Below are 70,832 nucleotides of genomic sequence, written 5' to 3' on the forward strand. Positions count from 1 at the left end.
GCATCCCTTGCACTCTAATTGTCTGACCTAATTGAGGGCAGCTGAATCTTAATTTAATAGCCAAATACAGGCCTGTAGTGCTATGTGAGATGCCAGGATGCTCCAGCCCAACTGCATGCAGCTGACATGGACAGCACAGGGCCTGTACAGGAACCCCCTCCCCATTCAGACTCATTGTGTGACAGGCACCACCCAGGGCATCTCAGACAGATTCCGTGCCTTTGGGCCCATGACTGAATCCCACCACTGCACTGACGTGAGGTCTGTCCCTTCTCTCTCCAGCAGATGCTGGGCAGTGCATGAATACCAAGCACATCACACCAGGGTCCCCACTCGTGTGCATTCCCTCTCAATCTCTGCTGGTTCTTCTCTCCATCATCACAGCATGTCCACACCCAAGGGCACTCTCAACATCATCTCTTCCTTCCTGTGATTCACCTTAACCACAAGCTCTCAGAGGCTGCAGAGACACCACAGACAGCAAACCTCTCTCCTGCTCAGACTGCACAGCCCAGCTCTATTTCTCTTTGGCCTTGGAGAGAGCAGGGTTTGCCACCTTTGTGGGCACCTCATTTCTTCTTTACATTGCCATCTGCTCTCCACTCCGGCATGTCTCTGCTCTGAAGCAAAGCCTTTGCACACTTGAGGTCTTGGGCACTTGGTAGCAGGTTTCCCTCTTGCAAGTCTGCTCTCAGCCCAAAGGTGCCACAGCTGAGGTGCTGCAGCCCAGCCATGCACCCATGCCCTCAGCCTGGGGCACAGGCAGGAGGAGCTGGAGCTCTGCATGCAATCTCTTCATCCCACTTGGAGGGAATAACAGCTGAGGTGTGTTGGGACAGCTGATATGATTGGGGTGCTGTGATGGGTGGGTAGAGGATCATCAGGAGAGACAGGCCAGAAGGATGAGGAGGGAGGTGTCCCCAGTGTGAAGGAGCTGCTTAGATGTGTGAAGCTCCTCTATGGGATGAACAAACTGGGTGAGCCCTTGTGGGTGAGGGTCAGAGGAGACTGGTAAGGGTGACATTGTGGTGGGAGACAAAGAACTCATTGAGGTCTTCCTGTGGACTTTCATTACCCTGACATTCACTGGAAGAAGACCACAACAGCATGCAAACAGTCCTGGAGGCTTCTGGAGGGGTTTGGGACACAGCTTGGGACACAGGTCTTCATAGCGCAGCTGCTAGATTGGCCAAAAATGGTGACACTCACCTGCATCTGTTAGTCTCACAGAAGGCAGAGCTGGCCATGGATGTGAAAACCAGTGTCAGCCTTGGCTGTCGTGACCATGAAACAGTGGGGTGTCACCTCCCAAGGGGAAGGAGAACAGAAGAGTGCAGATGCTAGCCCTCAGATCAGCAGACTTTGGCCTAGTCTTGCGACTTTAAGCGGGGGGTCCCCTAAGAGCGGCACAGAAGAGCAGCAGAGCTCAGTACAGCTGGTCTGCAAGGACAGTGTCTTTCAAGTCCAAGAGTGTGCAGACCAAGAGTCAGGAAAACAAGCAGAGATCTCAGGAGAGAAGCGTGGGGAACCAGCAGACTCATGGGGGAAGCTCCATAGGAAAAAGGCAGCATACACGAGGTAGATGCAAGGATTGAAACAAAGGAGGAAATCAGAAATATGGTTGGTTTTAGGAAAGCCAGAGCTCCTGTAGAGTTGACACTTGCAAGGGAGTTCAAGGGCACAATGTTAGTACTTCAGGCACAGTTAAAGAAGAAATGAAGATAACGTGTGGCCACTGCTGAATTTAGTTAGGTAGGTGTAGATAGGTGCGAGGCACTCTTGGCCTTTGTCTTCACCAGCAAGGTGAAGGTTAGAGCCTGTGCAATGACAGTGAGACATGGGCAAAGAGGAGCCACTTCACTGGAGGGCCACTAAGATGGCAATCCTTCCATTACCCTTCAAGTGTTTGTGTGATTTCCCCAACAATACCAGTATCTGCAACAACAATAACAGTAACAACAACAAAAGCACTGATCTGCCTGAATATAAATACCTGCAGTGGAGCAGTCTGCATCTGTGGTAGCCACTTTGGGCAATGCCAATTGAATCAGTATTTGCAATACACGGCATGATACCCAATCCAAAAGTACATACCTAAAGCGTTTCAGAAGAAGGGCTGTTGTGGTTTAACTGGGCAGGCAGCTAAAAACCATGCAGCCGTTTGCTCACTCCCCAACCCCACAGCGGGATAGGGGAGAGAATTGGGGAAAAAAAATAAAAACCATGGGTTGAGACAAAGACAGTTTAATAAGACAGCAGAGGAAGATATGATAATAATAATAATAATAATAATACAATAATATACAAAACAAATTATGCACAATGCAATTGCTCACCACCTGCTGACTGATGCCCAGCCTGTCCCTGAGCAGCGATCTCTGCCCCCCAGCAGACTCCCTCCAGTTTATTTACTGAGCATGATGTCATATGGTATGGAACAGGCTTTTGGCCAGGCTGGGTCAGCTGTCCTGGCTGTGCTCCCTCCCAGCTTCTTGTGCACCTGGCAGAGGTGACTGAATGTCCTTGACTAATGTAAGGACTACTTAGCCACAGCTAAAACGTCAGTGTGTTCTCAACACTATTCTCATCCTAAATCCAAAACACGGCACTGTGCCAGCTACTAGGAAGAAAATTAACTCTATTGCAGCTGAAAACAGGAGACTTGGCTACTATCAACTTCATTGCTAAAAGAGAGGGAGATGGAGGGATCTCAGAGCTTCCAGGTTCCTGTAGAGGATTTAAGACCTCCAGGAAAGGAGCTGAAGATAGCAGTTTTCAACTAGCATAGCCTTTAGATCATTCCACATGTGAGAAATCTGCTCCCCCATTTCAATCATTGGCACCCAAAAACCTCACCTGCTTTCCCCACCTCTCCTCCCAAAGCCTGACCAAGCGATGGGAGGAAAGGCAGCAAAAAGAGTGTAGGCCTCTGTGAATCAGCTGGGGTCTGGCACTTGGAGGGCCATGGTGTCATTCCCTTGTTCGCCCATAAAGAATCAAGCTGGGAAGTGAGTCTGCAAGTCTGACTCAACAAGGTGCATAGACAGGCAAGGCTGTGTCTATGGCTGTGTCTGGAGACCCGTACACCTGCAGTACAGATCAAGTTGGGTGAAACTGGGCATAAATGGTCTCCAGGGCCAATGGACAGGGGTTGGGTGGGAAGGTGCAGGTAATGCTGGTCAGGGCTGCGAAGGTCTATGGGTGCTCTCAGGGCCCTGACAATGCCCCCTTGGGATCCCACCTGCCAGTGCCCACAGCAGGCCAAATTCTCGTTCCCTGATGTACAGGGTCTGCTCTCTTCTATTCTCCTTCCCCATGTCCCTGGGGATCTGGAGACCACAATTTCATGGCCTCTACAGCCTTCAGATCTTCACATGCCTGACCAGCTCTTCCTCTTTTGGGAGTACCAGACTCAGGAGAGTAGAAGACTGGGTGGCCCATTTAGAAGCTGACCAACACACAAGGCACCATCTAACCTGTAACATGTCCCATAGAGACCCTCCATATATCTGAGCTGCCCTCACATCACACAAGGCATCCCCCACTTCTCATCTTCCCTGTCCGTCTCTCCTAAAGATGTTGTATCTCCATCACCACAAAAGCTGTGGAAGCTGTCCTTCCCCACCTCAGCTCTTATTCCACTGATGTCACAGCTCTGTGATAGCACACGGGGCTCCTGCTCTCTGTGCCCCAGGCTGTGGGCTTTGGTGCCCATTTGGGCTGCAGCACCTCAGATGTGGCACCAGGGCCCAGGGCAGACTTGTCACATGGAAACCTGGTCCCCAGAGATGGGACCCCATGTGTGGCAAGGCTTTGCTTCCCAGCAGAGGCATGCTGGAGTGGGTGGCAGGTGGTGCCATAATGATGGATGAGGTTCCCCCACGGAGAGCAAAAGCTGCAGTCCCCAAGGGCAGCGAGAAAGAGGCCTGGGCTGTGCAGGCCTGGCAGGAGAGGGCTTTGCTGTCCCAGGTGATTCTGCAGCACTGTGGGGCCTGTGCCAGAGGTGGAGCTGATCTGCAAGAAGGACAAGGTGCTGCTGAGAAAGTCGCTGCGGGAGGGCAGCCTGTGTTCCAGCCACACTGTGGACAACATGTTGGGGGCCAACTGGCCAGATGATAGCAGCTCTGCAGAGAAGGACCTTGGCATCCCAGAGGATGAGCCAGCAATGCACCCTTGCAGTAAAGGCCAACAGCCTCCTGGGCTGCATTAGGAAAAGCATTGCTGGCAGATGGAGGGAGGTGACCCTTGCCCTCCACTCAGCACTGGCGAGGCCCCATCTGGAGTGCTGTGTCCAGTGCTGGGCTTTGCAGTAAAGGAAACCTGTTGACTTACTACAAGAATTTAAGCAAAGGACCAGAAAGGTGGTTTAAAGGACTGCAGCATGTTTCATAGGGGGAAAGGCTGAGAGATGTGGGACTGTTCAGTCTGGAGGATAATGAATGGAGAGATCTTACTAATGTATATAAAATTCCATCTGAACCCAAGAAAGCACTTTTTGACTGTGAGGGTGGTCAAACACTGTAATAGGTTTCCCAGAGAGGTTGTGGAATCTCCATCGAGGGAGATATTCCAAACCCACCTAGATAAGGTCCTAAGCAACCTGCTCTAGCTGACCCTGCCTCACTTGGAGGGTTGAGCTAGATGATTTCCAGAGGTCCCTTCCAATCTAAACATTTCCATGATCGTGTGAGTATGAAGGAGAAAACTAAAACAGAAAGGAACAATACCTAGCCTTGACTGCAAATATGGTGGGATCCCATGGAGAGGACCCATGGTGGGGCAGGGGGGAAGTGTGAGGAGGAAGGAGCAACAGAGATGTTCTTCACTGACTGTTAACCCCCTTTTCACCATCCCCTCTGCTCCTCTTGGGGCTGGGCTGTGTAGAAGAACTGGGAACAACAGAGTAATTTGAGCCTGGGAGAAAGTGTGAGGGGAATGATCTTTAATATTTTTGTCATTGTTCCTCATAATCCAAATCTTTTTTAACTGGCAATAAATCAAAATGATCCTCAGGAAGTGAACGGGTCTTTGTCTGGGACAGTACTTGGTAACTGATCTCCTTTTCTTTATCTTGACCCATGAGATGGCTGGTTGATTTTCTCCCTTTCTCCTGTTGAGTCAGGGGAGTGAGGGAGTGAGCAGCTGGGTGGTGTCTGGCTTCTGGCCAAGGTTAACCCACCACAGGACCACATCAGGACTGCTGCATCTGGTATGGGGCTTCCCAGCACAAGAATGACCCTGACAGAGGGTCTTATCTCAGAAGCCCAGAAGAGGATGGGGGTGACCATGCAGCAAAGGTCCCTGCTCAGGGCTGGGGTGTATGGCCAGACATAGAAATGGCTGGTGTGTGGGACTGATCTGGGACAGTTCTCCCAGGGCAGCTTCCCCAGGATGTCCAGGGAACATGGCACAGACCTGGCCCCTCTCTTCTGCACCTTTGGGGCCTTGCTTCCTTCACCATGATGCCTGACACTGCACTGTCAGCACCCTGCTGGGGGCCCCCACCCTGCACACTCACACAGCTTAGCTCTACACTGGTGCTTTCCTCTCCCGGGCACTTCCCAGCCCAGCCCAGCCCCTCCCCAGCTCTCCTCACCTCCCCTGACCTCTCCCCAGCCCAGCCCAGCAGAGCAGCCCAGCCTGGGCTGGCCCCACGGCAGTGCCCACCGCAGGGTGCTGCAGAGCTCTGGGCACTCACCCCACAGCCGCATCCCCTCTGAAGGGCACAGCAGCTCCTGGGGGGCAGAGCGGAGGGGGTTAAGGCTCTGCATCAGCCCCAGGGCTGGTGCTGGCCCCAAGGGCATGAGGAAACAGAGGCTAGGCACTCTCTGGCTCTCCTGAATTCATATTGTAGGTGATGCCCAATGCTGACTGAATTTGCCCCCTCCTCTGCTCTCCCCAGCCCCACTGCCCAGGACAACGTGACAGTCCTGGCCCTGGGCCTCCTCAGGCAGCTCCCGAATCTCTCCAGGCTCCCCTCCCTGTTCCTGCTGGGTCCGCACTGACTCCCATGGCACTGCAGAGTCCTTGTTCTTGGATACATTGATTTAGTGCTTTAATTTTGGAAGACTTCACCATTAAGGGTGTTTCACCTTATGAGCCCCCATTCATTCCAACCCCAGGGCATGTGGTGAGTCCCCATCCTCTCCTCTCCTCACCCCTCCAAATTCATTTCCAGGGAGTCTGGTATATGCCATCACTCCTGTCATACATGAAGAAACCTGAGGAGAGAATGGGGAGCTCATGGACCATCTCCCCTGCCACTGGATACCAAGAACAGAGCTTTTAAATCCAGAACATTTGGTCCCATGGAACCCAATGCGACCATGAGCTTAACTCCGAAAACACTGAGAACAAAAGGAGAACAGACTCTTGAAAAGTCCAATTCCTCAGACAATTTCTTGGCAGCAACTTTGGAGGAAGAGCCCAGCCTTCAGGCACTGGACCTGGGAGATTCCTTTGTATTGAAGAGCTGCTATCTGACAGGCCACATGTGGTACAGTGTGGTACAAGGGCCAGACACAATAAGATCAAGCCTCAAGACAAGTAGTATAAGCCCAGAAAATTACCTATAAACAGGATTATAATAAGATAAAAAAGCAGACATGTGGCCTAAGATAAACTCTGGGAAATGTGCAGAAAAGGGAAGGCTCATTATTGTTGGTGAAACAGCGTCCATTGGGCCAGTTTCCATAGGGCATCCTTCAGCTCCTTGTTCCTCATGCTGTAGATGAGGGGGTTCACTGCTGGAGGCACCACGGAGTAGAGCACTGCCATCAGTAGGTCTACAAATGGGGAGGAGATGGAGGGGAACTTCACGTGGGCAAACACGGCAGTGCTGACAAACAGGGAGACCATGGCCAGGTGAGGGAAGCACGTGGAAAAGGCTTTGTGCTGTCCCTGCTCAGAGGGAATCCTCAGCACGGCCCTGAAGATCTCCACATAGAACACCACAAGGAAAACAAAACACCCAAATCCAAAAGTGGCAGTAAACACAAGCAGCCCATCATGAGGTTCCTGTTGGTCCATCCCTCCCACCTGTCTGTATCCTTTGGGATGGCAGCCCTGCCCTCCAGTGTCTCAGCTACTCCCCTCGCTTTGGTGCCATCTGCAAACTCTATGAGAAAGCATTCTTTCATCTCCTCCAGATCAGGAAAACCATGTGAAAGAGGGCAGGTTGCAGGACAGACCCCTGCAGGACTCTGCAGTGAGAGGCCTTCAGGCAGAGTAGCACCCATTTACCGTGTCCCTCTGAGCCCAAATATGCAATCAGTTTTTGATCCATCTACTTACCCACCCAGACAGACCATAATATCATAACACAGATGAAAGCATATCGTGGGGCATAGTGTTAAAAACCTTGCTTAAGTCCAGGTAAATGGCATCCGCTGCTCTCCCCTCACCCAGAAATACAACCCTTTCATCTCAGAGAGCAGCGCAGATGGTCAGGCATGATCTACCTGAGTAAATCCAGTCACCTTCTCTTTCAGAAACCCAGAAATGGGATCCAAGAGGACACACTCTGTGACACACTCCTCAACCAAAAGGAGGGTGAACAGCCTGTAGTTCCCCAGCTTATCCTTGGGGCCTTTTTGAAAGATGCATGCAATGTTTGTTTTTTGCAAGTCCTCGGGGAGTTGCCCTGATGACCTGCCCAAAGTGACACAGAGCAGTGTCACTGTGACTTTCTGCCTACTCTCTCAGCACCCTTGGATGGAGTCCCTCCACTCCCATGGACTGGTAAAGAGTTGAGTTTGCTCAGGTGACCCCTGACTTGATCCCCTCCCACTGCTGCTTGTTCTCCATGGGTTCTGCCTCAAGGCAAAAAGGCCTAGGAGACCTTGCTGACGAAGACTGAGCCAAAGGCCACATATTGTATCTCAGACCTGTCTACACCTGCTCTTGCTAAATTCTGCAGTGGCCTCACAGAGTCGGGTTTTCCCTCTTTAACTGTAACTTCAGCAGTAACAGCTCATCTTGGTGCCACTGAATTCCCTTATGAGAGTCCACTGAATATCCGCATGGACCACTGCTGTGCTTGCAGGAGGTTGTCCTTAAAGACCAGCTGTGCTGAGCTCTGCTGCCTATCCGTCCTCCTGCTCATGAGATCCCTCCTGAAGGTCCCCAGGACAGGCCACAGACTGCCCCTCTGAGGTCTCAAGAGCCCATATACGCGATGGCTTTTCTTCAGAGCAGAGATGTGCTTGGAGTATATGGTAGACGGATCATATGGGAAATAATGATAGGAGATGCAGATGTAGATGCTGAGGTAGCTGACATGAGGTGCCTGCAGAGTGAGCAAAGCCTGCTCTCACCAGCGCCAGAGATAAGCAGAGCAGGGCTGTGCAGCTCTGAAAGGAGACCACAAGACATTACAGTCAGCGTAGATCTAGGAAATACAGCTGAGGGAGAAGAGAAGGAGAGAGACTTAGCCTTCGCTATGGCAGATGCCTCAATTTGGTCAGATGAATATCTCTGTGGGCTGCCCTGAACATACTGATCATGGACGGGATTCTTTGTACTAAATGTCAGCATCTGCTGTCATTTCAGTTGGCCAAAGGAATTCCCCAAAGGCCTCCAAGATGATGCCCCCAGACACCACTCTGTCCCTCACAATTGTTCCATTACAGCTTGCAGTCACCTGCACATGCCTTGGACCATCTGTGGCACCTCAAATGGCACCAGGTGTTTCCACCTGAGCAACCCACTCCTGGCCTCCATCTCCATTAACTAGCATGGCAGCTTAATCAAAGAGCTCCCACCTATTTTGTCCATTCTGAGCTGAGCCAAGAGGAATCCCAGCTCATGTGGGTCTGTGGGGTGCATGGGACAAGCTGAATGCCCCTCCAGCTTCAGGGCTACTGCTGAGAGCCGAGATGCCTGCACTGACTCAGTGTCGTGGTTTAACCCCAGTCAGCAACTAAGCACCACACAGCCGCTCGCTCATTCCCCCCCAGCAGGATGGGGGAGAGAATTGGAAGAGCAAAAATGAGAAAACTCATGGGTTGAGATAAAGACAGTTTAATAAAGCAAGAGCTGTGCACGCAAGCAAAGCAAAGCAAGGAATTCATTCACTCCTTCCCATTGGCAGGCAGGTGTTCAGCCATCTCCAGGAAAGCAGGGCTCCATCACACATAACGGTTACTTGGGAAGACAACCGCCATCACTCCATACATCCCCCCATTTCTTCTTCTTCCCTCAGCTTTATAGGCTGAGCATGACGTCATACGGTATGGAATAGCCCTTTGGCCAGTTCGGGTCAGCTGTCCTGGCTGTGTCCCCTCCCAGATTCTTGTGCAACCCCAGCCTACTGACTGGTGGCATGGTGTGAGAAGCAGAAAAGGCCTTGACGCTGTGTAAGCACTGCTCAGCAGTAACGAAAACATCCCTGTTTATCAACACTGTTCCCAGCACAAACCCAAAACATTGCCCCATCCCAGCTACTATGCAGAAAATTAACTCAGCCCCAGCCAAAACCAGCACACTGAGCTGAATCCCTGCCCCACACAGGTGGAAATGATCCCCTGCCCATCACTGCCAACCTCTCCTGCCTGACAATGGGACAGGGATGTAAGTGTCCAGAGGGGATCATTGACACCTCCCATAGACCCCTGCACTCCGGTAGAGCAATTCCCACTGCAGGAATCCATCTGTCCACTGTTAAGGGAGGGACAGTTGGTGATTACTTCAGTCTGCTTCAAATTGTGTTCCCCACGCAGGACCCTGCTGTCTTTCAGGAGCTGTCAGCCCTGGAGCCCCAGGGACACCTGGAGGGAGCCCAGAGGGGCAGAGAAAGTGCTGCCTTGGGCTGGGCCTCTGCTGCTGAGCTGGGCTGGGCTCCTGGGATGGAGGCAGCTCATGGAAAGTGGGCAGCCCTGCAGAGAGACAGCTCTGCCCAGGAGCAGCTCCTCTGCAAAGCGCGGCAGGGCTGAGGGCACTGCCTGCAGGCACCGAGGGGAGAGGAGCGAGGCAGAGAGAGGTTTAAGAGAGCCAGGAGTGGGAAATTGCATAGAGTGAAGAAGGAGAAATCTTCACAGCCCTTGACACAGTAAGTCTTTGGCTGCAGGGCACATCCTGGAGGGATCTCCTAGAACTGGCACATCAACATGGCAGGAATGGAGGAGAAGGATGTGTTCCAGAGCAGGGCTTCCCTGCTGCACCATCAGAGGGACAGGGCATGATGGCTGCCTTCTCCCAGGGACAACTGCAGGGTGTGAAGGTGAGTGTGCAGCCAGGGGTGCCCAGGGCCGTCCTTCAGAGCAGGGTCCCTGCACCCCAGGGGCTGTGTGCTGGGGCAGGGACTCTGCCGCCTGCCAGGGTCAGCACTCAGCCGGCCCAGGGAGCTGCCCATGGCGCTGTGGGGAGAAGCTGTGGGTGGAAGGAGCAGCCATTGGCAAGGTAGGTCAGGATCTTCCTGCTGTCAACAGTTTGTTGTGTGGCTGAAGGCTGCTCACAGCTCCAGATCACCCCCAGCACATTTGCAGAGGGTCCTTTTGAAGAAGAACATTAAGGCAACATTTACCTGAAAGGGAAGGAGTCTGTGCTTTGAGTTTTCTCCTTGTGGTTGACTGGGTGGGCCGTGGGAGATGGGAATTTCTGTCTCCCTTGTGGAAAAGGCACGGAGACCCCAGTTCTCATTAGCACTTGTCTGAGCTGCTCCTTAGCTGCTGCAGACACAGAGATGCCCCTGGGCAGTGCCCTGCTGCCAGGAGGGGTCTGCGGGTCAGAGCTGAGCACACAGCGGGTGGGATGGGGTCTGTGAGCGGTTACGTGAAAGAGACCTCGGGACAGAGAACCAGCTCCTGGCAGGGACAGCTTCTGGCAGCAGAGACAGAGGCTTGGGCAGGGACAGGAGCTGCTCCCAGAAACACCATGGGAGGGGGGATTTGGGCGCCTCCCTGCCATCCCCTGCAGTGCAGACACCTTCTCTGGAGCAAGCCCCCTGGTCTCCTCTCCCACCCAGCAAAGCCTATTCCCCCAAGGCCATGGGATCCTGGGCATGAGTCACATCCTTGGCAGCTGGACCTCCAGTCGAGGAGAAGTGCATGTGTCCTACAATTAACAGAGAACAACACAGACAAAAGTGACTGCCCTACAGTGTCACTGTCAGTGAGGTGGACAGCAAAACAGGGTAATGAGAAGGCTCCACAGCAAGGCCATCTGCCTTTCTCTTCTTGCTTTGTTTCTTTTTACAGCATTGCAGTTTTCTTCCAAGTTTCCTCACCTTTCTGTGGTACTCTTGCTCTCTGGGGTTGAGGTGGAGCTGCAGGTCAGCTTCCGTTCTGACACCAGCTCTGAGGGTCCTGCCCTGGAGGCGTCATCATGGGAACTAGGTGCCCAAGCTGTGAGGCACCATGTCATTCAGTTGGTAGCGTTGAAAACTTTTCTGAAACATTCCTCATTCAGCTCAGGGAGGGGGATTGCAATGAGAAATGGCGTGGGCGCCACCTCTAAGAAGTCTCCCCTAACTCGTCATTGTGTTTTCCTTCTTGGACAGGTCCCCATGCCCGCAGAGGAAGCAAATGTCCAACGGCAGCTCCATCACCCAGTTCCTTCTCCTGGCATTCACAGACACGCGGGAGCTGAAGCTCTTGCACTTCTGCCTCTTCCTGGCCATCTACCTGGCTGCCCTAGTGGGCAACGGACTCATCATCACCACCATCGCCTGTGACCACCACCTCCACACCCCCATGTACTTCTTCCTCCTCAACCTCTCCCTCACAGATCTTGGTTTCATCTCCACCACTCTCCCAAAATCCATGGCCAATTCCCTCTGGGACACCAGGGCCATCTCCTACTCGGGATGTGCTGCTCAAGCCTTTGTGTTTGTCTTTTTCATTTCAGCAGAGTTTTCTCTCCTAACCGTCATGACCGATGACCGCTATGTGGCCATCTGCAAACCTCTGCACTACGGGACCCTGCTGGGCAGCAGAGCTTGTGTCCACATGGCAGCAGCTGCCTGGGGCACTGGGTTTCTCAATGTTGCGCTGCACACAGCCAATACATTTTCACTATCCCTCTGCCAAGGCAATGTCCTGGACCAGTTCTTCTGTGAAATGCCCCAGATCCTCAAGCTCTCCTGCTCAGATGCCTGCCTCAGCGAAATGGGGCTAATAGTGGGTAGTGCCTGTTTAACATTTGGGTGTTTTGTTTTCCTTGTGGTGTCCTATGTGCAGATCTTCAGGGCCGTGCTGAGGATCCCCTCTGAGCAGGGACGCCACAAAGCCTTTTCCACGTGCCTCCCTCACCTGGCTGTGCTCCCCCTTTATGTCAGCACTGGCATGTTTGCCTCCCTCAAGCCCTCCTCCATCCCCTCCCCAGTTCTAAATCTGGTGGTATCATTTCTGTACTCAGTGTTTCCTCCAGCAGTGAACCCCCTCATCTACAGCACGAGGAACCAGGAGCTCAAGGATGCAGTGTGGAAACTGGTGACTGGATGGCTTTAAGCAGCAACAACCTGCCCATCTTCTTCTGTATATCACTCACAGTGTAAAGCACTATAGGCCCAGCCTGACTTTGGTAGTTTGTTTGGTTTGGTTTGGTTTTTAGCTTTTCTTAGTTGCAATAATGTTGTCCACAAAGCAATGCCATTACTCATACCATTCCTAAGTCAGTATCTACCTGTCCTGTGTGACGCAGAGACTGTGTAATGACGAGCTGTGCTCTCTGTGTTTTAAAACAAAATAAACGACCCTGCAGTGACCTGTTTGTCTGAGGTCCTTTACTGAGACCTTCTCTGGAGCTGCAGGGGCAGTGCCTGTGTGCAGAGGTGGAGGGGAAAAGAGTCCTGGCACAGCAGCACTGCCAGGCAGCACCAGCACTTGGTCTTTCCGAGCTGCTCACTTTCCTCTTCCACTCGCTCCTTCTGAGCCTTGTGTTGGTGTAAGGCCTGAGAGCACTGGCAGCTTGATATAGCCCTGGTGTGTGGCAGTTTGTGCCAGCAGGCAGGGACAAGCAGTGGGTGCTTCTGTGACAGAGCTGACGTCCATAACAGCATTGCCATCATGAAAGGGCAGTTGCTGAAGGCTTAGGTCTCACCCACTGTGGACAGCTTCATTGCAAGTGCTCCATCACGCTTCCTTGGCTTTCTGGCCTGTCCCTTTCATTACATGCTATCAAAGGAGGTGGCCTGCAGAGCATCTCCCCTGTGCAGTCAGAAGGGGTTCTGCAAGCATCAGTGACATTGCCCTCGAGAAGAAGAAGGCATTTTTCACCTTTCACAAGGCACAGAGCACATCTCGGGAACATGAATGCACTCGCTGGCACACACACCTCCAAGTTTCATCTTTCTGAACTTCCTTCACAATCACTACTGCTCTCTCAGCCTCAGCATCCAACCGGCGTTTTGCCCGACTGTTTGTCTGTCCATCCAGGCTGTAATGGCCTAACTTGAGTAGAAGACTATTGAGGGAGACCACGCCAAGAGCCCTGCTGAAGCGGAGGTAAACGACATCCACTCTTCTCCCCTCATGCACCAACACAGTTACTTCACCATGAAGGCAATCAGGCTGGTGAGGCATGATTTACCCTTGGGGAGTCCATGCTGACTGCTGTTGGACATGTTCTTCTCTTTTAGCTGGCCAGAAATGTCAGCCATGAGGAGGCATTCAGTGGCTCCCTCCTCACCAAAGGGAGCTTGTACAGCCTGCACTTCCCTGCCTTGCACTTTTGGCTGCCTTCCAAGATGGGTGCAACACTTGCTTGTCCTCACTCACATAAGACCTTCACCAGTCCCATGACCTTTCAAAAGGGATACTCAAAGAAATGCCAGTCTTCCCCTGTAACTCCATTACCAGTATTCTGCCTGTTATACAGTGTATTTAGTTTCACTAGTCTTTCATATACTTTCACCTATCCTGATAGAGTGGCCATTTCTAAAATCGTCTTTGTGGATGCAGACTGCCTAGGCAAAGGCCCTTGCCATTTTTCTCCAGTTTTCTCCTCCCCTTAATCTTTGTTCCTTCAGATACCTCTCACCTATGCAGCTGCTTTAAGCCTCAGGGAGTTCAAAGCTTGCCTGTCTTTCAGTAGTCTAATTGTCTCTTTAACCAACACTTTAGTTGTTTTCCTGTCTATCTGTTTGCACCTATCTATCTAAAACATTTCTCCTAAGAATATGCCTTGTAGAAAGGCAACCTCCTTAGAGGCAGCTTGTACTGAGCATATGGTTACAGAGTGTGTTTTATTGTTTGTGGAACTTTATCCTGCTTTTCTTTTCTTTAATAATTGCAAATAGGAAAAATTCTTCTGTGCCTGTCTGCAGCCAGTTCTCGAAGGAGAGCAGGTGGGAGATGGTGCAATGGAGCTGTAACATCCAGCTACAGAGATCAGTGCAGAAGTCTGATGCAAAGAACAGTGATGGAATTTCCAGGGGCCAATGTCAGAAATGGTGAGGTTTGGGAGGTGAGGAGCCTCCCAAAGTTGTCCATACACTGTCAGACCTCAAGGGACTGCTTTTCCTACCTGTCCAGACCTCCTGAGCGGACACTCTGGATCATCAACACCTGGAGAATGCTTCTATCAGCTCTTCTTTAACCTCAGAGTTAATACAAAATATCCTTTAAAATAAGAATTCATTTTTATTAGATGCACTTTGAAATCTTTCTCCTTAACTACACTATGAAACCTCTCTAATTAGCTGTATAAGCCTTGAAGACTTAAAATCACAGGAAGAGACAGGGCTCGTTAGGGCTTTCCATATTTTAATGAGCCCCATGGTGTATTTGGGGCTGAGGCCTTGAACCTCAGATACGGAGAGGAGATTGAACAAACTGCTCAAGAAGTCCAAGTCAGAAGCTAAACCCAAAGTACCTTGAAGCATTAATGAGTCCCATGAGGACGATTACTGACAAAGCCTCCCCAGGGACTCCTTAGAGCAGGTAATTGGAGGCCATGGTTGAAGGCAGGCAAAGGCTCTGTGCAGGCAGCTGTAATGCTGAGCAAACCCTTTGGTTTCTTTTGTGAAGCAGAAAGGCCAAGCCCTTATCCGCAGGCCCTGGGAAGGCAGATCCTGTCCCTCCCGCATGGCTCAGGGCTCTTCCTGGGGGCAGTGGGGTGTGAGGGTGAGCAATGCCAAGTGTAGGAAAACTGTACAACACCTCCCGGCCTCCCCAAGCAGGGCTGAGGAAGAAACAAAGGCCAGAGCCTCAAAACAACTTTTGCCTGGTAGGCCTCGGTGCCGGAGGCAGCTGCCATAGCCAAGAGGACAAAGACCTCAGTCTTGTTGGGCCTTTCAGCCTTGCTAGAGCCCTTGGCCATCTCTGCTGCAGGCTGTCCTACACTGTCCAAAGCCTGCACCTCTTTGCCTTCAGGCTCTTGACATCCATCTTGCCTTCCTGCCTAGCTCTCAGCCCAGCATTTCTATATCTTCACTGATGTCTCTGCACCCTTGCTGGCTTTCCCTTGAAACACAAAGCCATGGGCTGATCCAGACTCCCTCTGGGTCACCTCGTGCACCACAAGGCTACCCTTTCAGTGACATTTCTTTTTCCTCACATCCAGTCTGAACCTTCCAAGCTGCACTTTGTGGAGGCTTCCTTCTCTTCCCACTACCAGGAAAAGCTCCATCACCTCTGAGGCCACCCTTCAAGCAGTTGCACGCTACTACTAGAGTGCCCTGAGCCTCCACTTCACCAGACGAAAGAAGCCCAAGTCCTTCAGCCTCTCCACACAGGCCCCATTCCCTATCCTGGCAGATGTCCCCTGGGGCCACTCCAGGTCTCCCACTCTACCAGACGAGGGAACCCCACACCCGGACACACTACTCCAGATGTGGCCACACCAGTGCTGAGTGAAGGGGGACGACAACACCCTGGTCTGGGTGGCCACAGTCCTCCTAATGCAGCCCTGTATGCAGCTGGCCTTAGTCACTGTTTATAGTGTTTGCTCTGTCAAATGGCATTTGAAATGATACCTCACAGGGTCTACGTGCCTTTCTTACGGGGGATGTGACAAAGCAGAACCTCCAGGTACAAAACCACAACCAAGTCATGTGCCTGCTGCTGCCTACCAGGTCCTCAGGCAGAAGTGATGTCCTAGTCAACAGCCCAGCCATGTCTCTGCCGATGGCCAATGACCCAAAGAGACTGGAGATTCCAGTGTCCTCACACTTCCCCTTCATGGCCATGTGCCTCCTACTGGCCTAGGAGCTTCTCAGACATCACTGATGTCATCATAATAGCCCAACCCATCAGCCGCCTTCTGGCCTACCAACTCACCAGACAAAAGTAACCTCACCATGACCTTCCAAGCCACGTGCCTGCTGCTGGCCTTTCAGCTTCTCCAGTAGACACAACCAAGCCATGTACCTGCTGCTGTCCCATCAGGTGCTCAGGTGGAAGGGATGTGACAACCCCTATCCAAGCCCTCTTCATGCATGGGCCTACCAGGTATTAGAGAAAGTGATTCCCACAGTCAGCTTGCCAACCACGTGCCTTCTGCTGGCCGCCTAGGGACACTGGCAAATGGGAGCCTAAAAGTACGTGTCCCCGCCATGAGTCAAGGGCTGAGCTATCAGCTACTGCAGAAAGAAGTGACCTCACAGTCCCGTTCCCAGCCATGTTCCTGCTGCTGCCCTATCAACTCCAGAGACAGAAGTGACCTCACAGCCACCTTCAAGGCCTTGTGCCTTCTGCTGGCCCATGGGATCCTGAGGCACAGCTGACCTCACCATAGCATTCCCACCCATCTCTTCCTTGTGGCCTATGAGCTGATCAGATACAGGTCACCTGACATTCCTCTTCCAGTGCCATGCGACTGTTCTGGGACCTCACGATCCCCCTCCTGCCCCAAGGGGCCAAACAGCTTAAGGTAGGGTTAGGAAAGGGTTGAAGGTGAGGGGGCTGGAGCGCAGGAATGAGGGCTTTGGGGCTTAGGTGTTCAGGTTAGGGCTTCGAGATCAGAGCTCACCTTTCAGTGTTGGGGATTGGGCAAAGGCTTAGGGAGAGGGCTTGCTGTTCTTCTGTTCACCTAGAAATTTAGAAGACATCAGAGCAACTACCTTCGCTGCTTCTACTGCAAAGCTGTTCTTGACAACAGGAAATCCTCTTCCGACTTGAGCGTGTGCTTCTTTAGCAGTTAGTTCCCTGTCAGCAGAAAAGAACTGGACCTGGTCAGCCCAGCACTGCCCCAAATGACCCAGGCTGGGCAGTCCATCCTGAGCTGCCACAGCAGGGCTTCAGGGCCCGCAGGTCACGTTGCTTCATCAGAGCACAGTGACACATTCTACATGGAAATCTGAGAATAAAGGACTCGGCAGCCCCTTTGCATGGGAAAGAGGGGTGAGAGGGTGAGATGCTGGTGGGCAGAGGTGGTTGGGGGGTGACCCGGAGGGCAGGAGCACCAGGAGGAGCGCGAGCCTGCTGCTGTACCTGCCATGGCAGTTGGGCAGTGTGGGGTTGATTTGGGGCAAACAGCATTCTGAGGGGTCCGTCCCCATGGCGATCATTCCACCAGCACCTGCTTCAGCCAGCCTTGCAATGGTTTGATTTTTCAAACCACAACAACTTCCCACCTCCATGATTTTCCATCCCGCTGATGATTTCGTGCCCTCAGTGTTGGTTTCCCAGCCCCACAATGGTTCCCCGTCCCAGTGATGATTTCCCATCCCAATGATGGTTTGCTATCCCAATGGTCTCCCATCCCAAGCATGATGCTTTGGGGGAGGCGAATTTCCTGTCCAAGGGGAAGGGATGGGGCCAGCCCCAGTGGCCCTGTGATGCCAACATGCCTGTGCTGCCCCATCCTGCCCTGGTGGTTGGGATGGGAGGTTGGGGGTGGGGGCAGTTTTGGGTTGTTTTTGTCCTCCCCTCTGTGCCCTGGGGGGCAACTGCTGCTCCCAACTGTGGTGGAACCGGTGCCGGTACCAGTACTGTGTAGACATGATGGGGAGCTGTCATGAAAATTTGGCAAGTGGGCTATGCTGACTGAGGAGAGAAGCTGGGACGCAGAGTATAGCACTACAAGAGGAATTCTTGCATTTGTGCGCATGAGATGTCCCATTCAAACCGGGGCACCACAAATACGGTTTTACACATGCTTCTTATGCCTTTCAAGCGTTCAGGTCCAATACAATTTTACCAATTGCTTCTTAACACACACACAGGTTGCTTTTTTTGCAAAGCAACTCTAATTCTGTGGTGTCATTATCCATCTGCTTCTTTCTTGATCTTGGCATCCCTGGAGTTAGTCTTGCTGCAGATCCTGGTCTCTGATGGCAGATAAGGGGAGGGTTTCACAGAGGTGTCGGAGGGGCTGGGATGCTGGCGTGAGCTGGGTCGTCCAGGGGCATCCTTTCTTCTTCAGGGTGGGGGCTGTCCTTCTCCTCCTTGCAGTGAGCTGGGGCCCTTTAGTCATGCTGACTGCACCATGACTGTGCAGTACACAATGTCAACTAGATGTTTATCTATCTGTCTGTCTTCAGGAACTTGACCCAATTTCATACTCTCATGACTAATTGCTGCAATAGTTAGGGCATGAGATTTTCCTAAGAGAGCCCCTGGGGTGTCCCTCTGTGGGGGTCCCCGGGAGGTACTTGCGGGGGTTGCTCATAGATGGGTGGGAGCTGGAGGTACTGGGGGCGATGGTAGCAGCGTGGGGTGGGGATGTTGTTCCTGGGGACACCAGTTCCAGCCTGCGGTGGGGATGCTGGCGGTGGGGCTGTCAGCAGCAGGACAGGGCAGAGATACCAGGGGTGTTGGTACCAGGCCAGGGCGGGGATGCCAGTTCCGGGGTGGTGGTTCCCGTTGGGAACCTCAGAGTGGTGCCGCCTTTCATAGGGGTGGCCGCCTTTCACCAGGGAATGAAACGGAGGGACAAGGAGCACTAGTTCAGAGCCAGCCCGTGGCTGTATCTTGGGGGCAGAAAAAATTCATTGGAAATGAACCTGTAAGAGACCAGGTGCTTTGCTCCACGAGTCTCATGGACACAGTCCTGTACCTGGGTGTCGTGGTTTAACCCCAGCCAGCAACTAAGCACCACGCAGCCGCTCGCTCACTCCCCCCCAGTGGGATGGGGGAGAGAATCAGAAGGGTAAAAGGGAGGAAACTCGTGGGTTGAGATAAGAACAGTTTAATAATTGAAGTAAAATAAATTAGAACAGTTAAATAGGCAAAACAAAAACCGTGCACGCAAACAAAACAAAACAAGGAATTCATTCACTACTTCCCATCGGCAGGCAGGTGTTCAGCCATCCCCAGGAAAGCAGGGCTCCATCACGCGTAACGGTTACTTGGGAAGACAAACGCCATCACGCCCAATGTCCCCCCTTCCTTCTTCTTCCCCCAGCTTATATACTGAGCATGATGTCATATGGTATGGAATAGCCCTTGGGCCAGTCTGGGTCAGCCCTCCCCCCGGCTGTGCCCCCTCCCAGCTTCTTGTGCACCCGGCAGAGCATGGGCAGTTGAAAAGTCCTTTACCACTGTGAGCGCCACTTAGCAACTACTTAGCAAGAACAAAATGTCAGTGTATCCTCGACATTGTTCTCATCCTAAACCCAAAACACAGCCCCATACCGGCTACCAAGACGAAAATTAACTCTATCCCAGCTGAAACCAGGACACTGGGAAGAGTGGAAAAGAAACCCTCAGCAACCCAAATGTCGCAGCCAAAGCTGGGAACAGGCATGCTTACATCCCTGGGCAGGTTTTTATTCATCCAGCTGGTGTGGCTCAGGGAGGAGGAGGGAGCTCTGACGGCAGATGAGCAGCCCTTTGCCAGCAGTGCATGGGGAAGCCCAGCGGCTGATGGCTGCAGGAGGTGCCCGGGCCAGGGCAGCTGTGTGGCCTCCAGGGGACATGTCCCCATGTGGGCCCATGTCACAAAGGGGCAGTAATGCAGCACCCACCCGGTGCTTGTGACCTCACCTGGCCAGGGCTTGGAATCCGGAAAAGCAGGCCAGCGAAAGCTAGTTGGGCTGAGCTGCCCTTCGGGATAACTCAGCTCCTTCCATTGCTACTTGCGTACCCACTTTTTTTCCAATTCTTTATCATTTCCTGCCCACTTCTCCTCAACTTCCATCCTCGGTCAAAGGTAATTATGATTTGACTTTCAGGACACATCATAGAGTAGGTAGATATTGGATAAAAGTATAGGCTGGTCTGTGCCTTCCGAGCTCTGGGCTGAGCTATTACACCTTTCTAGGCTGGCCAGATATGGGCTCTGGGTAGAGTTCCTCTTTGCAAATTCTTATATTTCTTTACCATATCCCAGGATAGGTAAGTAGGGGGGTGGCCGTGTAGTCTGAGGTGTTGGGCTCAGCCTGGAATGACAAGAAGCCCACCCTGACTGATGGGGTAGGAAGGGAGACAGAAAAGGAGGACGGCAAAGGCAGCCATTAAAGTAGCGGCCAAAAGCCGGTCACTCCTGTGTACAAGGTGGGAAAGTGTGGGCTGGAGACCAGAGGGCTCTGCTGCTAATGCTGGCCACAGGTAAGCAGCAGGTCCCCTTCAGAGAAGGTGACACGCAATGCAGTCTGTCAAAAGGGCCTTGGTAATTGCTGTCAATTGGAGTCCTGTGACAGGGACAGCAGGGCCATCAGTCTGCAGCTCTGCAGCACTTACAAGTACCACTGAAACACTTCTGATGGCAGACGTTGATCTGTGGGTTTCATTTGGAATTTTGGAATTTGGGAATTTTTTTCAATCGTTTTGTTGAACTGCAGTTATTTCTTTGCAATCAGCCAGGCTCGCCCAGGTGTTTTTGATTAGACACAGGAAAACACGTTTTGTCCCTCCCCTGCCACTATGGACAAGACTTTGAAAGATGATGTTGCTCGTAGAAAGGTCTGACATCAGTAGGGTTACCTTCTGGGCTAGGGACTTCCTTGTTTTCATCAAGTTACAATCAGGAAAAGGGAAGACTTGACCTGATAATCCAGTTCAGGAGTCTAGAGGGAAAGGAAGGTAGCCCGAGGCACAGAAATCAGAGTGTGGGTTTCATGGTGTTTTGGCAAAGTAAGCAGGGCAACAGACTCTTTTCCAAAACTGTTTCTTGACCAGTCATTGTCAATGGCAGTGTTAGGCTTCCCCCAGTGGTTCTGTGTTGGAGGTTAGAGCTGCTTGTCCTGGGGGCTCCTGTACAGAACTTGACTTTTAAAAGATGCTTTCATGCAACCACATCATCTCGTCTCTTTTCCAATGTCATTTCCCTGCAGCCATTGCCGAGGGAATGGCTCTGCCACAGAGGATCCTCTTTCCCCCGGAGAAGCTTTGCATGGCCTGGCAGCAAAGACAGAGAGCTGGAGCAGGACTCCACAACCTGGGCAACACGTGCTACCTCAACTCCGTCCTGCAGTGCCTGACGTACACACCCCCTCTCGCCAACTACCTGCTGTCTCGTGAGCACAGCCGCTCGTGTCAGTACTTTTATGAACAGCTCCTTGCAAATCTGGTGGGCTCTTCCCAAGGATTCCCAGCATCTGGAATTTGATTGAGGACAAAAGCAGCCCTCCTCTGTCAATCCCCCGAGTTGGTGTGCTCTGAACATTAAAGCCTAGAAGCCCCTTGTCCTATCTTGGTGTGTTCATCTTCAGAAAGGCACCTCTTTCTAGCCCCCGCTCTTGGTCCCTATGCCTGCAAGTTAAACTCTCTTTGCTTCTTGCACAGAAAACTTTTGTCAGTTCAGCATCCCTCTGAAGAAAGTTTTCTGTGCACTGAAATGTCCTAGGCTCGGTGGGCCATTGGCACCTCGGGAGAAGAGGAGTGGGGGCTGTCCTTGTAACTTCAAGATCTCCACTAGGTTTCCCACCGCTCTGGATACCTTGCTAACCTGAGAAGCTTCCCTCCCTCCCTTCCTCTTCAGGTCGCCAGCAAGGCTTCTGCATGATGTGCAGAATGGAAGCGCACGTTAACAAGGTCCTGCATTCCTCAGCCAGTGCCATCCAGCCTTGGACTGTAGTCAATGTCCTCCCACGTGAGTCATTCCAGGTGCTTTTACAGGTTTCCTTCCCTTCCTGTGGGGGACAACTACTAACTTCTTCTTTCTTAGGAATAGGAGAACATTTCCAGCATGGCAGGCAGGAAGACGCCCACGAGTTCTTACGCTGCACTGTCGATGCCATGCAGAGAGCTTGTCTGAGTGGAAGCAGCGAGTAAGCACGAGCAAATTCCCTTTTCAATGCTCCTGAGCCCTTTGGACTCCTTGGTGTACTCCCATCAAGGAAACCCTACAGACGGGGTTTTCAGACAAAGCAAAACTCTTGGAGGAGAAAATTCTCTGCCCTACTTCTGAGCTCCCTGCCTTACCCTTTATTAACAGCTTGGATGTCTCTTCTCAAGCAACTACCATCGTCCACCAAATATTTGGGGGCATGCTGAGATCCAGAGGTACTTTTCCATGACTATTGCTCTCCTTGGAATTGTCTGTGTCCTTCTCTCTGCCTGTGAAAAACAGCTCATTGTGTGACTGGCGTAGCAGGTATGGAGGCCGTAAACCGGCGCAGTCAGTCGACTTCCCCTGTCGCTGAGCATTTTGATTTGCCTTGCAGTCACGTGCTTGAGCTGCAAAGCGGTTTCCGATTCCTACGAGGCCTTCCTGGATGTTCCTTTGGATATAAATGTAAGAGGGTTTGTAACTGGGATTCAAGACATCCCAAGGCCCCTGTAGCTTTCCAGAATAAACGCAGGTGGCGTAAAAACAAATACTGCAACCCCAAGAGAAGAGAGCTTGGTGGTGGGTGGGAAGTGGAATGGACTGTGTCCTTCTGGGGAGGCCATGGCAGTGGTCTCCCTCTAGGTGCTGGCTTTAAGCTGGACAAGCACGCATTATCCTCCCTGCACCCTTGAGGGACTCCCATCCTTCTTCCCTTTGCCCTCCCTCAACATCCGTCTGTCTCCCAGGCGGATGGGTTGTGTTGTTTTCATTACGATGACCCTGCACCCCATCGGTAGCTGAACTGAGTGGTGCCACAGAGAGGTCTCTCTTGATAGCCCTGGGCATTCCTGGGAAATGAGGGAAATGTTTAGCATAATACCCTCTTTCTGCCTCCTTCTGGACACTGCTTGTGGGTTCACAGTGGGTCTCCTCAGCCTCAGCTACCTGGGCCTTCTTGGCAGCTCTTAGCTAAGTGTTTGGGCAAGGGCGTTTCCCCGAGCTCAGTGCTCTCCTTTCTCCCTCCTCCAGGCAGCCTCATCTGTCACCACAGCTCTGGAGGACTTTGTCAAACCCGAGCAGCTGGATGGTGAAAACTGCTTTAACTGTAGCAAGTAAGATGATTACTAACGACATATTAATGCTAGATCCTTCATGAAGGTGCTGCATGTCATCGTGCATAAGTCATCTTTTCAAGGAGGTTTAATGCACAATAATGGGTCGCAGCTGTTGTTTAATCTGGTACTTATGGTTCTGAATAGCCTTAAAACAGCGTCAGGATGTGTGAGACAGGAAAGCTTGTCTTGCCTTCTGGCGGGGAAAAAGGCTGCCCTTCAGCATCTGGCTCTGTGCTTGGTTTCAAGGTGTGACAAGATGGTTGCCGCCTCCAAGAGGTTTACAATCCATCGCGTGCCCAACGTTCTCACCGTGTGTCTGAAACGAGTTGAACTTTTCACCGGCAGGAAGATCAGCAAGGTGCGTACGCAATTGGAGTGCAACTTTCTCTTCCTGGAGCGGGAGATTTCCCAAAGCAGTATGCTCTTTCACAAGCCGTTCATGTTGGGTTTTTCGTGTTCCCTTCTGGGGAGACGAGAGTGCTCGTGGGAAGACAAGCATGGACTCTGCTCCGACAGAGCTGCTTTGGCCAAGAACAGTTTCCTGCCACCCAAACCATTACATGCTGAAGGCTATTCCACGTACTATCTCAGGATCATTTCTGAGCCTTCTTGGTCTCTCCGTAGGTGGTGGAGTATCCTGAGTACTTGGATCTTCGGCCATACACATCTCGGACAGCAGGAGAACCGCTCCTCTACGCCTTGTATGCTGTCCTGGTACACAGCGGTGTTAGCTGTCATGCAGGACACTATTTCTGCTACACCAAGGTCAAGAGCAACTTCCTTCCTAGCAGGGGAAAAACGTGTGCTGGGGAAGACAAACTTTCACAGCAGGGTTACTGGCAGCCAAGGTTCTGGGGGAGAAGGTCTCCTTCCCGGCTGCGTTGGATTTCTTTTGGCATCCTCTTGGTTCTGTAGTTTTCTGCCTGGGTTATCACTGAGAAACCAGGCAGTTCATCTCCAGCTATCGATGCCTTTCTTTGCAGGCCAGTGATGGACTGTGGTACAAGATGAACGATGCGTCTGTGGATGGTTCTGACATCAACACAGTTCTCAGGCAGCAAGCCTATCTACTGTTCTATGTCAGGTAATAACCAGTATTCAAATGTGTTCCGAATATGTTTCCTTCTCCTGGCTTTGCTCTTTTTCTTCTCATCCTCCTGAGTGTTTCTCTTTCGGTCCTAGGAGACAGTTCCTACCTGCATCATTCAGTGCTGTCAAGTCTGAACTACCCCACCTCCGTCCTTACCTTTCCTTGCCGGGCTTTCGGCTCCTGCCCTGCTGTAAACTGCTCCTTGTCTGCTCTCTGAAGCTGGCTAATGTAGAGAAGAGTACTTAAAGGGGGCCTCCAGGAAAGATGGGGAGGGACTCTTTGTCAGGGAGTGTAGTGATAGGATGAGGGGGAATGGTTTTAAACTGAACGAAGGAAGATGTAAATTAGGTATTAGGGAGAAATTTTTTACGGTGAGGGTGGTGAGACACTGGAAGAGGTTGCCCAGAGAAGCCGTGGATGCCCCCTCCCTGGAAGTGTTCAAGGCTAGGTTGAATGGGACATTGAGCAGCCTGATTGAGTGGAAGGTATCCCTGCCTATGGAAGGGGACTTGGAACTAGATGATCTTTAAGGTCCCTTCCAACCCAAACTGTTCTGTGATTCTGTGACTCTATGAAATGGAGGCTGTAGGGGGTATAAAGACAAGGACTTGCTCTGACAGGTGTAGACCTGGTGGGAAGACCCAATAGAATTTCTCATTTGTAGTCTCGGTTACGTCTTCTCTCTGTCGTAGAAACTGCTCCAAGAAAATGACTGAACTCCAGGGGAGGCTGCAAGAACAGACCTAAATGGAGATCACTCTTTGTTTCTCCAGGTGCTCTGATTTGAAAACTGGAGAAAGGGCTTCTTCCTCACCAGCACCATCATATGCCCGTCCCTTCCTCAGTCAGCAGGGGGCTGACAGCAAACAGGCGTGCTCTGTGGGACCACAGGGTTTGCCTCGTTGGACTAAGGTAACTGTGGGGAGGTGGGTCAGGGCAGCAGGTGGACAGTGGATTTCTTTCTGGGCTCTTGGCATTGCTCTCTTTTCCCTCCCACACTGCAGCTTTCTTCACAGCCCCAATGCTGCTCCCTCTCAAAGCATCCCACTTGTCTGCCTTTTGGCCCTTTGGCCTTTGCAGCCCTCCAGGAGAGCCTTTGGGAGGCCCTTAGCTGTCCCCTCCCACAGCTTCTGGGCTTTCCTCACTCTTCTGGTCCTTTCAGGAGGAAAGGGCAGGACCTTTTCACAGCTCTCTTTGCAGGACGTGGCACTGGGCATGGAGGACTCTGCAGAGGACAGCAGCTCCTCTGCAACAGCCAGCAAGAGCCAGCTAACCTGGGCAGGTGCACGGGAGGCATCTGCAGGCTGGCCGGGCTTCATCTTGCCAGGCAGGCTCAGCATCGCCTCCTACGTTGGCTCCTGCTTGCATCACTTCTTTTGTGGCTGTGTAAGGCTGGTGTCCAGAAGGAAAGCTGCGTGCCCGCTGTGCTCTCAACCATGTGAGCGTGTGCTGCACAGCATGCGAGAAGACATCAGCAAAGAGGAGCATGGATTCAGCCCTTGTTCCCACTGCCAGAAGAGTGGTGCCAAGGAGAGGGCCCGGAGCAGATCCCCGCAGTGGGGAAAAGATCTCCGCAGCTGGTGCGTGGACACCACAGACTATGACCACTCAGCAGGGAGGAGGAGGAGGAGAACTGGTCCTCCAAGGCGTGATCACGCTCCCAGAGATGATGCAGCTGCAGGGCCCTCTAACAGCAGCTCCCAGTCAGCTCCTGCACCTGGTGCTGCTCAGGAGCAAACCCTGCCAATGCAGAGAGAGCGGAGCATATCCCCACAGCGGGGCTATGATCTCCGCAGCCGGTTTGTCGAGATCATGGACTACCCCTGCTCAGGAAGGGGGAGGAGGAGGTGGAGAACAAGTCCTCCATGTCGTGACCGAGATCCAAGGGATGACACAGCTCCAGGGCCCTCCAAGGCCAGCTCCAAATGGGCTCCTGTACGCAGGGCTGCTCGGGAGCAAACCCTGCTGAGGCAGAGAGAGCGGAGCAGATCCCCACAGCGGGGCTATGATGTCTGCAGCCAGTTTCTGGAAACCACAGACTGTGATGTCTGAGCTGGGAGGAGGAGGGTTTCAGTGCCCCAGAGACGCACATCAAAGTAACACTCAGGGTGGTGCTGTTGTGACGGGGGAAGATTGCGACCCTGGATAAGGGCAGAGGACAGCATCTGACTTGTGCAAAGCCAGAGAGGAGGAGGAGGAAGAACCCAGGAAGCACCAAAACTGCCCCCAGCAGGGACCAAGCTGCACAAAGGGCACCAGCAGCCCACCCTGTCCCCCCTCCCAGTGCTGCCTCTGGCCAGGAAGAGCTCAGAGAGACCTTCCAGAGACTCGGACAGCTCTGCCGGCAAGCCTGCCTGCCCACAGGTCCCGCGAGGAAGAGCTTTAAGCCCTGGTCAGCTCTTGGGATCGCCTTGCAAAAACAACACTCACTTGGTACCAACAGTCAGAAAAGCCAAATCCAGAATTAAAACCACTCATTGGCCTTGCATATGTAATTGATGGGGTGTTTTCTTCTCTGTAGGTTTTGGGGCAATTGGAGGAAATGCCCAGTGTGGGAGGTTTATGTCTTGGGATTTTGAAAGCTGTGTGCTTGCATGTGCCCATCTTGCAATCTCTTCTTTTCAAATATGGAGATCAAGTCACTCAAACAGAAATGGGCTGGATGAGACGACAGCGAGTGGGACTGAAACGGGCTGAACGGCCGGGCCCTGAGGGTGCTGCTCAGTGGCACCAAGTCTAGTGCGAGGCCAGTAAGCAGGGGTGTCTCCCAGGGGTCAAGACTGGGTCTGATCCTGTTTATCATCTTCCTTAATTAATGTTCTGGAGGATGGGGCAGAGTGCACCCTCAGCAAGTTGGCCGATGACGCCAGACTGGCAGCAGTGGCGCTTAGGCCGGGGGTTGTGCTGCCGTCCCGAGGGACCTGGGCAGGCTGCAGAGATGGGCTGACAGGGCCCTCATGCCCAGACCAGAAAGGGGACGTGCAAAGGGTGCTGTGCGGGTGACGAGCAGCGGCACAGGCTGCCCAGGGAGACTGTGGAGTCTCCATCCCTGGAGATGTTCCACAGCCCATGGACAAGCGGCTGCAGGAGGCCCTGCTTGAGCCGGGGGGTTGGACCAGGTGACTTCGTCCTGCAGCTGACCTCCCGGCCAGCCTCAAGCAGCCGCTGATTCTGGGAAATGGACGCCTGGAAGAGGACCCAGCCACCAACGCTGTCACCCTCAGGCAGCCATCGACAGCTCCATCAGGAAGCTGCAGCCGTGGAGAGGAGCCCAGGGCGGAGCAGGCTCCTGGCAGGACCTGCGGCCCCGGGAGAGGAGCCCAGGCAGCAGCAGGTTCTCTGGGCGGAGCTGCGGCCCATGGGGCCCAGGCAGGAGCAGGGGAATGGCGTGAGGAGGAAGGGGCGGCAGAGCCGAGGCGCTGTGGGCTGCCCGCAGCCCCATTCCCCGTCCCCCTGCAGCGCTGGGAGGGCAGAGGGGGCCGAGGAGCCAGGAAAGAGGAGTGAGGCTGAGCCTGGGAAGGGCGGGGCTGGGGGAAGCCGTTTGGGGTGGGGTTTGGTGCTGCTCTCCTGCTCCCTTTTCCCTTGGCCCCAAACTGCATCAGCCTGGCCCCGCTCAGGCCCCGCTCGCCCCTGAGGGGGCGCAGGCGGCTCTGGGGGGAGAGGCCCGGGCTGCTTCCGCCCACCCAGCCAGTGCCGCGCCATTGGCCACAGCTGAGCCAATCAGCAGAGCCGGTGTTGGCCTGTCAGTGCCAGGCGGCCTGGGGCGGGGCCGGAGGGGCCAGAGGCCCAGCGGCCTGAGGAGAATGGGGGCAGAGAGGGGCCGGGGGCAGGCGGGGGTCCCCGCTCAGCAGCCGAAACCAGTTCCCACCAGTGCAGCCCTGGCTGAGGACAGCCCTGGGGAGAGCAGCACAAACCCATTTCCCTTTTCCCAGCCTCCCTGGCTGCCGGCTGCAGCCGAGGCAGAGGCCGGGCAGGGGAGGCCTCATCCTGCCAGCGCTGCTGATGGCGGCAGAGGAGAGAGCGGCCTGGTCCTGCTGAGCGCAGGGTCGCTCTCCCACCTGGGCTGCCCCTCGGCCCGGCGCTGCGTCTCAGGACCAAGGGTCTGTGTGGTTGTTGGTGTTGTTTTCAGGAAGGGTTGTTCCCCCATCCCATCCTCCCTTCCCCCTCCCTGCCCCGGCCAATATTCACTGGAACCGTGCTGGCAGAAGGTCCTGGTTCCTGTTAAGGTCATTTACAGGGAATAATTTAAAGGCAATTTGATGAGGCTGCAATTCAAACTGCTCCAGGTACACTGGAGCTTTAAACGGGCGGTTGCCTGCCGGTGACCTTTCATATGCCTTTCTTCCTAGGTTCATTCATTTCATTCCCACCAAACCCAAAGCCCCGGCTTACACATGGAAAGGGGCAAAACCCGCCGTGGGAGACAGCTGCTCTCCAGGTCCTCATTGCTGCCTGGAGCCCTCCGTGACCAGGAATGGGCAGTAGGTGCCTGCAGTGTATCCCATCTCTGGATGTGCCAGGGCAAACACCAAGCTCACAGCTGGCCCAAGTGAGCAACAGTTCTCCAGCCGTTCGTTCAGACAAGACAAACAGCCTTTCTTTTTTGCCCTGTGTCAGTGCAGTACAAAACAATCAGCTCCTCGGACTGAGGAGCCTTGGACTGAGGCAAAGGCGGCATTAAGTACATCAGCCTTTTCCTCGTCCCTTGTCCCTGTTTCCCCCTGCCTCCAATAACAGATGGAGATTCTCCCTAGCCCTCCTTCTGTTGCTAATGCATTTCCAGAAACAGTTCCTATTGTCTTTGACAGCAGCAGCCAGATTCAGTTCCAGCTGGGCAGTCTCCTTCTCCCTCCCCTGCAGGAGCCCCGCCCTCCCGAGATGAGATGTGGGGGCGGGGCGTTCCAGGGGGAGGGGCAAACCGCAGGGGCGTGGCTGCGGTGGGGAGGCCAGGCTGTGAGGTCACAGAACCCCCCGCTGTGCGTCACCGTGATGTGCTCTGCTGTGCCGCGGGCACCGCTCTGGCAGTGCCAGCAGCAGCAGCAGCAGCAGCAGCAGCAGCAGCATGGTGCAGGCGTGGGGGGCTGTGGCCCCCATGCGCCTCCTTCTTCTCCTCCTCCTGGTGGCCCTGCAAGCCCAGGATGCACGGGCTGCTCCGTGGCGAGCGGGGGGATTAGGTAGGCAGGCGGGCAAGAGACGGCACCCAGCCCTGGGCAGCGTGGAGCGGAGCCCACCGCACCTCGGGGTGACAGCAGGGCCAGGGCTGTAGTGGGGCAGGGCCAGGAGAGCAGTGGGGCTGGGCTGAGACGGGTGAGCTGTGGCCAGCTCCTCGGGCAAGCGGGAGGCAGATGCCCTGCAGGGAGGCACAGGGGCCGCGGCTGCTGCAGGGGGCTTTTGCAGGTGAACGGTGGTGCCAGGAGTGGTGCCTGGCCCTGCCGTAGAGCTCTGGCCCTGCCGTGCAGGCCGGGGGAAGGCTGCCCGAGCAGGGCGTCGCAGGGTCAGCTCTCGTGATGGTTGCAGGGGCAACAGACCACAGGAGCGCTTCTCTCCCAGGCTGCTCACAGCTGTGCCTGGGGCCGTGGCTCTGCCGCTCCCCAGCTGGGTCCCAGCTTTCAGCCTCGGGGACGTCTGTCCTCAGGAGGTGTCCGCTTAGGAAGACGGGAGCATTCCTGCTCTAGCCCTGCAGTGCTCTCCTTGGGCAAACACAGGTCCCCGACACACAGCCCCAGCCCACAGGCCAGGGGAACAGACAGGGCAGCACTTGTGCAGCCTCTCACTGGCCAGCGGGCTCTTCTCCATGAGATGTGCGAACCATCATTTTTTTCCTCCAGTGCTTTCATGTGGGCTTCTTTTGTGCACAGCAGAGATCTCCCAGTAAGAAATCCCCGAGGGGCCGTATGTTTGTCCATCCGGTCCTTGAGGGGAGTTGCACGTGGCCTGGAAACGGTACTTTGAGAGCTGCCAGGTGCCAGCCAACAGGTCACCCAGGCCCCTCTGCAGCTTTGGAAATCTCCACCCACCCACGTCTGGGTGCCACGTCATTCCCTGACTCCCCTCCAGTCACTGCAGGTCACTGGGAAAGAAGTAGCTCACAACATCTAATGGAAATGTGCTTGATTACAGCTGTGCCTGTAGGCGACGGCCACCAGGCGTCTCAGCCTGATCTTGTCCGGGAGCCTCAGGGCGATCCCACAGGTATGGCACTTGAATGCATGAGCATTTAGGGTTTCATATTCTGTTCGTATGAAATTTTACTTAATAATTTCTTGGCCGATGCTCAGACATGCAGAAGAGTAGAGAGGGAATGGGTCAGGCTGAGTGATGTCCCCTGGGGCACTCTGCCTTGGGAAGCTGTCTTTGCCAGCCTCTGCCAGCCTGCGCTGCTTCCAGTGCCTGCTGCAAAGCCAGCGGGTTTGTTGGGGTTGAGTTTAGAGCTGGTGGGAGCTCCAGGGAGTCCTTTCTCCCGACAGCTCCGTGCACGAGTTGTTTTGGATCAGCATGCTCCAGGCACCCAGGAACTGTCTGCACGATGCTCCTGAGTGGAAGGGAGAGAGGAGTGCCGTGGAGCAGTCCCGCGTTTGAATGGCATTCCCTGCCGTTCAGCTCTGAGGAAGTATACGGAACTATTTCACAGGAGCTGCTCTCTTCTGTTTGTTTCCAGACGTGGCGGGAGGCGATGGATATCCAGCTTCCCGGCTGGCTCCCAGGGCGGACGCGCAGGGAGATCGCATGGGTACGTCATGGCTTTTTACTGCCTTTGTGAGCTGCCAGCTCCAAGCCCAAATGCGTGCAGGTGTGAGAATATAGACCTGCATTGTGTGTGCCGTGACATTCCGTGATCCCCGTGTATGTTCTGCTGTTCAGTTATGATGGTGTATATCACAGTGTATGATGGAAACGTGTCACGGGTGTTTGGTTGCAGATGTGGCTCCAGCTCCAGCTCCTCAGCTGGATCCTGCGCTGGAGCTCAGCTGGCATCCCAGGGGTGAGTAGTCAGTCTTGGCTGACTTCACAGACTAAGCACTCCTTTTCAGTATTTTAGTAGGGAGAAATTTAACTGGATCCTTTCTGTTAAGGTCCTCAAAGAGCAAAGTATAAAGCCAGACTAGGGCAATCTTCCCAGCAGTCATCGGAAGTCCTAAAGGAAATCCTGGGACAACTGGAGAAAGCGGCACATGGTGGGTGTATAGCACTCTTAACCAGAAGGCTTGGGAAGCTGCGGTTTTAGACACCCGTATGGACAAGCCATAGGCAGCCCAAGCAGAAAGGGCCCGATGAGAGCCTCGCTGCTCTGACACTCGATTGCACACCTCGCAGGTGCTGGTGAGCTGCAGAGATGGTCTCTGCTGCCAGTTGTGGTTCCGGCTGAGTCCCAGGCACAGCTGCTGCCCCAGTTATCCCATCGCTGGCCAGAGCTGTTCTGGGCAGACGCTGGTATCCAGCTGGCAGGAACTGGTGGTGCTCACACCTTGCTGCCAGTGGCCGGAGGGGAGAGAGCCCTTGGGCGGCAGAGAGGATGTGCAGGCAGCTTGGGGTCGCTGAGAGCGGCAGACTTTTCCGGGGCTGCAGGCATGCCCTGGCCAGGGTCAGAGCAGCCCCGACTTCACCGCCTGGTCCAGCCCCGTTGTTCTCCTTGATGTTTGAGGACTCTGTGACGCCTCGGGGTCAGGGACAGGTGAAAGCTGGACACCCAGCTTGAGGCCGGACAGCTACCTTGAAGGCAGCTAAAATGAAAGGCTGTGCATTCAGTCTCGGGTGGTTTAGCTGCCTGTGTGTAGTTGTGCTTTAGATACCTTGTTTGTGGCTTTCCTCTTGTTTTGGGGGACTGCGGGCTCTTCACTACCACTTGTGAAAGTGCCCAGAACATGGTTGCAAGAGCTTGGGGTTCATTCCACTGTGTGGGGCTGTTACCCTTAGTGTGTGATGGAGTTGGCATGATGGGACGTGCTTCTCCAAAGGGCTCTTTCCCCACCTGAGTTGGCTGCAGCGTCCTCCTGTCCTCTCTGAGGGAAGTAATTTACCGTCATCTTGCAGTTTGCCCAAAATGAACTCAGTGGAATGTGAACAGGAAGATGACCTGCAATCTCCCAGTCTCTCAGCAGGTCAGGTTTTGCCGTCTACTGGTAAACTGGAAAGTGTCCCGTGCTTAATTTTTTTCCGTGAATGACACATTGTTTGGACCAGTGATGAGGTGCACCCCCAAACGCCCAGTCTTTGTTTCTAAGTGTGATTAATGTATTTTGCCTCCTGAAGATACCGTGTTCCTGAGGAGGAACGGTTACTTCTACTTAAACTGACCCACTTTCTTTCTAAAGAGATGGACCGTGAGACCGTGGAGAAGGAGGCGCTTGAGGAAGGAGGCAGTCCCTCAGTGCCAGTCTCTGACGGAAAAACGGGGGCAATTCAACCAACCGGCGTGGCAGGTAATTGCTGTCCCTCGGTCATCCAGTGTCATATCTCAAAATCCCTGGGTGTCTGCAGGCTCTTCCCCTGGTGCCGGCTACTGCACATGGTGTCAGCAGCCGAACTATTAGTGCAGAGCAAGTGTTCTGAAGGGAGCCAGGAGCGGCTCTCTGAGGATGGCTGTCGTCTCGGGGGTGTGGAGGTTCTTGCCAGCAGTGTGCCAGAGAGACACCGGTAACCCTCTGTGGATGTGGTGAAGTGCTCGCCTCCCACCGCCCCCCCTTTCCCAGGAGTTTCAGAACTCTGCCATTTTGGGAACGAGGCCATCTGAACCTCGTTCAGTAGATGCAAGTGGTGCCCATGATGGAGGAAAGGCAAAGGGGGAGAGCGATGTTGAGGTGTCTCGTGAGAGGGCCTGACTCCGTCCCCTCGGGGTGTGGGTGCTGGGCTGGGGAGGGAGAGCTGGGGGTGGCACTCCCTGATGCAGGGATGCAGAAAGAGAGGCTCCAGAGTGCACTGGTTTGCAATGGCTTTGGGAGTTTCCTTTGTTTCTACTGAAATGTTGCAGCCCCAGGATGGTCACTCCTTCGGAGATGCTAACAAAGTGAGAGAGACCATTTCCTAGCAATGTCAGACCTCCTGTGAGATTGCCAGTCGTGCGCAGGACACACTAACGTGCAGAATTGTTCCTCCAGGTGTGGATGGCAGGAGAAACTCAAATGCTGTGGATCCCAATGATTTCCAGAAATACTGCATAGAAGGCGCCGTGGCAGTCTTGGGCTCCGTGCTGTTTGGGATGGCATTGTGTGGTGTGATCTGTCTGTGGAGGAAGAGGAAACAGTGAGTTGTTGGGAGGTTTTTTGGCCAAACTTCTGTATGAGATGGCTGCTGTTGGTCATGAAGCATTTAGAGTATTCCGGAGTGCCGAGTTACTTACTGGCTAGACTCGACTGAGGTTTCTGCGGTAAGATGCTTTAAGTGGCCTCTCCATTCATGGGCATTCTTTTCTGAAACCCCTTCTTACTGTGGCAAGTGTTGGTTACAAGTGACCCTGCCTTGACAAGAGCCGACCCAGCGACAGACGTAGGCAGAGCAAGGTCAGAAAGTAAAAACAACAAGGGATGCTGTTGCCATAGAAAGTGAGACCTGCAACAGTGACATCTCCCTACCAGTGAACCCCGCAGCAGAAATCCCTCTGTTAGGTGATGCTGTAAATCCCAGACGTTCACCGCAGCCAAGGTGTCCCAGCAACGCAGACCGTGGTGACGAACCTTCCCAGCTCTGTGCCTTGCTTTGGAGAAAGAGTCAGTCTGTCCCACCTGCAGCCCAACACTGCCAGCGTGCGCGTTCTCAGCACAGGCAGGGCTTTTGTCTGTGCAGGGTACGTATCCCTTTGGATAGGTATTGTGAAGAGAGGATGGAGAGCACCTCAGCGAAGAGTGAGCCGAGGCTGTCCCCTCGCCTGGTCAGGGATGGGCATGGAGGCGAGCGCTGGTCCCTGCCAGGCATGCTGAGAAAGTCGACCAGGAGGCTCTGCTGGCCCTGCAGTGCCGTGCCCGGCTTTGGTCCCCTCGGCCTGCCGGGGTCAGGTCTCCTTCCCGGCACATGCAGAGCAGGCAGGTCAGGATGGTCAGGGCTGAGAGGAGACGAGCCATGGGCAGGCGAGCAGAGCCCCAGCCGAGGAGTTTGGGGCACCCCGTTTTCTGCACAAAGCTCTCCGTGCCCACAGCTCCCACATGCAGCCAGGTGCCCAAACCCCACAGGGTGCCCAGCGCTGCCCCGCACCCTGGCACCCACGTGGCACCGCAGCTGCAGCGGGGCCTCAGCAGCCTCCTCTCTTCACAGGCGCCTCTCTGCAGCTTCGTGAGCCCGGCCTGACACCAGCAGCCGCCCCATGCGCCCAGACAGCTGTCCCGCATGCCCCAGAACCCCTGAGAGCCGGACCCGATGCCAGCAGCCACCGCCTGTGCCTGGAAATCCAGCCCACCTGCCACGGAGCACCAAGGATCCGACCCCCGCCTGCCCAAACAGTGTGTGTCCTGAAAAAAGGGTGTTGTTAATAAAAGACAGGTTTGGACCCTTTAAATCAGGCTTTGGACTCTAGAAATGAGGCTTTGGACCTTCATAATCAGAACTGGGGAATTAAAAATGATGCTCTGCGCCCTTTAAGTGCGTCCTTGAACCTTGAAAGTGAGGCTTGGAAATATTGCAAATGAGGGTGTAGACCCTGAAAATGAGGGTTTGGACCTTAAAAAGGAGGCTTTCAATCTTAGAATCAAAGCTTTGTACTCCAAAAATGAAGCTTTGGGCCCTAAAAATGAAGCTGTGAGCCTTAAAAGAGGGGTTTGGACACTCAGCATGTGGCTTGGGCCCTCAAAACGACTGTCTGGATCCTAAAAATGCCACCTTGGAGCCTGAAAGTGAGGCTTTCGAAAGTCAAAATGAAGCTTTGAAGTCTATAAAGGAGACTACGCAAACTACAATGGAGCCTTTGGACCAGTAACATGAAGCTTTGAAGTCTAAAATGATGCTCTGGGAGCAAAACTAAGACTTTAGAAAGTAAAAATGAGGCTTTGAACTCTCTAAATGTAGCTTTGGACCCTGAAAAGAGGCTTGCTGCCCTAAAAGTGAGGGTTTAAACCGTAAAAATGAAACTGTGGGCCCCCAAAAAAGGCTATGGGTAATAAAAGACAGGTTTGGAACAAAAAAATGAGGATTTTGGCCCTCAAAGGGACTCTTTGGGCACTAAAAAGAATGGGCCAGATGCTACAAATGACACTCGGGACCCTGCAAACGAGGGGAACACGTTATGTTCCTCTCTGGCCCCAAGAGCTGAAGCTTTGATCCTGAATATAGGGCTTTGGGCACCCCAGTGAAGGCTTTGAGCTGTCAAAGAGGGCTTTGGAGCCTATAAATGAGAGTTTGGACCCTCCAAAGGAGGATTTGGGCCTTCAAAATGGGGCTTGGGAAATGAAATGGAGGTTTTGAACCCTGAAATCAGGTTTGGTGCCCTAAAATGATGCTTTGGTACCAAAACCTAAGGCTTTTCACCTTAAAACTGGGGTTTTGGAGGCTCAAAATGAGGCTTTGGACATGAAACAAATGAGGCTTTGTAGCCTAAATGAGGAGTTTGGACCCTCAAATGAGGCTTTGGGCCCACCAAATGACTATTTGGGCTGTCAAAATGAGGCTTTGGTCCGTCGAAATTGCAGACTGGATCCTAAAAATGAGGCTATGGTTCCTGAAAGCGAGGCTTTGGTCCCTGAAAAGGAGGCTTTAGAAGCTAAAACTGAGGGTTTGGGCCCAAAAATGAGCCTTTGGACCCTATAAATAAGGCTTTGTGACGTGCGGAAACAGACTCCACAACCCGTAAGGTTGTAAAGTAGGTATGTTTATTCAGCGCTGGGCAGCACGGGGGGTCATCCCGCCAAAGTCGTGCGTGGACACGTGGTGGCTTGTCGTGGATTTATACAAGAAAGTGTTGCATATACAAAAGGTTTCCCAATACGCCTATACATATGCATGACCTGTCCCCGCTTCATATTAAAATTAGCCCCCAGAGGTCATTTCCATAAACCCCTCCCAACCGCGCTTGCGCGATGCCTCCTGATGGTGGTCGCAGGGGGTCGTGGGGATGAAGGCTGATGACTCTTCTTCGTCACCGCTGGTAACCCCTTGTTCTTGCGCAGACTCAGTTGCTCCTTGACTCTTGTCCAAACTGCAGGGTCAGTTTCAGCTGGTTTTTAGGACAAGTTTCTGTTCTTATCAGGAACTGTCCTTCGCTGAGAGATTGCAAGACTCCTTATTTCAATAGTTTTTTGTATAATAGTTACAACTTTTATAGTTACACTTGTCCTGGTTTCAGCTGGGATAGAGTTAATTTTCTTCTTAGTAGCTGGTAGAGTGCTGTGTTTTGGATTTAGGATGAGAATAATGTTGATAACACACTGATGTTTTGGTTCTTGCTGAGCAGAGTTTACACTAGTCAAGGACTTTTTAGCTTCTTGTGCTCTGCCAGGTGCATAAGAAGCTGGGAGGGAGCATAGCTAGGACAGCTGACCCAGACTGGCCAAAGGGCTGTTCCGTACCATATGACATCGTGCTCAGTATATAAGCTGGGGGAAGAAGAAGGAAGAGGGGGGACGTTCGGAGTGATGGCGTTTGTCTTCCTAAGTAACCGTTACACGTGATGGAGCCCTGCTTTCCTGGGGATGGCTGAACACCTGCCTGCCGCTGGGAAGTAGTGAATGAATTCCTTGCTTTGCTTTCTTGTGCGCGCGGCTTTTGCTTTCCCTATTAAACTGTCTGTATCTCAACCCATGAGTTTTCTCACTTTTACTCTTCCGATTCTCTCCCCCATCCCACCGGGGGGGAATGAGCGAGCGGCTGTGTGGTGCTTAGTTGCTGGCTGGGGTTAAACCACGATAACACTCTAAAGCCCCTTTTCAGTTCCCCCTTTTCTATAAAGTTAGAAAATTCTTTTACTATATCTTATTTTAATATAATGCTTCTTTATCTAATATTTTCTCAAAATATTTGTTAGATTCAAGTTTTCGTCAAAGTTGGTTCTTCTTCCATTCGCTGTAGGAATGCCCTGTGCTCTGGAAATGCCACCAAGCTCACCAAATTATTACACACAGAGCCATAGACCGAATTACAACTATAATTGTCATAATAAACAATTGTTTTAACCATGCCAAGTTTGGTAACCAAGATGTTAATTTTTCTATTAAGTCACTAAATCCCCAAGATGTGTTATCTTGGGCTACTTCATGCAAGATTTTGTTTTTTTTTCCCAAATTTGAGATAAATCTTTTTCAATCCTCTTGTCTTGGTTAACATAGGTAAAGCAATGTTCACCAATAACCATACACAAACCTCCTTCTTTAGCAAAAAGCATATCCAGCCCTAGCCTGTTTTGAAGTGTTACTTGTTTTAAGGAAGAAATTTCTTTCTGTAGAGCCGTGAGCGCATCAGCTGTAGCATTATTAATAATTTCCATTGTAGCTGAAATGTTAGCCTTATAAGGCCTTTTCTAATTCACTAACTCCTCACCATGGAAGAAACCACCTCGCAAAGCTATGAAACCTGGTTGGCCTCGTTATTAAAGGGTTCAGTTTTCTCTTGATTGGATGGGTTACAGGTTTCATATAGGTTTGTAATAGGCCAAGCGTGCGTAAACTGGTTCAGTCTTGTGCAATAGTAACGTTAGGAACTATAGTCCCTACAGCACATTGGCCCTTCCACCCTAAAGGCAATACCTTATATCCCCACTTTCCACAGATCCCTGATCTACAGGAGTCAGCCAGCTTTTGGGGATATTGCTGGCGTTTTTCCGAGTCTGCTTGCTATTCCACATATTTGCACCTCCATACTTGATGTAACTAGTGCAATTGGAGTAGGCCCCAACAAAGCTCGAAATTCCACAATGTCTGTCTGTGCTATTCCCTCCCGTATTCTGTGTGGTGTTTTCTAGGTAGCACCTCTGGACACAAGGTACTCCTTCAGTCTCGTTCCAGAGTAGGCTTAAATCTATCTGCCATTCGAGATTCCTTTTTGGTATCTCTGTGTGCTCAGGGAGGAATATATTGTTAAAGGCATTAGCTATCTCCGAAAAATTAGGAAAAATGGTAGCGACTACGGGGTGGCCATGCCTTGCGTTTGCGGGCAAGTGTGAGCAAATCCAGAAGTCAGACCAATTTATGGCACTAGCAATTTTGTCATGTAGCTGCCAAAAAGCATTACTCTCTCATGCCCCCAGTCTTCCTATTAGCCTTACAATCAGCGTCGTGACAAGGTAAGCTTTCTTTGCTGTACTTGCGCAAGGTAAGGAGCACCTGGAAAGGTCCTTCCCACTGTGGCTCCAAGGTTCTTTCTGCAAGAGACCTTATATAGACATAATCTCCAGGTTGGATGTTATGTACAGGTCCATCTAAACCTCTACTTCGAGTTCCGACCACATGTTTCTCAATTTTGTTGAGTTGTTTGCTTAATACTACCATGTAAGAGGTTATAATTTCATCCCCAGCCTGTGTGGACATCCCTTTCTGTATTCCATAGGGTCGTCCATATAAGATTTCAAAAGGGCTCAGTTCTTCCTTTGCTCTTGGCCTAGTTCGTATGCGCAAGAGAGCCAAAGGGAAAGACTGAGGCCAAGCTAGGTTATTCTCCTGTCCCAATTTCACAATCTGCTGTTTGATTAAGTGGTTCATTTTTCTACTTGGCCACTCGACTGAAGGCGATATATGATGTGAAGCTGCCAATCTATATGCAAATGGCGGCTAATTTGTTGTACTACCTTTGAGATAAAATGTCGTCCTCTGTCAGAGGATATGGTTGCTGGAACCCCAAAACGTGGTATTATCTCTTGCATTAATATTCTAGTTACCTCCCAAGCCTTGGCTGTCCTGGTAGGGAATGCTTCTGGCCAACCTGAAAAAGTATCAGTTAATATTAGCAAATACCTATAACCCCCTTATATGGGAAGTTTCGAGAAATCTATCTGCCAGTTCTAACCTGGAACATTTCCTTTGCTGATATTTCCAAATTTCATATGGTTTTCTACTTTTGGGTTGTTCTTTAAGCATACTTCACATCTATTAACTACAGTCTTTAGAGTCCGATATAAATTTCTAGCTACAATTTGAGAGTTATATAAGGCTTCAGTTCCCCAGTGAGTTTTGTTGTGCTCTGTTTTTATAAGTTACCATAATATGCTAAAGAGAACTATTATTCTGTTATCTTTCAACAGTGCCCATCCTGATGGGCTGATTTCAGCTCCTAAGTTAGTGATCAGCTTCTGATCCTTTTCATCATATTCAATTGTTTCAGCTAGTGGCAAAGATTTTTCAGGATTTATACTTAATACCTCACCTTGTTCTGCAGCTCGCCTTGCCTCACAATCAGCCAATTTATTCCCCACTTCCCTGTCAGTGTTACCTTTCTGATGTCCTTTGCAGTGCATAATTGCCACTGCTGGTGGAAGTTGTACAGCATAAATTATATCAGCATGTTTTATACTTTTCCCTTGAGCAGTCAAGAGTCTTCATTCCTTCCAAATTGCTCCATGGGCGTGGACTACACCAAAGGCATATTTTGAATCCGTCCATTTACTTGCAGCCCTTCGGCCAGCTCCAACGCTCTCGCTAGGGCAATTTTTTCAGCTCGTTGTGCAGATGTGCCCTTAGGGAGTGACTTTGCTTCCACCAGTCGGTCTGTGGTGGTTACAGCATATCCTGCCATTCGAACTCCATTCTTTACGAAACTGCTCCCATCAGTATACCACGTTTGGTCGGCTTCCTCCAGTGGCTCCTCCTTCAAGTTTGGTCTGCTTGCATATACAGTCTCAATAGTTTCTATACAATCATGCACAACAATCTCCATTTCCTGTTTATCGCTTAAAAAGGAAGCAGGGTTGATAATTGTAGATGTGTCTATATCATCCTGTTCCATCAAAACTGCCTGATATTTCAAGAATCTTGATGTTGAAAGCCAGTGTCCCCCTTTTTGTTTCTAAAGCGGAGGTTACACAATCATCTTTTGTCCCAAAGCAAATTTTCAAGTTTCTTGGCTAATCAAAACAACGGCGGCCACTGCCCGAAGGCATCCCGGCCATCTTTTGCTTACTTAACCAACTGTTTGAAGAAGTATGCTACAGCTCCTTTATAAGGACCCAGCTTCTGGGCCAGAATTCCCAGAGCCACCCCTTGCCTTTACATCTGGTAGGTCCAAAGCTGGAGCCTTCATTAGCTCCAGTTTCGGTTCCTTGCAACCATAATCAGCACCAACCTGTCATTCCCAAAAAGGTCCGAGGCTCTTTTACCATGGTCGGTCCTGGAGTCCTGCAGATAGCTTCCTTTCGGTCATTCCCGAGCTGTCTTTGTCCCTTAGAAATGACGAATCCCAGGTATATCACTTCCTTCTTCAGGATTTGGGCTTTCTGTAATGAGGCTCGATAACCACTTAGTCCCAGAAAATTCAAGAAGCTCACAGTCTGTTCCTTACACTTTTCATCCTTTTCTGTGGTTATTAAGATATCATCCACATATTGCAAAAGAATCCCATTTCCTGGGGGCCTCTCCCAGGTCTCCAATTCCTTAGCTAATTGATTTCTAATAATGGTAGGGCTATTTTTAAATCCTTGGGGTAGCACTGTCCAGGTCAGTTGGGTTTTTCGTCCTGTATCAGGGGTTTCCCATTCAAAGGCAAATAAATTGTGGCTTTCTGGAGCCAAGGTAAGGCAAAAGAATGCATCCTTTAAATCTAATACAATAAACCATTCATAGGTTTCTTTTAAACTAGTCAGCGGAGTATATGGGTTTGCCACTACCGGATACAAATCTTCATCTATTTGATTTATTGCCCGCAAATCTTGCGCCAATCGATAAGTTTTCCCATCAGGCGTTTTGACAGGCAGAATGGGAGTGTTATATTCTGAAGAGCATTCAATTAATAGTCCAAATTTTATAAACTCTTCTATGATACTTTTGACCCCTCGCCTATCTTCCAATTTCAAGGGGTATTGCTTTAACCAAACTTAAAATTTCAATGTGATTTTCATCTGGTATTTTAAATTCAATTTCCTCATTTCTAAATTTTATTTTGGCATTTAGTTGTTCTAATAGGTCCCTCCCCGGTAATGGTCTAGGAGCCTCAGGCAGGTAGAGATATCTGTGAATCCCCACACTCTTCCCAATTCTAAATTTTAATGGTCTCAAGAAAAAGCCTTTTCAACCTGTCCAGTTGCTCTCACATCATTAACATTTTGTTTAACAAGGTTTGATTCAATACAGAGAATGTGGCACCTGTGTCTATTAAAAATTCTACAGGTTTCTCTTCTTTCCCTAGCTGAACTTTTACCAAGGGTTCCACTAGGGAGGATTCCCCTGGTCCCCATCAATCATTCTCTTGTACTTCTGCCACAGTCTTCAAATTACGTGTCTGCTGGGGGCATTCTTTTTCCAGTGTCTGAACCCTTTACAATAAGCACATATACGATTATATCTCAAACTACCCCTTCCTCTACTGTTCATTCCTCTCCCTATTTGCCCAGTTCCTCCTGTTTGCATTCTTTCCAAACTTTGCTGAGCTAATGAGCCGCTATCTCCTTTCCCAGTTTCCTTCTGTCCTCCCCCTCCCTATTCCGATATACTCTCCACACTTCCTCCAGCAACTTTCTAAATTCCTTATATCTGGTACTTTAAGTTTCTGAAGTTTCTTTCTGATATCATTAGTGGATTGTCCCAAAAACAGATACACCAACAGCTTCTGACTCCAGTTCCATAGTAATAAATCTTCTCACAGCAGCCCGTAAGCGATCTAAAAGCTCTGTGGGCGTTTCAGTCTGCCCCTGCTTGATAGCATACAGAGCAGACCAGTTAACTGCCTTTGGGCTACATGAGCTTGGGCTGCCTTTAATACAAGCTGCTTCTCAGTTTCAGTCATATCATCTAGCATGAAATCCACATCTTTCCAATCCGGGTCCAAATTCTTAGTAATCCACTCAAACCTTTTCGCAATCCCACTTGGGTCCTCCCTGTACCTCTTAACTGCATCCTTCCACTTATCCACATCATCCATCTGGAAAGGCACTTTTCTTCCACCTTTCTGGGTTTCTCTTTCACCTTCAAACACCTCTGTCCAATATTACCTGCTGAACAACATTGCTTCAACTTCCCTAACACATTTTGATTTTCCTTTTCCAAAGCCAACACCATGGGATCTTGGGGAGCAAAATTAAAACCACAATCTTTCTGCCACTCAGGGTGATTTCGGAGGGTGAAAAACATTATCTGCATACATAGCTTCGTCCCATTTTCCCTCCCTCCTTAAAAATAACAGGAGTTGCAGCAAGACATTATACTTCATCATCTAATTTATACAATGGCCATCACTGATTACAATGCTTAATTAGAGTTTTCTTATTCACATTTCCTCCAGGAGGATCCCCTATGTCCTTCCAGCGATACAAAATACAACCTAATGGAGATTTCTTTGGTATCTTTTTACTTTGCTGGGACCCTCTCATTTTACTGGTCCGAGTTCTCTCCTGTATTCCCACAGTATCTTAACAGTTAGTTCCACGGTCCACACTTTACCACTTAGAGGGTTACAGAATTACTGTTTTACATCCTTACAACCTTTTTCTTTCGCTTCGTCTGTCTCCGGCCGTTTCCCTCACGGGACAACGAAACCGCGGATCAGGACTCCGCGCTCACTTCACAGCGATGCTGTGTCTCAAACACACATACACACAAATTTTTACATACAATACATACAATACATAGATACAATACATACAATACGAACATATAATATATGCAATGCCCGGGTAAATGAAACAGATAATTATCGCTCCAGTTGATATCCCTTCAGCAGCTGCAAAGATTTAAATACTTTTTGTGAGAGGTCCGCTTAACCGTCCTCCTGCTTCTTATACAGCCATTAGCAGGTCCGTCCTGGCTCCCGATACCGGGATGCAGCGGTGACCTCAGATTTGCTCGATCTACCCCCAAGATCGCTAGCGGCCGCTCTATCGGTCAGCTAATCTCCTTGGCCACTCTATCGGCCAGGGCACCCTCTTCACCTATGGGGACTATGCTGCACGCCAGACGTCTCTGTGCGGTTTACCAGCAGCCCCGGCCAAGCGTACGACTTACTGGCCCTTCTTGTAAAACATACCGTTTAATCCGCGGCTTCAGGAGGTTGTTGTCTGCTCCCACAGTGAGCGGATGGCAGCGGAGGCTCCTCCGAGGAAGATGCTCAGGGTGCGCCTAGGAGCGTCCGCTCCGCAGTCGATCCTGCAGTCGAGCAGAGACTCTCCTGCCTGGCTCGCCAAAACTGATGTGCGGAAACAGACTCCACAACCCGTAAGGTTGTAAAGTAGGTATGTTTATTCAGCGCTGGGCAGCATGGGGGGTCATCCCGCCAAAGTCGTGCGTGCACACGTGGTGGCTTGTCGTGGATTTATACAAGAAAGTGTTACATATACAAAAGGTTTCCCAATACGCCTATACATATGCATGACCTGTCCCCGCTTCATATTAAAATTAGCCCCCAGAGGTCATTTCCATAAACCCCTCCCAACCGCGCTTGCGCGATGCCTCCTGATGGTGGTCGCAGGGGGTCGTGGGGATGAAGGCTGATGACTCTTCTTCGTCACCGCTGGTAACCCCTTGTTCTTGCGCAGACTCAGTTGCTCCTTGACTCTTGTCCAAACTGCAGGGTCGGTTTCAGCTGGTTTTTAGGACAAGTTTCTGTTCTTATCAGGAACTGTCCTTCGCTGAGAGATTGCAAGACTCCTTATTTCAATAGTTTTTTGTATAATAGTTACAACTTTTATAGTTACACGCTAAAGCCCCTTTTCACCAAAGGCTCCCTTTCAGTTTGCAAAGTCCTCTTTTTGGATTCCAAAGCCTCATTTTGACTTTCCAAAGCCTCAGTTTCAGGCTCCAAAGTTGCATCTTGAGTTTCCAAACCCTTGTTTTTAGGGCCAACCCCCTGTTTTACGGCTCAAAGCTTCATTTTTAGAGTACAAAGCTTTGATTCCAGGGTTTAAAGCCTCCTTTTGATGGTCCAAACCCTCATTTTCAGGGTCTAAACCCTCATTTACAATTTCCAAGCCCCACTTTTAAGATTCAAGGGCTCATTTCAAGGGCCCAGAGCATCATTTTTAAGTCCCCCGTTCTGATTTTGAAGGTCCAAAGCCTGATTCTTAGAGTCCAAAGCCTTATTTATAGGGTCCAAAGGCTCATTTTTGGGCCCAAACCCTCAGTTTTAGCTTCTAAAGCCTCCTTTTCAGGGACCAAAGCCTCGCTTTCAGGAACCATAGCCTCATTTTTAGGATCCAGTCTGCAATTTCGACGGACCAAAGCCTCATTTTGACAGCCCAAATAGTCATTTGGTGGGCCCAAAGCCTCATTTGAGGGTCCAAACTCCTCATTTAGGCTACAAAGCCTCATTTGTTTCATGTCCAAAGCCTCATTTTGAGCCTCCAAAACCCCAGTTTTAAGGTGAAAAGCCTTAGGTTTTGGTACCAAAGCATCATTTTAGGGCACCAAACCTGATTTCAGGGTTCAAAACCTCCATTTCATTTCCCAAGCCCCATTTTGAAGGCCCAAATCCTCCTTTGGAGGGTCCAAACTCTCATTTATAGGCTCCAAAGCCCTCTTTGACAGCTCAAAGCCTTCACTGGGGTGCCCAAAGCCCTATATTCAGGATCAAAGCTTCAGCTCTTGGGGCCAGAGAGGAACATAACGTGTTCCCCTCGTTTGCAGGGTCCCGAGTGTCATTTGTAGCATCTGGCCCATTCTTTTTAGTGCCCAAAGAGTCCCTTTGAGGGCCAAAATCCTCATTTTTTTGTTCCAAACCTGTCTTTTATTACCCATAGCCTTTTTTGGGGGCCCACAGTTTCATTTTTACGGTTTAAACCCTCACTTTTAGGGCAGCAAGCCTCTTTTCAGGGTCCAAAGCTACATTTAGAGAGTTCAAAGCCTCATTTTTACTTTCTAAAGTCTTAGTTTTGCTCCCAGAGCATCATTTTAGACTTCAAAGCTTCATGTTACTGGTCCAAAGGCTCCATTGTAGTTTGCGTAGTCTCCTTTATAGACTTCAAAGCTTCATTTTGACTTTCGAAAGCCTCACTTTCAGGCTCCAAGGTGGCATTTTTAGGATCCAGACAGTCGTTTTGAGGGCCCAAGCCACATGCTGAGTGTCCAAACCCCTCTTTTAAGGCTCACAGCTTCATTTTTAGGGCCCAAAGCTTCATTTTTGGAGTACAAAGCTTTGATTCTAAGATTGAAAGCCTCCTTTTTAAGGTCCAAACCCTCATTTTCAGGGTCTACACCCTCATTTGCAATATTTCCAAGCCTCACTTTCAAGGTTCAAGGACGCACTTAAAGGGCGCAGAGCATCATTTTTAATTCCCCAGTTCTGATTATGAAGGTCCAAAGCCTCATTTCTAGAGTCCAAAGCCTGATTTAAAGGGTCCAAACCTGTCTTTTATTAACAACACCCTTTTTTCAGGACACACACTGTTTGGGCAGGCGGGGGTCGGATCCTTGGTGCTCCGTGGCAGGTGGGCTGGATTTCCAGGCACAGGCGGTGGCTGCTGGCATCGGGTCCGGCTCTCAGGGGTTCTGGGGCATGCGGGACAGCTGTCTGGGCGCATGGGGCGGCTGCTGGTGTCAGGCCGGGCTCACGAAGCTGCAGAGAGGCGCCTGTGAAGAGAGGAGGCTGCTGAGGCCCCGCTGCAGCTGCGGTGCCACGTGGGTGCCAGGGTGCGGGGCAGCGCTGGGCACCCTGTGGGGTTTGGGCACCTGGCTGCATGTGGGAGCTGTGGGCACGGAGAGCTTTGTGCAGAAAACGGGGTGCCCCAAACTCCTCGGCTGGGGCTCTGCTCGCCTGCCCATGGCTCGTCTCCTCTCAGCCCTGACCATCCTGACCTGCCTGCTCTGCATGTGCCGGGAAGGAGACCTGACCCCGGCAGGCCGAGGGGACCAAAGCCGGGCACGGCACTGCAGGGCCAGCAGAGCCTCCTGGTCGACTTTCTCAGCATGCCTGGCAGGGACCAGCGCTCGCCTCCATGCCCATCCCTGACCAGGCGAGGGGACAGCCTCGGCTCACTCTTCGCTGAGGTGCTCTCCATCCTCTCTTCACAATACCTATCCAAAGGGATACGTACCCTGCACAGACAAAAGCCCTGCCTGTGCTGAGAACGCGCACGCTGGCAGTGTTGGGCTGCAGGTGGGACAGACTGACTCTTTCTCCAAAGCAAGGCACAGAGCTGGGAAGGTTCGTCACCACGGTCTGCGTTGCTGGGACACCTTGGCTGCGGTGAACGTCTGGGATTTACAGCATCACCTAACAGAGGGATTTCTGCTGCGGGGTTCACTGGTAGGGAGATGTCACTGTTGCAGGTCTCACTTTCTATGGCAACAGCATCCCTTGTTGTTTTTACTTTCTGACCTTGCTCTGCCTACGTCTGTCGCTGGGTCGGCTCTTGTCAAGGCAGGGTCACTTGTAACCAACACTTGCCACAGTAAGAAGGGGTTTCAGAAAAGAATGCCCATGAATGGAGAGGCCACTTAAAGCATCTTACCGCAGAAACCTCAGTCGAGTCTAGCCAGTAAGTAACTCGGCACTCCGGAATACTCTAAATGCTTCATGACCAACAGCAGCCATCTCATACAGAAGTTTGGCCAAAAAACCTCCCAACAACTCACTGTTTCCTCTTCCTCCACAGACAGATCACACCACACAATGCCATCCCAAACAGCACGGAGCCCAAGACTGCCACGGCGCCTTCTATGCAGTATTTCTGGAAATCATTGGGATCCACAGCATTTGAGTTTCTCCTGCCATCCACACCTGGAGGAACAATTCTGCACGTTAGTGTGTCCTGCGCACGACTGGCAATCTCACAGGAGGTCTGACATTGCTAGGAAATGGTCTCTCTCACTTTGTTAGCATCTCCGAAGGAGTGACCATCCTGGGGCTGCAACATTTCAGTAGAAACAAAGGAAACTCCCAAAGCCATTGCAAACCAGTGCACTCTGGAGCCTCTCTTTCTGCATCCCTGCATCAGGGAGTGCCACCCCCAGCTCTCCCTCCCCAGCCCAGCACCCACACCCCGAGGGGACGGAGTCAGGCCCTCTCACGAGACACCTCAACATCGCTCTCCCCCTTTGCCTTTCCTCCATCATGGGCACCACTTGCATCTACTGAACGAGGTTCAGATGGCCTCGTTCCCAAAATGGCAGAGTTCTGAAACTCCTGGGAAAGGGGGGGCGGTGGGAGGCGAGCACTTCACCACATCCACAGAGGGTTACCGGTGTCTCTCTGGCACACTGCTGGCAAGAACCTCCACACCCCCGAGACGACAGCCATCCTCAGAGAGCCGCTCCTGGCTCCCTTCAGAACACTTGCTCTGCACTAATAGTTCGGCTGCTGACACCATGTGCAGTAGCCGGCACCAGGGGAAGAGCCTGCAGACACCCAGGGATTTTGAGATATGACACTGGATGACCGAGGGACAGCAATTACCTGCCACGCCGGTTGGTTGAATTGCCCCCGTTTTTCCGTCAGAGACTGGCACTGAGGGACTGCCTCCTTCCTCAAGCGCCTCCTTCTCCACGGTCTCACGGTCCATCTCTTTAGAAAGAAAGTGGGTCAGTTTAAGTAGAAGTAACCGTTCCTCCTCAGGAACACGGTATCTTCAGGAGGCAAAATACATTAATCACACTTAGAAACAAAGACTGGGCGTTTGGGGGTGCACCTCATCACTGGTCCAAACAATGTGTCATTCACGGAAAAAAATTAAGCACGGGACACTTTCCAGTTTACCAGTAGACGGCAAAACCTGACCTGCTGAGAGACTGGGAGATTGCAGGTCATCTTCCTGTTCACATTCCACTGAGTTCATTTTGGGCAAACTGCAAGATGACGGTAAATTACTTCCCTCAGAGAGGACAGGAGGACGCTGCAGCCAACTCAGGTGGGGAAAGAGCCCTTTGGAGAAGCACGTCCCATCATGCCAACTCCATCACACACTAAGGGTAACAGCCCCACACAGTGGAATGAACCCCAAGCTCTTGCAACCATGTTCTGGGCACTTTCACAAGTGGTAGTGAAGAGCCCGCAGTCCCCCAAAACAAGAGGAAAGCCACAAACAAGGTATCTAAAGCACAACTACACACAGGCAGCTAAACCACCCGAGACTGAATGCACAGCCTTTCATTTTAGCTGCCTTCAAGGTAGCTGTCCGGCCTCAAGCTGGGTGTCCAGCTTTCACCTGTCCCTGACCCCGAGGCGTCACAGAGTCCTCAAACATCAAGGAGAACAACGGGGCTGGACCAGGCGGTGAAGTCGGGGCTGCTCTGACCCTGGCCAGGGCATGCCTGCAGCCCCGGAAAAGTCTGCCGCTCTCAGCGACCCCAAGCTGCCTGCACATCCTCTCTGCCGCCCAAGGGCTCTCTCCCCTCCGGCCACTGGCAGCAAGGTGTGAGCACCACCAGTTCCTGCCAGCTGGATACCAGCGTCTGCCCAGAACAGCTCTGGCCAGCGATGGGATAACTGGGGCAGCAGCTGTGCCTGGGACTCAGCCGGAACCACAACTGGCAGCAGAGACCATCTCTGCAGCTCACCAGCACCTGCGAGGTGTGCAATCGAGTGTCAGAGCAGCGAGGCTCTCATCGAGCCCTTTCTGCTTGGGCTGCCTATGGCTTGTCCATACGGGTGTCTAAAACCGCAGCTTCCCAAGCCTTCTGGTTAAGAGTGCTATACACCCACCATGTGCCGCTTTCTCCAGTTGTCCCAGGATTTCCTTTAGGACTTCCGATGACTGCTGGGAAGATTGCCCTAGTCTGGCTTTATACTTTGCTCTTTGAGGACCTTAACAGAAAGGATCCAGTTAAATTTCTCCCTACTAAAATACTGAAAAGGAGTGCTTAGTCTGTGAAGTCAGCCAAGACTGACTACTCACCCCTGGGATGCCAGCTGAGCTCCAGCGCAGGATCCAGCTGAGGAGCTGGAGCTGGAGCCACATCTGCAACCAAACACCCGTGACACGTTTCCATCATACACTGTGATATACACCATCATAACTGAACAGCAGAACATACACGGGGATCACGGAATGTCACGGCACACACAATGCAGGTCTATATTCTCACACCTGCACGCATTTGGGCTTGGAGCTGGCAGCTCACAAAGGCAGTAAAAAGCCATGACGTACCCATGCGATCTCCCTGCGCGTCCGCCCTGGGAGCCAGCCGGGAAGCTGGATATCCATCGCCTCCCGCCACGTCTGGAAACAAACAGAAGAGAGCAGCTCCTGTGAAATAGTTCCGTATACTTCCTCAGAGCTGAACGGCAGGGAATGCCATTCAAACGCGGGACTGCTCCACGGCACTCCTCTCTCCCTTCCACTCAGGAGCATCGTGCAGACAGTTCCTGGGTGCCTGGAGCATGCTGATCCAAAACAACTCGTGCACGGAGCTGTCGGGAGAAAGGACTCCCTGGAGCTCCCACCAGCTCTAAACTCAACCCCAACAAACCCGCTGGCTTTGCAGCAGGCACTGGAAGCAGCGCAGGCTGGCAGAGGCTGGCAAAGACAGCTTCCCAAGGCAGAGTGCCCCAGGGGACATCACTCAGCCTGACCCATTCCCTCTCTACTCTTCTGCATGTCTGAGCATCGGCCAAGAAATTATTAAGTAAAATTTCATACGAACAGAATATGAAACCCTAAATGCTCATGCATTCAAGTGCCATACCTGTGGGATCGCCCTGAGGCTCCCGGACAAGATCAGGCTGAGACGCCTGGTGGCCGTCGCCTACAGGCACAGCTGTAATCAAGCACATTTCCATTAGATGTTGTGAGCTACTTCTTTCCCAGTGACCTGCAGTGACTGGAGGGGAGTCAGGGAATGACGTGGCACCCAGACGTGGGTGGGTGGAGATTTCCAAAGCTGCAGAGGGGCCTGGGTGACCTGTTGGCTGGCACCTGGCAGCTCTCAAAGTACCGTTTCCAGGCCACGTGCAACTCCCCTCAAGGACCGGATGGACAAACATACGGCCCCTCGGGGATTTCTTACTGGGAGATCTCTGCTGTGCACAAAAGAAGCCCACATGAAAGCACTGGAGGAAAAAAATGATGGTTCGCACATCTCATGGAGAAGAGCCCGCTGGCCAGTGAGAGGCTGCACAAGTGCTGCCCTGTCTGTTCCCCTGGCCTGTGGGCTGGGGCTGTGTGTCGGGGACCTGTGTTTGCCCAAGGAGAGCACTGCAGGGCTAGAGCAGGAATGCTCCCGTCTTCCTAAGCGGACACCTCCTGAGGACAGACGTCCCCGAGGCTGAAAGCTGGGACCCAGCTGGGGAGCGGCAGAGCCACGGCCCCAGGCACAGCTGTGAGCAGCCTGGGAGAGAAGCGCTCCTGTGGTCTGTTGCCCCTGCAACCATCACGAGAGCTGACCCTGCGACGCCCTGCTCGGGCAGCCTTCCCCCGGCCTGCACGGCAGGGCCAGAGCTCTACGGCAGGGCCAGGCACCACTCCTGGCACCACCGTTCACCTGCAAAAGCCCCCTGCAGCAGCCGCGGCCCCTGTGCCTCCCTGCAGGGCATCTGCCTCCCGCTTGCCCGAGGAGCTGGCCACAGCTCACCCGTCTCAGCCCAGCCCCACTGCTCTCCTGGCCCTGCCCCACTACAGCCCTGGCCCTGCTGTCACCCCGAGGTGCGGTGGGCTCCGCTCCACGCTGCCCAGGGCTGGGTGCCGTCTCTTGCCCGCCTGCCTACCTAATCCCCCCGCTCGCCACGGAGCAGCCCGTGCATCCTGGGCTTGCAGGGCCACCAGGAGGAGGAGAAGAAGGAGGCGCATGGGGGCCACAGCCCCCCACGCCTGCACCATGCTGCTGCTGCTGCTGCTGCTGCTGCTGCTGCTGGCACTGCCAGAGCGGTGCCCGCGGCACAGCAGAGCACATCACGGTGACGCACAGCGGGGGGTTCTGTGACCTCACAGCCTGGCCTCCCCACCGCAGCCACGCCCCTGCGGTTTGCCCCTCCCCCTGGAACGCCCCGCCCCCACATCTCATCTCGGGAGGGCGGGGCTCCTGCAGGGGAGGGAGAAGGAGACTGCCCAGCTGGAACTGAATCTGGCTGCTGCTGTCAAAGACAATAGGAACTGTTTCTGGAAATGCATTAGCAACAGAAGGAGGGCTAGGGAGAATCTCCATCTGTTATTGGAGGCAGGGGGAAACAGGGACAAGGGACGAGGAAAAGGCTGATGTACTTAATGCCGCCTTTGCCTCAGTCCAAGGCTCCTCAGTCCGAGGAGCTGATTGTTTTGTACTGCACTGACACAGGGCAAAAAAGAAAGGCTGTTTGTCTTGTCTGAACGAACGGCTGGAGAACTGTTGCTCACTTGGGCCAGCTGTGAGCTTGGTGTTTGCCCTGGCACATCCAGAGATGGGATACACTGCAGGCACCTACTGCCCATTCCTGGTCACGGAGGGCTCCAGGCAGCAATGAGGACCTGGAGAGCAGCTGTCTCCCACGGCGGGTTTTGCCCCTTTCCATGTGTAAGCCGGGGCTTTGGGTTTGGTGGGAATGAAATGAATGAACCTAGGAAGAAAGGCATATGAAAGGTCACCGGCAGGCAACCGCCCGTTTAAAGCTCCAGTGTACCTGGAGCAGTTTGAATTGCAGCCTCATCAAATTGCCTTTAAATTATTCCCTGTAAATGACCTTAACAGGAACCAGGACCTTCTGCCAGCACGGTTCCAGTGAATATTGGCCGGGGCAGGGAGGGGGAAGGGAGGATGGGATGGGGGAACAACCCTTCCTGAAAACAACACCAACAACCACACAGACCCTTGGTCCTGAGACGCAGCGCCGGGCCGAGGGGCAGCCCAGGTGGGAGAGCGACCCTGCGCTCAGCAGGACCAGGCCGCTCTCTCCTCTGCCGCCATCAGCAGCGCTGGCAGGATGAGGCCTCCCCTGCCCGGCCTCTGCCTCGGCTGCAGCCGGCAGCCAGGGAGGCTGGGAAAAGGGAAATGGGTTTGTGCTGCTCTCCCCAGGGCTGTCCTCAGCCAGGGCTGCACTGGTGGGAACTGGTTTCGGCTGCTGAGCGGGGACCCCCGCCTGCCCCCGGCCCCTCTCTGCCCCCATTCTCCTCAGGCCGCTGGGCCTCTGGCCCCTCCGGCCCCGCCCCAGGCCGCCTGGCACTGACAGGCCAACACCGGCTCTGCTGATTGGCTCAGCTGTGGCCAATGGCGCGGCACTGGCTGGGTGGGCGGAAGCAGCCCGGGCCTCTCCCCCCAGAGCCGCCTGCGCCCCCTCAGGGGCGAGCGGGGCCTGAGCGGGGCCAGGCTGATGCAGTTTGGGGCCAAGGGAAAAGGGAGCAGGAGAGCAGCACCAAACCCCACCCCAAACGGCTTCCCCCAGCCCCGCCCTTCCCAGGCTCAGCCTCACTCCTCTTTCCTGGCTCCTCGGCCCCCTCTGCCCTCCCAGCGCTGCAGGGGGACGGGGAATGGGGCTGCGGGCAGCCCACAGCGCCTCGGCTCTGCCGCCCCTTCCTCCTCACGCCATTCCCCTGCTCCTGCCTGGGCCCCATGGGCCGCAGCTCCGCCCAGAGAACCTGCTGCTGCCTGGGCTCCTCTCCCGGGGCCGCAGGTCCTGCCAGGAGCCTGCTCCGCCCTGGGCTCCTCTCCACGGCTGCAGCTTCCTGATGGAGCTGTCGATGGCTGCCTGAGGGTGACAGCGTTGGTGGCTGGGTCCTCTTCCAGGCGTCCATTTCCCAGAATCAGCGGCTGCTTGAGGCTGGCCGGGAGGTCAGCTGCAGGACGAAGTCACCTGGTCCAACCCCCCGGCTCAAGCAGGGCCTCCTGCAGCCGCTTGTCCATGGGCTGTGGAACATCTCCAGGGATGGAGACTCCACAGTCTCCCTGGGCAGCCTGTGCCGCTGCTCGTCACCCGCACAGCACCCTTTGCACGTCCCCTTTCTGGTCTGGGCATGAGGGCCCTGTCAGCCCATCTCTGCAGCCTGCCCAGGTCCCTCGGGACGGCAGCACAACCCCCGGCCTAAGCGCCACTGCTGCCAGTCTGGCGTCATCGGCCAACTTGCTGAGGGTGCACTCTGCCCCATCCTCCAGAACATTAATTAAGGAAGATGATAAACAGGATCAGACCCAGTCTTGACCCCTGGGAGACACCCCTGCTTACTGGCCTCGCACTAGACTTGGTGCCACTGAGCAGCACCCTCAGGGCCCGGCCGTTCAGCCCGTTTCAGTCCCACTCGCTGTCGTCTCATCCAGCCCATTTCTGTTTGAGTGACTTGATCTCCATATTTGAAAAGAAGAGATTGCAAGATGGGCACATGCAAGCACACAGCTTTCAAAATCCCAAGACATAAACCTCCCACACTGGGCATTTCCTCCAATTGCCCCAAAACCTACAGAGAAGAAAACACCCCATCAATTACATATGCAAGGCCAATGAGTGGTTTTAATTCTGGATTTGGCTTTTCTGACTGTTGGTACCAAGTGAGTGTTGTTTTTGCAAGGCGATCCCAAGAGCTGACCAGGGCTTAAAGCTCTTCCTCGCGGGACCTGTGGGCAGGCAGGCTTGCCGGCAGAGCTGTCCGAGTCTCTGGAAGGTCTCTCTGAGCTCTTCCTGGCCAGAGGCAGCACTGGGAGGGGGGACAGGGTGGGCTGCTGGTGCCCTTTGTGCAGCTTGGTCCCTGCTGGGGGCAGTTTTGGTGCTTCCTGGGTTCTTCCTCCTCCTCCTCTCTGGCTTTGCACAAGTCAGATGCTGTCCTCTGCCCTTATCCAGGGTCGCAATCTTCCCCCGTCACAACAGCACCACCCTGAGTGTTACTTTGATGTGCGTCTCTGGGGCACTGAAACCCTCCTCCTCCCAGCTCAGACATCACAGTCTGTGGTTTCCAGAAACTGGCTGCAGACATCATAGCCCCGCTGTGGGGATCTGCTCCGCTCTCTCTGCCTCAGCAGGGTTTGCTCCCGAGCAGCCCTGCGTACAGGAGCCCATTTGGAGCTGGCCTTGGAGGGCCCTGGAGCTGTGTCATCCCTTGGATCTCGGTCACGACATGGAGGACTTGTTCTCCACCTCCTCCTCCCCCTTCCTGAGCAGGGGTAGTCCATGATCTCGACAAACCGGCTGCGGAGATCATAGCCCCGCTGTGGGGATATGCTCCGCTCTCTCTGCATTGGCAGGGTTTGCTCCTGAGCAGCACCAGGTGCAGGAGCTGACTGGGAGCTGCTGTTAGAGGGCCCTGCAGCTGCATCATCTCTGGGAGCGTGATCACGCCTTGGAGGACCAGTTCTCCTCCTCCTCCTCCCTGCTGAGTGGTCATAGTCTGTGGTGTCCACGCACCAGCTGCGGAGATCTTTTCCCCACTGCGGGGATCTGCTCCGGGCCCTCTCCTTGGCACCACTCTTCTGGCAGTGGGAACAAGGGCTGAATCCATGCTCCTCTTTGCTGATGTCTTCTCGCATGCTGTGCAGCACACGCTCACATGGTTGAGAGCACAGCGGGCACGCAGCTTTCCTTCTGGACACCAGCCTTACACAGCCACAAAAGAAGTGATGCAAGCAGGAGCCAACGTAGGAGGCGATGCTGAGCCTGCCTGGCAAGATGAAGCCCGGCCAGCCTGCAGATGCCTCCCGTGCACCTGCCCAGGTTAGCTGGCTCTTGCTGGCTGTTGCAGAGGAGCTGCTGTCCTCTGCAGAGTCCTCCATGCCCAGTGCCACGTCCTGCAAAGAGAGCTGTGAAAAGGTCCTGCCCTTTCCTCCTGAAAGGACCAGAAGAGTGAGGAAAGCCCAGAAGCTGTGGGAGGGGACAGCTAAGGGCCTCCCAAAGGCTCTCCTGGAGGGCTGCAAAGGCCAAAGGGCCAAAAGGCAGACAAGTGGGATGCTTTGAGAGGGAGCAGCATTGGGGCTGTGAAGAAAGCTGCAGTGTGGGAGGGAAAAGAGAGCAATGCCAAGAGCCCAGAAAGAAATCCACTGTCCACCTGCTGCCCTGACCCACCTCCCCACAGTTACCTTAGTCCAACGAGGCAAACCCTGTGGTCCCACAGAGCACGCCTGTTTGCTGTCAGCCCCCTGCTGACTGAGGAAGGGACGGGCATATGATGGTGCTGGTGAGGAAGAAGCCCTTTCTCCAGTTTTCAAATCAGAGCACCTGGAGAAACAAAGAGTGATCTCCATTTAGGTCTGTTCTTGCAGCCTCCCCTGGAGTTCAGTCATTTTCTTGGAGCAGTTTCTACGACAGAGAGAAGACGTAACCGAGACTACAAATGAGAAATTCTATTGGGTCTTCCCACCAGGTCTACACCTGTCAGAGCAAGTCCTTGTCTTTATACCCCCTACAGCCTCCATTTCATAGAGTCACAGAATCACAGAACAGTTTGGGTTGGAAGGGACCTTAAAGATCATCTAGTTCCAAGTCCCCTTCCATAGGCAGGGATACCTTCCACTCAATCAGGCTGCTCAATGTCCCATTCAACCTAGCCTTGAACACTTCCAGGGAGGGGGCATCCACGGCTTCTCTGGGCAACCTCTTCCAGTGTCTCACCACCCTCACCGTAAAAAATTTCTCCCTAATACCTAATTTACATCTTCCTTCGTTCAGTTTAAAACCATTCCCCCTCATCCTATCACTACACTCCCTGACAAAGAGTCCCTCCCCATCTTTCCTGGAGGCCCCCTTTAAGTACTCTTCTCTACATTAGCCAGCTTCAGAGAGCAGACAAGGAGCAGTTTACAGCAGGGCAGGAGCCGAAAGCCCGGCAAGGAAAGGTAAGGACGGAGGTGGGGTAGTTCAGACTTGACAGCACTGAATGATGCAGGTAGGAACTGTCTCCTAGGACCGAAAGAGAAACACTCAGGAGGATGAGAAGAAAAAGAGCAAAGCCAGGAGAAGGAAACGTATTCGGAACACATTTGAATACTGGTTATTACCTGACATAGAACAGTAGATAGGCTTGCTGCCTGAGAACTGTGTTGATGTCAGAACCATCCACAGACGCATCGTTCATCTTGTACCACAGTCCATCACTGGCCTGCAAAGAAAGGCATCGATAGCTGGAGATGAACTGCCTGGTTTCTCAGTGATAACCCAGGCAGAAAACTACAGAACCAAGAGGATGCCAAAAGAAATCCAACGCAGCCGGGAAGGAGACCTTCTCCCCCAGAACCTTGGCTGCCAGTAACCCTGCTGTGAAAGTTTGTCTTCCCCAGCACACGTTTTTCCCCTGCTAGGAAGGAAGTTGCTCTTGACCTTGGTGTAGCAGAAATAGTGTCCTGCATGACAGCTAACACCGCTGTGTACCAGGACAGCATACAAGGCGTAGAGGAGCGGTTCTCCTGCTGTCCGAGATGTGTATGGCCGAAGATCCAAGTACTCAGGATACTCCACCACCTACGGAGAGACCAAGAAGGCTCAGAAATGATCCTGAGATAGTACGTGGAATAGCCTTCAGCATGTAATGGTTTGGGTGGCAGGAAACTGTTCTTGGCCAAAGCAGCTCTGTCGGAGCAGAGTCCATGCTTGTCTTCCCACGAGCACTCTCGTCTCCCCAGAAGGGAACACGAAAAACCCAACATGAACGGCTTGTGAAAGAGCATACTGCTTTGGGAAATCTCCCGCTCCAGGAAGAGAAAGTTGCACTCCAATTGCGTACGCACCTTGCTGATCTTCCTGCCGGTGAAAAGTTCAACTCGTTTCAGACACACGGTGAGAACGTTGGGCACGCGATGGATTGTAAACCTCTTGGAGGCGGCAACCATCTTGTCACACCTTGAAACCAAGCACAGAGCCAGATGCTGAAGGGCAGCCTTTTTCCCCGCCAGAAGGCAAGACAAGCTTTCCTGTCTCACACATCCTGACGCTGTTTTAAGGCTATTCAGAACCATAAGTACCAGATTAAACAACAGCTGCGACCCATTATTGTGCATTAAACCTCCTTGAAAAGATGACTTATGCACGATGACATGCAGCACCTTCATGAAGGATCTAGCATTAATATGTCGTTAGTAATCATCTTACTTGCTACAGTTAAAGCAGTTTTCACCATCCAGCTGCTCGGGTTTGACAAAGTCCTCCAGAGCTGTGGTGACAGATGAGGCTGCCTGGAGGAGGGAGAAAGGAGAGCACTGAGCTCGGGGAAACGCCCTTGCCCAAACACTTAGCTAAGAGCTGCCAAGAAGGCCCAGGTAGCTGAGGCTGAGGAGACCCACTGTGAACCCACAAGCAGTGTCCAGAAGGAGGCAGAAAGAGGGTATTATGCTAAACATTTCCCTCATTTCCCAGGAATGCCCAGGGCTATCAAGAGAGACCTCTCTGTGGCACCACTCAGTTCAGCTACCGATGGGGTGCAGGGTCATCGTAATGAAAACAACACAACCCATCCGCCTGGGAGACAGACGGATGTTGAGGGAGGGCAAAGGGAAGAAGGATGGGAGTCCCTCAAGGGTGCAGGGAGGATAATGCGTGCTTGTCCAGCTTAAAGCCAGCACCTAGAGGGAGACCACTGCCATGGCCTCCCCAGAAGGACACAGTCCATTCCACTTCCCACCCACCACCAAGCTCTCTTCTCTTGGGGTTGCAGTATTTGTTTTTACGCCACCTGCGTTTATTCTGGAAAGCTACAGGGGCCTTGGGATGTCTTGAATCCCAGTTACAAACCCTCTTACATTTATATCCAAAGGAACATCCAGGAAGGCCTCGTAGGAATCGGAAACCGCTTTGCAGCTCAAGCACGTGACTGCAAGGCAAATCAAAATGCTCAGCGACAGGGGAAGTCGACTGACTGCGCCGGTTTACGGCCTCCATACCTGCTACGCCAGTCACACAATGAGCTGTTTTTCACAGGCAGAGAGAAGGACACAGACAATTCCAAGGAGAGCAATAGTCATGGAAAAGTACCTCTGGATCTCAGCATGCCCCCAAATATTTGGTGGACGATGGTAGTTGCTTGAGAAGAGACATCCAAGCTGTTAATAAAGGGTAAGGCAGGGAGCTCAGAAGTAGGGCAGAGAATTTTCTCCTCCAAGAGTTTTGCTTTGTCTGAAAACCCCGTCTGTAGGGTTTCCTTGATGGGAGTACACCAAGGAGTCCAAAGGGCTCAGGAGCATTGAAAAGGGAATTTGCTCGTGCTTACTCGCTGCTTCCACTCAGACAAGCTCTCTGCATGGCATCGACAGTGCAGCGTAAGAACTCGTGGGCGTCTTCCTGCCTGCCATGCTGGAAATGTTCTCCTATTCCTAAGAAAGAAGAAGTTAGTAGTTGTCCCCCACAGGAAGGGAAGGAAACCTGTAAAAGCACCTGGAATGACTCACGTGGGAGGACATTGACTACAGTCCAAGGCTGGATGGCACTGGCTGAGGAATGCAGGACCTTGTTAACGTGCGCTTCCATTCTGCACATCATGCAGAAGCCTTGCTGGCGACCTGAAGAGGAAGGGAGGGAGGGAAGCTTCTCAGGTTAGCAAGGTATCCAGAGCGGTGGGAAACCTAGTGGAGATCTTGAAGTTACAAGGACAGCCCCCACTCCTCTTCTCCCGAGGTGCCAATGGCCCACCGAGCCTAGGACATTTCAGTGCACAGAAAACTTTCTTCAGAGGGATGCTGAACTGACAAAAGTTTTCTGTGCAAGAAGCAAAGAGAGTTTAACTTGCAGGCATAGGGACCAAGAGCGGGGGCTAGAAAGAGGTGCCTTTCTGAAGATGAACACACCAAGATAGGACAAGGGGCTTCTAGGCTTTAATGTTCAGAGCACACCAACTCGGGGGATTGACAGAGGAGGGCTGCTTTTGTCCTCAATCAAATTCCAGATGCTGGGAATCCTTGGGAAGAGCCCACCAGATTTGCAAGGAGCTGTTCATAAAAGTACTGACACGAGCGGCTGTGCTCACGAGACAGCAGGTAGTTGGCGAGAGGGGGTGTGTACGTCAGGCACTGCAGGACGGAGTTGAGGTAGCACGTGTTGCCCAGGTTGTGGAGTCCTGCTCCAGCTCTCTGTCTTTGCTGCCAGGCCATGCAAAGCTTCTCCGGGGGAAAGAGGATCCTCTGTGGCAGAGCCATTCCCTCGGCAATGGCTGCAGGGAAATGACATTGGAAAAGAGACGAGATGATGTGGTTGCATGAAAGCATCTTTTAAAAGTCAAGTTCTGTACAGGAGCCCCCAGGACAAGCAGCTCTAACCTCCAACACAGAACCACTGGGGGAAGCCTAACACTGCCATTGACAATGACTGGTCAAGAAACAGTTTTGGAAAAGAGTCTGTTGCCCTGCTTACTTTGCCAAAACACCATGAAACCCACACTCTGATTTCTGTGCCTCGGGCTACCTTCCTTTCCCTCTAGACTCCTGAACTGGATTATCAGGTCAAGTCTTCCCTTTTCCTGATTGTAACTTGATGAAAACAAGGAAGTCCCTAGCCCAGAAGGTAACCCTACTGATGTCAGACCTTTCTACGAGCAACATCATCTTTCAAAGTCTTGTCCATAGTGGCAGGGGAGGGACAAAACGTGTTTTCCTGTGTCTAATCAAAAACACCTGGGCGAGCCTGGCTGATTGCAAAGAAATAACTGCAGTTCAACAAAACGATTGAAAAAAATTCCCAAATTCCAAAATTCCAAATGAAACCCACAGATCAACGTCTGCCATCAGAAGTGTTTCAGTGGTACTTGTAAGTGCTGCAGAGCTGCAGACTGATGGCCCTGCTGTCCCTGTCACAGGACTCCAATTGACAGCAATTACCAAGGCCCTTTTGACAGACTGCATTGCGTGTCACCTTCTCTGAAGGGGACCTGCTGCTTACCTGTGGCCAGCATTAGCAGCAGAGCCCTCTGGTCTCCAGCCCACACTTTCCCACCTTGTACACAGGAGTGACCGGCTTTTGGCCGCTACTTTAATGGCTGCCTTTGCCGTCCTCCTTTTCTGTCTCCCTTCCTACCCCATCAGTCAGGGTGGGCTTCTTGTCATTCCAGGCTGAGCCCAACACCTCAGACTACACGGCCACCCCCCTACTTACCTATCCTGGGATATGGTAAAGAAATATAAGAATTTGCAAAGAGGAACTCTACCCAGAGCCCATATCTGGCCAGCCTAGAAAGGTGTAATAGCTCAGCCCAGAGCTCGGAAGGCACAGACCAGCCTATACTTTTATCCAATATCTACCTACTCTATGATGTGTCCTGAAAGTCAAATCATAATTACCTTTGACCGAGGATGGAAGTTGAGGAGAAGTGGGCAGGAAATGATAAAGAATTGGAAAAAAAGTGGGTACGCAAGTAGCAATGGAAGGAGCTGAGTTATCCCGAAGGGCAGCTCAGCCCAACTAGCTTTCGCTGGCCTGCTTTTCCGGATTCCAAGCCCTGGCCAGGTGAGGTCACAAGCACCGGGTGGGTGCTGCATTACTGCCCCTTTGTGACATGGGCCCACATGGGGACATGTCCCCTGGAGGCCACACAGCTGCCCTGGCCCGGGCACCTCCTGCAGCCATCAGCCGCTGGGCTTCCCCATGCACTGCTGGCAAAGGGCTGCTCATCTGCCGTCAGAGCTCCCTCCTCCTCCCTGAGCCACACCAGCTGGATGAATAAAAACCTGCCCAGGGATGTAAGCATGCCTGTTCCCAGCTTTGGCTGCGACATTTGGGTTGCTGAGGGTTTCTTTTCCACTCTTCCCAGTGTCCTGGTTTCAGCTGGGATAGAGTTAATTTTCGTCTTGGTAGCCGGTATGGGGCTGTGTTTTGGGTTTAGGATGAGAACAATGTCGAGGATACACTGACATTTTGTTCTTGCTAAGTAGTTGCTAAGTGGCGCTCACAGTGGTAAAGGACTTTTCAACTGCCCATGCTCTGCCGGGTGCACAAGAAGCTGGGAGGGGGCACAGCCGGGGGGAGGGCTGACCCAGACTGGCCCAAGGGCTATTCCATACCATATGACATCATGCTCAGTATATAAGCTGGGGGAAGAAGAAGGAAGGGGGGACATTGGGCGTGATGGCGTTTGTCTTCCCAAGTAACCGTTACGCGTGATGGAGCCCTGCTTTCCTGGGGATGGCTGAACACCTGCCTGCCGATGGGAAGTAGTGAATGAATTCCTTGTTTTGTTTTGTTTGCGTGCACGGTTTTTGTTTTGCCTATTTAACTGTTCTAATTTATTTTACTTCAATTATTAAACTGTTCTTATCTCAACCCACGAGTTTCCTCCCTTTTACCCTTCTGATTCTCTCCCCCATCCCACTGGGGGGGAGTGAGCGAGCGGCTGCGTGGTGCTTAGTTGCTGGCTGGGGTTAAACCACGACACCCAGGTACAGGACTGTGTCCATGAGACTCGTGGAGCAAAGCACCTGGTCTCTTACAGGTTCATTTCCAATGAATTTTTTCTGCCCCCAAGATACAGCCACGGGCTGGCTCTGAACTAGTGCTCCTTGTCCCTCCGTTTCATTCCCTGGTGAAAGGCGGCCACCCCTATGAAAGGCGGCACCACTCTGAGGTTCCCAACGGGAACCACCACCCCGGAACTGGCATCCCCGCCCTGGCCTGGTACCAACACCCCTGGTATCTCTGCCCTGTCCTGCTGCTGACAGCCCCACCGCCAGCATCCCCACCGCAGGCTGGAACTGGTGTCCCCAGGAACAACATCCCCACCCCACGCTGCTACCATCGCCCCCAGTACCTCCAGCTCCCACCCATCTATGAGCAACCCCCGCAAGTACCTCCCGGGGACCCCCACAGAGGGACACCCCAGGGGCTCTCTTAGGAAAATCTCATGCCCTAACTATTGCAGCAATTAGTCATGAGAGTATGAAATTGGGTCAAGTTCCTGAAGACAGACAGACAGATAAACATCTAGTTGACATTGTATACTGCACAGTCATGGTGCAGTCAGCATGACTAAAGGGCCCCAGCTCACTGCAAGGAGGAGAAGGACAGCCCCCACCCTGAAGAAGAAAGGATGCCCCTGGACGACCCAGCTCACGCCAGCATCCCAGCCCCTCCGACACCTCTGTGAAACCCTCCCCTTATCTGCCATCAGAGACCAGGATCTGCAGCCAGACCAACTCCAGGGATGCCAAGATCAAGAAAGAAGCAGATGGATGACGACACCACAGAATTAGAGTTGCTTTGCAAAACAGCAGCCTGTGCATGTGTTCAGCAGGGACTGGTTAAATTGCGTTGGACCTGAACGCTTGAAAGGCATAAGAAGCATGTGTAAAACTGCATTTGTGGTGCCTTAGTTTGAATGGGACGGCTCATGCGCACGAATGCAAGAATTCCTCTTGTAGTGCTATACTCTGCGTCCCAGCTTCCCTCCTCAGTCAGCATAGCCCACTTGCCAAATTTTCATGACAGCTCCCCATCATGTCTACACAGTACCGGTACCGGCACCGGTTCCACCACAGTTGGGAGCAGCAGTTGCCCCCCAGGGCACAGAGGGGAGGACAAAAACAACCCAAAACTGCCCCCACCCCCCACCCCCCATCCCAACCACCAGGGCAGGATGGGGCAGCACAGGCATGTTGGCATCACAGGGCCACTGGGGCTGGCCCCATCCCTTCCCCTTGGACAGGAAATTCGCCTCCCCCAAAGCATCATGCTTGGGATGGGAGACCATTGGGATAGCAAACCATCATTGGGATGGGAAATCATCACTGGGACGGGGAACCATTGTGGGGCTGGGAAACCAACACTGAGGGCACGAAATCATCAGCAGGATGGAAAATCATGGAGGTGGGAAGTTGTTGTGGTTTGAAAAATCAAACCATTGCAAGGCTGGCTGAAGCAGGTGCTGGCGGAATGATCGCCATGGGGACGGACCCCTCAGAATGCTGTTTGCCCCAAATCAACCCCACACTGCCCAACTGCCATGGCAGGTACAGCAGCAGGCTCGCGCTCCTCCTGGTGCCTCTGCCCTCTGGGTAACCCCCCCAACAGCCTCTGCCCACCAGCATCTCAGGATGGGGGTCTGGGTCTCTGTGCAGAGGCTGAGGGACCTGGGCTTCTTTCGCCTGGTGAAGTGGAGGCTCAGGGCACTCTAGTAGTAGCGTGCAACTGCTTGAAGGGTGACCTCAGAGGTGATGGAGCTTTTCCTGGCAGTGGGAAGAGAAGGAAGCCTCCACAAAGTGCAGCTTGGAAGGTTCAGACTGGATGCGAGGAAAAAGAAATGTCACTGAAAGGGTAGCCTTGTGGTGCACGAGGTGACCCAGAGGGTGTCTGGATCAGCCCATGGCTTTGTGTTTCAAGGGAAAGCCAGCAAGGGTGCAGAGACATCAGTGAAGATATAGAAATGCTGGGCTGAGAGCTAGGCAGGAAGGCAAGATGGATGTCAAGAGCCTGAAGGCAAAGAGGTGCAGGCTTTGGACAGTGTAGGACAGCCTGCAGCAGAGATGGCCAAGGGCTCTAGCAAGGCTGAAAGGCCCAACAAGACTGAGGTCTTTGTCCTCTTGGCTATGGCAGCTGCCTCCGGCACCGAGGCCTACCAGGCAAAAGTTGTTTTGAGGCTCTGGCCTTTGTTTCTTCCTCAGCCCTGCTTGGGGAGGCCGGGAGGTGTTGTACAGTTTTCCTACACTTGGCATTGCTCACCCTCACACCCCACTGCCCCCAGGAAGAGCCCTGAGCCATGCGGGAGGGACAGGATCTGCCTTCCCAGGGCCTGCGGATAAGGGCTTGGCCTTTCTGCTTCACAAAAGAAACCAAAGGGTTTGCTCAGCATTACAGCTGCCTGCACAGAGCCTCTGCCTGCCTGCAACCATGGCCTCCAATTACCTGCTCTAAGGAGTCCCTGGGGAGGCTTTGTCAGTAATGGTCCTCATGGGACCCATTAGTGCTTCAAGGTACTTTGGGTTTAGCTTCTGACTTGGACTTCTTGAGCAGTTTGTTCAATCTCCTCTCCGTATCTGAGGTTCAAGGCCTCAGCCCCAAATACACCATGGGGCTCATTAAAATATGGAAAGCCCTAACGAGCCCTGTCTCTTCCTGTGATTTTCTTCAAGTCTTCATGACTTGTACAGCTAATTAGAGAGGTTTCATAGTGTAGTTACCTTCGGCTGGGGCTGCACGGCTAGAAGGCGCGTCCCCTGGGTGGTGGATAGGGGATCCCTCTTTGGAGGGTGCACTGGACAAAATTGAAGAAGGTGCTGCGAACCAACGCAGCCTAAGGGAAGGCCACCCTGACAGAAAAACCACTGGCCCTCCAAGTCATGGGGGTTGGGCAGGAGGCCAACTACCTCCTCCCGGAAAAAATAAAAAGTTGCAGAAACGACGAGCATCAACTTTCAAAAAAAGTGAAGACACCTGGAAGCTGATAGACGGGAGGAAAGACATCAAGACCCAGAACACTCCATCAGAAAGGATTAAGAACAGGCTGAGAACCGATCGAGGTGGAAAAACGATGTTCGCGCCTTGTGTGCCTTCTGGCACTGAGAGAATTCAGATCAGATCATAGTGTAGTTAAGGAGAAAGATTTCAAAGTGCATCTAATAAAAATGACTTTTGTTTTAAAGGATATTTTGTATTAACTCTGAGGTTAAAGAAGAGCTGATAGAAGCATTCTCCAGGTGTTGATGATCCAGAGTGTCCGCTCAGGAGGTCTGGACAGGTAGGAAAAGCAGTCCTTTGAGGGGCACTGTATGGACAACTTTGCTTCACACGTCCCAAACCTCACCATTTCTGACATTGGCCCCTGGAAATTCCATCACTGTTCTTTGCATCAGACTTCTGCACTGATCTCTGTAGCTGGATGTTACAGCTCCATTGCACCATCTCCCACCTGCTCTCCTTCGAGAACTGGCTGCAGACAGGCACAGAAGAATTTTTCCTATTTGCAATTATTAAAGAAAAGAAAAGCAGGATAAAGTTCCACAAACAATAAAACACACTCTGTAACCATATGCTCAGTACAAGCTGCCTCTAAGGAGGTTGCCTTTCTACAAGGCATATTCTTAGGAGAAATGTTTTAGATAGATAGGTGCAAACAGATAGACAGGAAAACAACTAAAGTGTTGGTTAAAGAGACAATTAGACTACTGAAAGACAGGCAAGCTTTGAACTCCCTGAGGCTTAAAGCAGCTGCATAGGTGAGAGGTATCTGAAGGAACAAAGATTAAGGGGAGGAGAAAACTGGAGAAAAATGGCAAGGGCCTTTGCCTAGGCAGTCTGCATCCACAAAGACGATTTTAGAAATGGCCACTCTATCAGGATAGGTGAAAGTATATGAAAGACTAGTGAAACTAAATACACTGTATAACAGGCAGAATACTGGTAATGGAGTTACAGGGGGAGACTGGCATTTCTTTGAGTATCCTTTTTGAAAGGTCATGGGACTGGTGAAGGTCTTATGTGAGTGAGGACAAGCAAGTGTTGCACCCATCTTGGAAGGCAGCCAAAAGTGCAAGGCAGGGAAGTGCAGGCTGTACAAGCTCCCTTTGGTGAGGAGGGAGCCACTGAATGCCTCCTCATGGCTGACATTTCTGGCCAGCTGAAAGAAAGATCATGTCCAAAAGCAGTCAGCATGGACTCCCCAAGGGTAAATCATGCCTCACCAGCCTGATTGCCTTCATGGTGAAGTAACTGTGTTGGTGCATGAGGGGAGAAGAGTGGATGTCGTTTACCTCCGCTTCAGCAGGGCTCTTGGCGTGGTCTCCCTCAATAGTCTTCTACTCAAGTTAGGCCATTACAGCCTGGATGGACAGACAAACAGTCGGGCAAAACGCCGGTTGGATGCTGAGGCTGAGAGAGCAGTAGTGATTGTGAAGGAAGTTCAGAAAGATGAAACTTGGAGGTGTGTGTGCCAGCGAGTGCATTCATGTTCCCGAGATGTGCTCTGTGCCTTGTGAAAGGTGAAAAATGCCTTCTTCTTCTCGAGGGCAATGTCACTGATGCTTGCAGAACCCCTTCTGACTGCACAGGGGAGATGCTCTGCAGGCCACCTCCTTTGATAGCATGTAATGAAAGGGACAGGCCAGAAAGCCAAGGAAGCGTGATGGAGCACTTGCAATGAAGCTGTCCACAGTGGGTGAGACCTAAGCCTTCAGCAACTGCCCTTTCATGATGGCAATGCTGTTATGGACGTCAGCTCTGTCACAGAAGCACCCACTGCTTGTCCCTGCCTGCTGGCACAAACTGCCACACACCAGGGCTATATCAAGCTGCCAGTGCTCTCAGGCCTTACACCAACACAAGGCTCAGAAGGAGCGAGTGGAAGAGGAAAGTGAGCAGCTCGGAAAGACCAAGTGCTGGTGCTGCCTGGCAGTGCTGCTGTGCCAGGACTCTTTTCCCCTCCACCTCTGCACACAGGCACTGCCCCTGCAGCTCCAGAGAAGGTCTCAGTAAAGGACCTCAGACAAACAGGTCACTGCAGGGTCGTTTATTTTGTTTTAAAACACAGAGAGCACAGCTCGTCATTACACAGTCTCTGCGTCACACAGGACAGGTAGATACTGACTTAGGAATGGATGAGTAATGGCATTGCTTTGTGGACAACATTATTGCAATGAAGAAAAGCTAAAAACCAAACCAAACCAAACCAAACAAACTACCAAAGTCAGGCTGGGCCTATAGTGCTTTACACTGTGAGTGATATACAGAAGAAGATGGGCAGTTTATTGCTGCTTAAAGCCATCCAGTCACCAGTTTCCACACTGCATCCTTGAGCTCCTGGTTCCTCATGCTGTAGATGAGGGGGTTCACTGCTGGAGGCACCACCGAGTACAGCACTGCCACCACCAGATCCAGTGATGGGGAGGAGAAGGAGTGCGGCTTCAGGTAGGCAAACACTACCGTGGTGATAAAGAGGGAGACCACGGCCAGGTGAGGGAAGCACGTGGAAAAGGCTTTGTGCCATCCCTACTCAGAGGGGATCTTCAGCACGGCCCTGAAGATCTGCACATAGGACACCACAAGGAAAACAAAACACCCAAAGACTACACAGGCACTAACCACAAGAAGCCCAGTTTCCTTGAGGTAGGCATCTGAGCAGGAGAGCTTGAGGATCTGGGGCATTTCACAGAAGAACTGGTTCAGGACGTTGCCTTGGCAGAGTGGCAATGAGAATGTATTGGCCGTGTGCAGCACAGCACTGAGAAACCCAGTGCCCCAGGCAGCTGCTGCCATGTGGACACAAGCTCTGCTGCCCAGCAGGGTCCCGTAGTGCAGGGGCTTGCAGATGGCAACATAGCAGTCATAGGCCATGACAGTGAGAAGAAAATACTCCCCTACAACAAAGAAGAGAAAGAAAAAGCTGTGCAGCACATCCAAAGTAGGAGATGGCCCTGGTGTCCCACAGGGAATTGGCCATGGCTTTGGGGAGAGTGGTGGAGATGGAGGCCAGGTCTATGAGGGAGAGGTTGAGGAGGAAGAAGTACATGGGGGTGTGGAGGCAGTGGTCGCAGGCTACGGCAGTGATGATGAGGCCGTTGCCCGGGGGGGCAGCCAGGTAGATGGCCAGGAAGAGGCAGAAGTGCAAGAGCTGCAGCTCCCATCCGTCTGCGAACGCCAGGAGGAGGAACTCATTCATGGAGCTGCTGTTGGACATCTGGTGCTTTCGGTCATGGAAACTGCCAAAGGAGATAAAAGAGAAAAATTCAGAGAAGCTTCTCTGAGCCAAATTTCATTCATTCATTGTGAACTACCTAAGGGTGCTTTTCTTCCCTGGGGGACTGTTATGCAGCTCAGAGGCTTCAGCTCTGGTTTGTGCTGGCTGAGTGTGCTGTGTAGAGCCGTGCCCTCTCCCCAGGGGCTCCTGAAGGGTCAGCCCTGCTTTCCAGCAATGACCCATGGAGGCAGCAACAGCCCAGTGTGTTTGGAGGGAGGTTTCCTGGGGAGGAGTTCCCTGTGCTGCACTGGAGCGGAGGGCAAAAAGCCCAGAAGGATGATTTCTTCCCCAGAGGAAGGTGGGAGATGAAGTGTAACAAATGTGTCTCATTACACTGTGTTTTAGTATTCAGACACCCCCATCCCACTTGGGAAATGGTCTTGGAAAGGGTTACATTCCCCCGTTGCCCCATTGCTCTCAGTGCAAACCTCCATCAGGGCTCCCATCCAGGAGGGCTGCTCTGTCCATCAGCCTGGTGCCCAGCTGCTCTGGGCTTGCACCGCTCTCAGCTGGAGGAGGACTGCACCCAGAGGTTGCTCTGCCAAAGACACTGGACTGTCCTGGGAGCAGAGGGGTTCTGTTCCAGGTGCAGAGTTCAAAACACCTCTCCTTTCCAGCACAGCTCTGCAAAGTATGAGGAAGAGGACAGGGCAAGGATGCTGTTTGGCATGGGCAGATCGGGTGCTCTCAGACATCTCCAAGGTCCTACAGGAGAGCTGTGCCCTTCTGGAGGGATGCTCACGGCCCCGCAGGACTCCCTGTCCAGCACAATCAGGTGTCTTAAGGTGCTGTCTGCTAAGGGAAGCAGTGCCTTATTCCAAATTACATATTCCAAAGTGCATATTCCAAATTACAGTCTCATCGTAAGCCCTCTCTATCAAGTGACCCGGAAAAAGAACGACCTCAAACGGGGCCTTGAGCAACAACAAGCCTTTGAACAAATGAAACGGGTGACAGTTCATGCAGTCGCCCTTGGGCCAGTCCGGGCAGGACAAGATGTAAAAAATGTGCTCCACACCACAACCAGGGAGAACCTGGAGCCTCCGGCAGAAAGCACCGGGGGAGAGTCGAGGTCGACCCCTGGGGTTTTGGAGTCGGGGATACAGAGGATCCGAGGCCCGCTATACTCCAACTCAAAAAGAGATATTGGCAGCATATGAAGGTGTTCGAGCTGCTTCAGAAGTGGTTGGTACTGAAGCACAGCTCCTCCTGGCACCCTGACGGCCAGTGTTGGGCTGGATGTTCAAAGGGAGGGTCCCCTTTACACATCATGCAACTGATGCTACGTGGAGTAAGTGGGGTGCACTCATTACACAACGGGCCCGAATAGGAAACCCCAGTTGCCCAGGAATCTTGGAAGTGATCATGGATTGGCCAGAAGGCAAAGATTTTGGAATATCACCAGAGGAGCAGGTGATGTGTGCTGAAGAGGCCCCACTGTATAATAAACTGCTAGAAAATGAGAAGCAATATGCCCTGTTCCCTGATGGGTCCTGTTGTCTTGTGGGGAAGCATCGGAGGTGGAAAGCTCCTGTATGGAGTCCTATACAAGAAGTCACAGAAACTGCTGAAAGAGAAGGTGAATTGAGTCAGTTTGCAGAGGTGAAAGCCATCCAGCTGGCTTTAGATATTGCTGAACGAGAAAAGTGGTCAATGCTCCATCTCTGTACTGACTCATGGATGCTGGCAAATGCCCTGTGCGGGTGGTTGCAGCAACGGAAGCAGAGCAACTGGCAGCACAGAGGCAAACCTATCTGGGCTGCCACATTGTGGCAAGATATTGCTGCCCGGGTAGAGAACCTGGTTGTAAAAGTACGTCACGTAGATGCTCACGTACCCAAGAGTCGGGCCACTGAAGAACATCAAATGTTCATCCCCAGGACATTTCCAGAGGGTCCTTTTGAAGAAGGACAGCAAGGCAGCATTTACCCGAAGGAGAAGGTGGCTAGGTGGGCAGTGGGAGATAGGAATTTCCTTCTGCCTTGTGGAAAAGGCACGGAGACCCCAGTTCTCATTAGCACTTGTCTGAGCTGCTCCTCAGCCCCTGCAGACACAGAAGTATCCGTGGGCAGTGCCCTGCTGCCAGGAGGGTTCTGCAGGGCAGAGCTGAGCACACAGTGGGGGGGACTGGGTGTTTGAGCACGGACAGGGAGGAGACGTGGGGACAGAGAACCAGCCCCTGGCAGGGACAGCTCCAGGCAACAGAGATGTGGGCAGGGAGTGAAAGGGATCTGCTCCCAGAAGCGCCATGGGAAGGTGAGGATTCAGGCATCTCTCTGCCATCCCCTGCACTGCAGACGCCTTCCCTGGAGCAACTCCCTGGTCTCCTCTCCCAGCCAGAAGAGCCTCTGTCCCCATGGCCCCAGGGTCCAGGGCATGAGTTACCTCCTGCACAGCTGGACCTCCAGAAAAGAAGCACATGGGTCCTACAATTAATATTTATGTGTGCTTGTGTCTGTGAGGTGGAGAGCACAGCTGGGTATGGAGAAGGCTTCCCTACATGCCTCTCTGCCTTCCTCTTCTTGCTTCATTGTCCTGGTTTCAGCTGGGATAGAGTTAATTTTCTTCTTGGTAGCTGGTATGGGGCTGTGTTTTGGGTTTAGGATGAGAACAATGTCGAGGATACACTGAGGTTTTGTTCTTGCTAAGCAGTTGCTAAGTGGTGTTCACCGTGGTAAAGGCCTTTTCAGCTGCCCATGCTCTGCCAGGTGCAAAAGAAGCTGGGAGAGGGCACAGCCAGGACAGCTGACCCAGGCTGGCCAAGGGGCTATTCCATACCGTGTGACGTCATGCTCAGTATACAAACTGGGGGAGTTAGCCAGGGGAGGGGCAATGATCGCTGCTTGGTGGACGGGCTGGGCATCGGTCAGCGGGTGGTGAGCAATTGTAGAGTCTATCACTTGCTTTGTATTACTATTGTACTATTATTACTTGTTATTATTATTGTTGTTATTATTATTATTACTACTGTTCTACTTCTATTTTACTTTAGTTATTAAACTGTTCTTATCTCAACCCACGAGCTTTC

General features: G+C 52.5%; 1 protein-coding gene across 1 annotated transcript; it reads right to left on the reverse strand.

The window, feature by feature from the left end:
• Positions 1 to 16,936: 16,936 nt before the first annotated feature.
• Positions 16,937 to 59,288, reverse strand: LOC309603736 (ubiquitin carboxyl-terminal hydrolase 36-like; the record flags this gene model as incomplete). The annotated part of the gene is made up of 6 exons (XM_082338661.1): positions 16,937 to 17,084; positions 56,450 to 56,544; positions 56,892 to 56,978; positions 58,139 to 58,199; positions 58,367 to 58,440; positions 59,118 to 59,288. 6 exons carry the CDS (start codon positions 59,286 to 59,288, stop codon positions 16,937 to 16,939), a joined length of 636 nt encoding a protein of 211 aa, XP_082194787.1.
• Between the last annotated feature and the right edge of the window lie 11,544 nt (positions 59,289 to 70,832).

This window comes from Platalea leucorodia, assembly GCF_965183815.1.
Source record: "Platalea leucorodia genome assembly, contig: HAP1_HAP1_SCAFFOLD_188, whole genome shotgun sequence".
In the NCBI taxonomy this organism is placed as follows: Eukaryota; Metazoa; Chordata; class Aves; order Pelecaniformes; family Threskiornithidae; genus Platalea; species Platalea leucorodia.